This window comes from Cololabis saira, chromosome 16 (assembly GCF_033807715.1).
Source record: "Cololabis saira isolate AMF1-May2022 chromosome 16, fColSai1.1, whole genome shotgun sequence".
In the NCBI taxonomy this organism is placed as follows: Eukaryota; Metazoa; Chordata; class Actinopteri; order Beloniformes; family Belonidae; genus Cololabis; species Cololabis saira.
Window position 1 is genome coordinate 4,800,562 of NC_084602.1, and position 60,948 is coordinate 4,861,509.

A 60,948-nucleotide genomic window follows, 5' to 3' on the forward strand; every position below is an offset into this window, starting at 1 on the left:
ACTTGCATGTTGAATAAACAGCTATTTCTAATGTATTCTGGCGTTTACAGATGGACGAGATTTGACATAAGTACCTAAATAAAATGGAGTAGGAGCGCCGGCGTGTACTTTGATCAGACCTCTCTAGTCTAACCCATAAAAAGCTTTCTGCTGCAGCACAGATACAGGAAGTGTTCAGGATTCAGCAGCTTGGCACAAACCCTGCAAGTTTTAATCAGAGCTGCTGCCGGTGGGGGGGTGGGCAGCAGCAAATCATCGTGTCACAGCCGCTGCACCCTGAACAAGATGTTCACAGAGGTTGCTGGTGCTTTTCTGTGGCGCTGGGATTGATGTTTCACTGTTTTATAAGCTGCTTCAGGGGAAGAGACACATGTTCACTGTTCACGTGATGCAGCTGGCTGAAGTCTGGGAAGTAAAGTCCTCTCTTTGCTCATGTTTGACGCAAAATGTATCACATATGAGTGTGGGTGTCAAAAGCCATGAAACACTTTTTCATTTCATTTTATTCTTTATTTCATTCAAAAAATAAAACAAACAATTCAATACAAATACAAATGTTCATAAATTGTGAATGAAAAGGGAGCAGAAAGAAGAAAAATCTTATCTAATCTGCCCCTTTTTCCAAGAAATAAATTCACAAATAACATAAATTAAAAATAAAAAAAAACAACTAAGTAAATAAAAAACTAAAATAAAATAAAATTACCGCCGTCTATGGGTATGTCAATCAAACTTAACTAACATATTTCATTATATTTCCTTAACATACAGGCTTTAATTGTTCTTTTGAATGTAATGTTTGATTTGGATTCTTTGTTTTCCTTATTCAGATTGTTCCATAAACTGATTCCTTTCACAGAAACACAACGTTCCATCAATTTAGTCCTGAATCTTGGTTTTTTTTTAAATCTCTGTTCCTTTTAAGTTATACTTGCTTTCTCTTTTTTCAAATCTTTTCTGAATGGTAAAGTAAAGTTTTTTATGCGCTTTAAACATAATTTGCAGAATACTATAGTCTACTAATTCATGAAATTTCAACAATTTTAACTGAAGAAATAATGGATTTGTTGGATCTCTATATCGTTTTTTACTGATTATTCCTCTTTTTATTGTAAGTCTCAAGGTTTCAACAGAGGGAGACTCTGATGAAGGCGGGAAGTAATCGCCGAAACACGTCAGGTATTTAAAAAACCTAAATATTCTTGTCTGAACACAAGAATCAGCAAGTTAAACAGTAGTTTCTATTGTTAGCCTCATGTCAGCTGTTTTACATGGCAGAACACTCAACTCTGTGTTTCTGGTTTCCATAAAAAGCGCAGCGCTCTGGATACCGCTCACTGCATCCCATGACTGACCACTCACATGAAGGCTGCATGTCCACACAGACATGGAAAATCCAGTTCTGGGTATAAATATTGGCCGCTCAGCTGCGAGGGATCTGCCTTGTTTTTCCACTTCACATGACTGAAATGTGACATTATTTTACAGTTTTTCACAATTGTTTAAACACATTTATTGGAACAACAGACACAATGTGCACAACCTGAAACTCATTTTTCAGGTGGCTGAACCAATCCTGCTGAACTCCAAGCACATTTACTGCTCTAAACTCAAATTCCCATTCCATACCACACATTTCTCACAACATTACACACAATTCCCAATACCCTGCACACTCTTCCTGAATTCCCTCTCTTGCTGATCACACAGAACACACAGTCAATCACATTTCTAAACTCCAAAGGCTGTTGTGCAATATGCAATCAGCAATTTGCCATTGAATTCATATTCATTGAGCACATTGAACACAGCTCTATGTTGGTTTAAATCATACCTATCTGACAGGTTCCAGTTTGTTCATGTACATGAGGTTTCTTCAGAACAGTCAAGGGTCTGTTATGGTGTTCCGCAGGGTTCAGTGCTAGGGCCAATCTTGTTCAGTTTATACATGCAGGCGTTGGGAAGTATAATCCAGAATCACGGCATACACTTTCATTGTTATGCTGATGATACGCAGCTCTACTTGTCTATGAAGCCGGATGAAATAGAACCGTTAGTTAAACTTCAGGCATGTCTTAGGGACATCAAGGACTGGATGTCCAGAAATTTCCTGCTTCTAAATTCAGATAAAACAGAGGTTATCATTCTTGGTCCAGAGCATCTTAGGAAGGGATTAGATGGTGTTGCGATGGCTTCCAGTGCAACTGTGAGAAACCTTGGTGTTATTTTTGATCAGGATTTGTCGTTTAAACCATATGTCAATCAGGTTTGTAAAATAGCCTTTTTCCATCTCCGTAATATTTCAAAGATTAGGAAAATCCTCTCGCAGAGTGATGCAGAAAAACTAGTTCATGCGTTTGTATCTTCTAGACTAGATTACTGTAATGTGTTGTTAGCAGGATGTCCAAGTAATTTGCTGAATAGGCTCCAGCTGATCCAAAATGCAGCAGCCCGAGTACTGACAGGAATTAGCAGGAGAGACCACGTCTCTCCAGTGTTAGCGTCGCTCCATTGGTTACCCGTAAAATTCAGAATACAATTTAAAATTTTATTACTTGCGTATAAAGCCCAAAACGGCTTAGCTCCGCATTATTTGCAAGACCTGATAGTGCCTTATGTTCCTGTCAGAGCTCTCCGTTCTCAGAGTGCAGGTTTACTCGTAGTTCCTAGAGTATCTAAATGTAGATTTGGAGGGCGGGCGTTCTGCTATCAGGCACCACTACTATGGAACCAACTTCCAATCTGGGTTAAGGAGGCTGACACCACCTCCACCTTTAAAACTAAACTTAAAACATTTCTGTTTAGTAAAGCCTATAGTTAGTGTTTAGTAAACCTCTAGCTGGTGTTGGTAAATCTCTAGGTAGTGTAAACTTTAGTGTGTCAGAGTCGCTCCTGTAGTTTCTTGTGCTGGCCCCCCCTTCTCCTCCCTTTTCTCTCTTTTGTCCATGTTGCAGCATCCTTTGCCGGACACCGGAACCTGCAGGTGGTCGTGGGTGGCTTGTAGCTTGCATTACGGAGCACAAGTCTTTCCCTGACCCTGCACCCCAACCTGGGACTTGCTGATTGGGCCGGAGCTTCGGGAGCTGCGTGCTGGCCTGCGGTCCCCACCCCTGGTCATCCCGTTGCTGGCCCCCCTTCTCCTCCCTTTTCTCTCTCTGCAGGTGGTCGTGGGTGGCTTGTAGCTTGCATTACGGAGCACAAGTCTTTCCCTGACCCTGCACCCCAACCTGGGACTTGCTGATTGGGCCGGAGCTTCGGGAGCTGCGTGCTGGCCTGCGGTCCCCACCCCTGGTCATCCCGTTGCTGGCCCCCCTTCTCCTCCCTTTTCTCTCTCTGCAGGTGGTCGTGGGTGGCTTGTACCTTGCATTACGGAGCACAAGTCTTTCCCTGACCCTGCACCCCAACCTGGGACTTGCTGATTGGGCCGGAGCTTCGGGAGCTGCGTGCTGGCCTGCGGTCCCCACCCCTGGTCATCCCGTTGCTGGCCCCCCTTCTCCTCCCTTTTCTCTCTCTGCAGGTGGTCGTGGGTGGCTTGTACCTTGCATTACGGAGCACAAGTCTTTCCCTGACCCTGCACCCCAACCTGGGACTTGCTGATTGGGCCGGAGCTTCGGGAGCTGCGTGCTGGCCTGCGGTCCCCACCCCTGGTCATCCCGTTGCTGCTTCCACCTGCCTGCTGTGCTGTTGCCGTCCCTGACCCACCAGTCTGGCCCTCGGCAGGAGGGTCCCCCCTTATGAGCCTGGTCCTGCTCAAGGTTTCTTCCCTCCTAAAGGGGAGTTTTTCCTTGCCACTGTTTGGCTTAAGGTTTTTCTCCCACTAGGGGAGTTTTTACCTGCCATTGTTTATGTAATAACTGCTCGGGGGTCATGTTCTGGGTATGGGTCTCTGGAAAGCGTCTAGAGACAACTCTGTTGTATTAGACGCTATATAAATAAAATTGAATTGAAAATTGAATTGATGAAGCGGGGTTCAACCTTGTAAAAAGAAGGCACCGAGGGAGGAATATCATCGGCCAGCGTGCCATCACAGAGGTCCCTGGCCAGCGTGGAGGGAACATAACAATGTGTGCTGCCATCAATCACCACGGCGTCCTCCATCACCATGCCACCCTCGGCCCCTACAACACTGCACTTCTTTTAGCATTCCTGGACCAGCTCTACAATATCATTGTCCAGCCAGACCAGATGGAGGACACAGAGGTGGTCAGGTTCGTTGTTATCTGGGACAATGTCAGTTTCCACCGGGCTGCTCTGGTCCGTGAGTGGTTCAGGGTTCATCCAGAAGTTGATGTCCTATATCTCCCTCCATACTCTCCCTTCCTCAACCCAATTGAGGAGTTTTTCTCTGCCTGGAGATGGAAGGTATATGAGAGAAATCCTCAGACACGGATCCCACTGCTGCAGGCCATGGAGGACACATGTGGCGATGTCACTGCTGAGGCCTGTCAAGGCTTCATGCAGCATTGTAGGAGATTGTTCCCCCGCTGCTTGGCCAGGGAGAACATCGACGTGGACGAGGTCCTGTGGCCAGCCAGGGATGAAAGGCAGGATGCAGCCTAATACTTTTGTTCTGTTTCTATTTTCTGTCAAGTTTTTATCCACAGCTTGCTGTGATGTCCAGTGGACTGCACATTTTGAGTCCAAATACTGTACTGTAAAAATATTATTTGTTGTTACAGTAAAGAATTGTGTGTTTTCTATTTGAGTAGCCTATACATAAGAATACTATATGGTGATAAATTACATCCAACAGCGGAAGGTGAAACACTGAACATACAAATGCATGATTCTACTGAGGCATTCATTCATTCATTCATTCATTCATATAGTGTTTTCCATTCATACTATAGTTTCTTCCATTCTGCACATCAGTGTTCAGTGGGTGCTTAGAAACGTCTACTCAAATGATGTATGTGTTTGACATTTGAGAAGGAAATACCATTTAGTGAAGAGTTAACACTGTTTTGAAGGTAGAGTGTGCTTTTGCAAGAGAAGTGTAGGATTTTGCATTTTGTGTGTGAGTTTTTTAATTTTTGTTTAGAGTTTTGAGAAAGTGAGGTAGTATATCAGGAAATGTGTTTAAACAATTGTGAAAAACTGTAACATGCAGTTGAAGTGTCCTCCGGCCTGTCGGGTCACTGATTCATGCTCAGTTGCATGCACTGAAAAGATATCTGACTATCAGCTGTGCTCTTCTTTCTAGTGAAGAAATGACGTCTGACATGGAGGGATTAAATACGATCATATTTTATTATAATCTCTGCTGGCTATGACGTACAGGCAGCTTTGCAGCGGTAATGACAGATAACAGCCTGCATTCATGCCGCATATCTGCTCTTATATGTCCTCTGGCTGGAGCTCAGGACGGGCCTCACATTTGCCACTCAGATAAGAAGCTGCCAGCTGCAGGATAGCAACATAGACCAGCGTTGGGGATGCCTGCTCCATTTTGTGTTATTGTCACATTTTTAACTCCCAATTAATTACAGCAGTAAAATCTTTAATTCAACTTTATAAGACAAAACCTTCAAAAAGCGTGTTTACAGATCTTCCCAGCTTTAAGGGCTTTACTTTGCAGAGAGTGTTTGATCTGCTGCTGTGTACATCCTCCCTGAGCTCCATTCACAGTCTCTGCAGAACAGAAGACGTATTCAGGCAAGAAACCCCGACAAAGACTCAGCTGACCGGCTGGTGACGTCAGCACGAGGCAGAACAAAGACTCGCACCCGACCTCTGGACAAGTCACTGCTGATAACACACGCACGCACGCACGCACGCACGCGCGCACGCACGCACGCACGCACGCACGCACGCACGCACGCACGCACGCACGCACGCACGCACGCACGCACGCACACACACATGCACACACACACACACACACACACTGGCCAAGGCAGCCTGGGATACGCAGACTGACAGTGAACAACCAGAGGTGTATAAAGTACTTGAAAAAAGTAACTAAGTAAGAGTAGAAATACCATAACTGAAAAAGACTTTGGTAAAAGTTAAAGTCACCCATAAGAAAATTACTTGAGTAAAAGTAAGAGTAAAAGTATCAAAAGTATCTTGTGAAAAAATATACGTATAAGTATTTCATAGTACGCATGAAAAGAAGCAACACAACCAAAAATGATCCTTCCCTTGTTTTTTTATTTCACTTTCAGGTGAATGAAATGTAGTATAGAATACAACACAAAAAAATTAACTTTTTTTTCAAAATATACTGTAATTCCTTAATTATTTTAATTTGTAACGAGTAACGAGGTGGCAAATATCAAAGTAATGAAGTAAAAGTATATTTTTGAACTGAGTACCAGAATACATAAAAAAAAGTACAAATCCTCAAAAAAAAAACTACTTAAGTAGTGTAACGAAGTACATCTACTTGGTTACTATACACCTCTGTGAAGAACACATCCAGTCACCGCCCTCATCTGCAGGTTATAAGAAACCACACATTCATACGCTCAGCGGTGACCGTTTATCTGTCTGTGACGTAGGAAAGTTTGACATTAATCACGTCACGCTGCATCTTTTTCACTGTAGGCTAATAACGAGTCTCAGTCGCTGGATCTCTGACCAGCGTTTCTAACTAAGTAAAGACGAGGAGAGCAGGGCATCTCTTTGGGGGGAAACTCTGATTAACCCACTTTTTTCTTTTTTTTAAATGTATTTATTAGATTTTTGTTTGCAGTTTCCAACCATTCAAACATCAGTCACTGTTACAGGCAACAAAGCAAACTTTCTCTCCCTGTTTTCCCTCCCATCCCCTCGTCCCCTAGAAAGAATAAGAAAAATGGGTTAGAATAATAATAAAAAAATAAATACAAAAAAATTACGGAGCCCCTCTGGTGACATTTGAAAAAAATAAAATAATGCGTGGCCACGCATTAATAACTCGTGGCCACGAGATAATCAATGCGTGGCCACGAGTTATTCATGCGTGGCCACGAGTTATTAATGCGTGGCCACGCATTATGTATCTCGTGCCCACGCATTATTTTACTCGTGGATGGCATTATAACCTACTGTCTGGACTTCGTGGATGCAACTTCCTTGGTGGGATGGTTATTCATCATTAATAACGGTAATTGTAGTCTATTTATATTAAAGAGCAAGAGTATTGTCATGTCATGATACATAATGCGTGGCCACGAGATAATCAATGCGTGGCCACGCATTAATAACTCGTGACCACGAGTTAATATCTCGTGGCCACGCATTAATTATCTCGTGGCCACGCATTGATTATCTCGTGGCCACGAGATATTAACTCGTGGCCACGAGTTATTAATGCGTTTCCACGCATTATTTTATTTTTTTCAAATGTCACCAGAGGGGCTCCGTAAAAAATAGAGCAAAAGAGGGAAAAACATTAATAGATATAGTATTGATTAAGAAACACGTAAACATATATATCCATTAAATAAGTACAGCTGATAGAACCCTGGATGTGATATACAGTATACGCATGCCCGTGTGAATACAGACATACATACAAATACATGCATACAAATACTGAGATCAATTATGACATTGATGTATTTCAAGAACATTTTCAGGCCATTATATCACCCCACATGGACATTCTACTCCCTCTGATTCCTCCTGCTGAAGTAAGTTACCAACATTAGTATCATGTCTTAAAAAACATATAAAAGGTCTCCATATGTCATCAAAGACATGCTGCTTCCGTCTAATAATGTAAGTTATCTTTTCCATTGTCATGTTTAAAGCCATCTCTTTAATCCACCTTCCAATTCTTGGTCCATCAACATTTTTCCAATTAAGGGAAATGATACGCTTGTAATATACACATATCTACAAGTCTAGATTCTTTATTTTGTAATTTTGGCGTAGTTGGGTATATATACAGAATCTGATTAACCCACTTACTGGTTCCCTCCCAGTGTGACCCCAAGCCTTGGGTTTGCAGCGGCTGGCGACGGCCCTAACTGGGCCCTAACTGGGCCCTAACTGGGCCACAGGAATGCTGGTGAGGGTCACCGTGAGAGGAGAGCACTTTAATGAGCTCCGTTCCCAGGGAAACAATACGTGTCTCTTAAAGCTCAGTGGGATTTGAAAAACAGGGAAGCCGTCCCGTAATTACGACCAGCCTTTCTCTTCTTCTTTGTGTGGAGTTTGACTGATATTTTTAATCTCTTCTGTTGGATATCGTGACCCACAAAAGCAGCTCTGACCGAAATAGGAGGAAAAAGATAACTGTTAGAAATGGATAAGAACCACTGAAGAGTTATTATTATAACTCTTATTATCATCTAAAACCAGGACGGCCAAGACGTCTTCATGGACATATCTTTTTAACAGTTTTGAAAGAAATCAGAATGATTGCTTTATTGCAGCACAACAAACAATGACATTACTTCCACAGCTGAGGTAACGTTTAACATAACTTTATGAAGTTCTCACACACATTTATATCACTGACGGAGTTACAATAAATCTTTCATATTAAAAAAAATCATTTCTGAACATAAATATCAAACAACCCTGGTAGTATTCTGCTGCTAAAGGGGATTGTTAAGCCTTGTCCTAGGTACCAATTATACATTTGATCAGATTTAATACACACATTTACATTATTCTGGTGTGTGGAATCATGACATAGATTCTATGTCAGAACTATAGTTTACTGTTCTTACCTGCTGAGCTAAAAAACAGCAAACCTGATGCTAATCTCTCACCTCTACTTCCTATCAAAACTAAAACAGAATAGAAAGAATAGAAAGCCTTTATTATCATTATACTGGTACAATGAGATTATGAGATCTGTAAAAGTGCACACATGCAAAGACTATGTAAACAAGACTGTAAACAAAAAAATGAGAACCAAGAAACATAAGTATATATATACACTATAAAAAATGAGTGAATGAGAGAATAATAATAATGCACATGAATGAGTGGAAGAATATTGCACTTGAAAGGATGGAAGAATATTGCACATAGATAAGTAAATAATATTGCACATTATGCATAGAGAATATTGCACAGTATGAGGTAGTTTTTACTGGTTCAGAAAGTCCCCAGCTTTGGGGAAGAAGCTGTCCCTGAGCTTCCCAGAGGGCAACAGGTCAAAGAAGTGGAAACCGGGGTGGGTGTTGTCCTTTAAGATGTTCCTTGCCCTGCTGAGGCAGCGGGAGCTGTAGATGTCAGACAGGGAGGGCAAAGAGGGCAGAGGGCAGCCCATGATCTTCCGTGCTGTGTTTGCCACCCTCTGCAGCCTCTTCCTGTCTGCTTCTGTGCAGCTGGAGTGCCACACTGTCACGGCATGGGTCAGCAGGATCTGGATGGTGGAGCGGTAGAAGGTCACCAGCAGCTGTGTGTTCAAGTTCTCCTTCCTGAGCACCCTCAGGAAGTGCAGCTGTCAAGGTTGACATTCCCCCCAGCTCTCAGTTTCTGTCTTGCCCGCCTGTGTCCCATCTGCCCTGATTGTGTCTGCACCTGTGTCTCGTCATGTCTTGTTATCCCCTCAGTATATCTTGTCTTGTCATTCCCTTGTCCCCTGTCGGACCGTACTGTTTCCACCTCCATGTCTCCTCGTAGTTTTTTGATCCTGGTTTTTTGTTTATCCTGCTCTGCAGCGCCTTGTTTTTGCCTTTTTGAAAATAAACCCTTTTTGTTGCAACTCCTGGCTCCTGTTCTCCTGCACTTGGGTCCTTAGCAAACCAAACCATGACAGAACGGTCCGACCAGATGGACCCAGCGGGAGACTACCTCACCCTATTGGACTTCCTCTGCCGAGAAGCGGCTAAGAACGTGCGCTGGGCCGAGGAGGAGTATTGGGACCCCTTTTGGGGAACACGCCTGGCTCTGGGTGGGCCCAGGAGCCTGCAGAGGCAACGACGACGGCGTCAGCGCCAGCGCCAGCCCCAGCTTGTTCCGGCTCCAGCTCCTGCTCCTGTCCCTGTTCCAGTGGTGGTCCCGGACGCACCTGTCCCTGTTCCAGTGGTGGTCCCGGACGCACCTGTCCCTGTTCCAGTGGTGGCCCCGGACGCACCTGTCCCTGTTCCAGTGGTGGTCCCGGACGCACCTGTCCCTGTTCCAGTGGTGGTCCCGGACGCACCTGTCCCTGTTCCAGTGGTGGTCCCGGACGCACCTGTCCCTGTTCCAGTGGTGGTCCCGGACGCACCTCCCCATGTACCAGTGGTGGTCCCGGACGCATTAGTCCCTGCTCCGAGGACCCGTGTTCCCCCCCAGCCCGCCCTGGATGTGGACTGTGGGGACATCTGGAATCTGTCCCTTGAGGGGGGGCCGGCGCCCCTTGAGGGGGGGCCAGCGCCCCGGACCCGGGCACCCCCGCAGCCAGCGCCCCGGACCCGGGCACCTCCGCAGCCGGCGCCTCGGACCCGGGTACCCCCGCAGCCGGCGCCTCGGACCCGGGTACCCCCGCAGCCGGTGCCCCTGACCCGGGTACCCCCGCAGCCGGCGCCCCGGACCCGGGTACCCCTGCAGCCGGCGCCTCGGACCCGGGTACCCCCGCAGCCATGTCAAGTTCCAGAGCCACGTCAAGTTCCAGAGCCACGTCAAGTTCCAGAGCCACGTCAAGTTCCAGAGCCACGTCAAGTTCCAGAGCCACGTCACGTTCCAGAGCCACGTCCCGTTCCAGAGCCACGTCACGTTCCAGAGCCACGTCACGTTCCAGAGCCACGTCACGTTCCAGAGCCACGTCACGTTCCAGAGCCACGTCACGTTCCCGTCACGCCAAGACCGCCAAGCCCCACGCCAAGACCGCCAAGCCCCACGCCAAGACCGCCAAGCCCCACGCCAAGACCGCCAAGCCCCACGCCAAGACCGCCAAGCCCGCCAAGCCCCACAAGCCCCACGCCAAGCCCGCCAAGCCCCACGCCAAGCCCGCCAAGCCCCACGCCAAGCCCGCCAAGCCCCACGGCAAGCCCGCCAAGCCCGCCAAGCCCCACGCCAAGCCCCACGCCAAGCCCGCCAAGCCCGCCAAGCCCGCCAAGCCCCACGCCAAGCCCGCCAAGCCCCACGCCAAGCCCGCCAAGCCCCACGCCAAGACCGCCAAGCCCGCCAAGCCCCACGCCAAGCCCCACGCCAAGACCGCCAAGCCCCACGCCAAGACCGCCAAGCCCCACGCCAAGCCCGCCAAGCCCCACGCCAAGCCCCACGCCAAGCCCCACGCCAAGCCCCACGCCAAGCCCGCCATGCCCGCCATGCCCGCCATGCCCGCCAAGCCCGCCAAGCCCGCCAAGCCCGCCAAGCCCCACGCCAAGACCGCCAAGCCCCACGCCAAGCCCCACGCCAAGACCGCCAAGCCCCACGCCAAGACCGCCAAGCCCCACGCCAAGCCCCACGCCAAGACCGCCAAGCCCCACGCCAAGACCGCCAAGCCCCACGCCAAGCCCCACGCCAAGACCGCCAAGCCCCACGCCAAGACCCGTGTCAAGACCCAGGCCTAGGCCTTGTGGGCGGCCCCCGGAGCTGTCTCGCCGGTCTGGTCGGCCTCGTGGACGTCCCCCCGAGCGTTCTCGCCGGTCTGCCCAGCCGGGCGACCCCCGGAGCTGTCTCGCAGGTCTGCACAGTCCCCAGGACGGCCCCCGGAACGTTGGCCGTGTGTTGGCCTTCCTCTTCCGTACCCCGGGAAAAACAACAACTATGGAGCATCGTAAGTGAGTGTGGCTAGTTTGTTTCTGTGGTTAATCGGTTGCTGTGTGGATTATGTTCTCACTGCAAACGAACCGCTTCAGGTCTGGAATAGAAGCAAGCCGAGACCAACTCTCCTAGGAGATCTCGGCTCGCTTGTTTTGTCCCGCATCCGAGCACGATTGCTGTGTTCACATATACCAAACCAACCGATCTTTAGGGGGAAACTGCTCCAAACGGGACAGGTGTGAAAGCACCCTAAGATGTTTCCCTACTTCAGCACACCGTCATAAAAATGTGTCATTATCAGACTTGTGCAGACCTGGATGAGAAACTGATGACGACCATTAATTAGAATCAGGTGTTATGAAGCAGAGAAACATCAGAGGGACTGGAACTGAGGATGGGTGGGCCAGACGACCATGGTTGGGAAACACTGGACTGGTTTCTCTGGACATCCTCCCATTATGCCTTTCTGCTTTCCCTTTTCCCACACTGCTTTTGCAACAGTTACTCTCAGCTGCAGCCTCCCAATTAAGGGAGAACAATGGTGGAACAAATGTTCTGCTTTTCTTTTAAATTATGACGATGCACAAAACAAAGTCAGCAGGACACGTTCAGAATCAAACTTAAATCCATAAAAAGACTTTAGTGTAAAACTATTAATTGTCTGCAGTTTTATAGTAAAGGTTAAGCCGTTCTATAAACCTGAACCAGCTTTCAATCCAACTCTGGTTAACTGTAACACAAGAAATGACTGGAACAAGCTGGTGATCAATATTTCATTCAGTAATTCGATCACACAGGGCGCGATGGAAACTTTTGTCCCTCGCTGACTGTCGCTTTGTGGGAAACTGGGTCACAGACATGGTCGCTGGAGGACAGGCCCGTGTACAGCCCCATTGCTCTCTTTTAATGTCTTCACACTGGAAACACGAGCCCCTCGCTTCACCCGCTCCAGAAAACAGTCGTACCTGACGTGTCACCCCAAACTGTGTCAGGATGGGCCTCTCGGGTTAATGGTCTAATCTGGAAAGGTTTTATCTTCCCTCATACTGTGCAATATTCTTTCACTCATTTATGTGCAATATTCTCTCATTCATTCATTTTCATAGTGTATATATATTTATATTCCCTGTTTCATATTTTGTTTTTTACATAACTTTTACATGTGTGTACTTTTATGGAGCTGCCTAATCTCATTTATCATTATAATGACAATAAAGGCTTTCTATTCTCTTCTATTCTCTTTTCTTTTCTTTTCTTCTGTTCTCTTCTCTTCTCTTCTCTTCTATTCTATTCTATTTTATTCTAGAGTTTGTTCAACTGTCATTGTCAATCCTTAAAGTGGGAAGTTTACAAGAACTTAATTAACTTGTTCAGTTCATATGAGTTTTGATCGTTTTGCCTTCATGAATCAATATGAAATTAAACAATGAAGCTTTGATCAAAATGTAGATTTTCAACTTTAATTTAAGATGTTTTCACAAAAATATGTCTTTTACCATTTTGGATCTTTTGGAGGTTCTGTAATTGTACATTTATGTTAATCACATCCAATATCACCAATAAAATGAGCTAAATTCCACTTACATTCTTTCACTTTTGTTATTAAATGCCTTAAGACAATGCTGTTTTAAATGAGAGCTCTTATTGCTTGTTTATCTTTTAAAATGTTCTCTTCCCAAGTGGATAGAGCTGAAACGTTGCGTCTGATCATGTCTGATCTCGTCCTCCTGTATATCCGACCAATGAGAGCTGGCAGGACGGCAGCTCTGGTTTCCTCCTCCATCCCTGTTGGCAACATCTTCACATAATGACTTCACATAATCTCGCTGACAGAGCGGCGGTATTTTGCACATTTCCATTTTCCCTTTGAGTACTAGTGAGTTATTAATCCGAGTGTGTCCTACTCTCCGAGATACTGGGACAGTTAAGCGAGAGCTTTGCTCGAACGTCCCACAGCAGCACAGCTTTGCTCCTCTCAGCCTCTAATCTGATCATCGCTAATTTTCTCATCTCTCTCGTTCTCTTTTAGTCCCCCCAGGATTAAAAGGTTGAAAGAAAACAAATGAGGCCTCTGGGGAGTGCACGGGGTCAAATACAAGACTAAACTGGCACAATGTAGAAAATAAAATCATTTTTCTCTCAATTTGATAAATCGAAAAGCTGTAACTAACTTGTTTATATTCTTTTAATCTCTCAACATTTAACCAAAGTTATATTCATGAACTACTAGGCGTGTTACGATACACTAATCTCACGATACGGTACGATACAGGATATTGAGGTCACGATAACAATACGATATTATAGCAGTATTTTTTTAACAACCTTGAATGAGGAACATATGACTGGAAAAAAATGGTCTTTTATTTGAAAGACACCAAATACAAAACAATACTGTACGTTTGCCCTATTGTTACAGTTTGTAATGCTTTATAACTGTTTAAGTTTTAAAGAGAAAGCCAGGCCAACAATTTTCCACAAACTGTAAATGTAAATGTCAGGTTTGCATTATGCATCTTCAGTTTCAGACAAGTACAAATATTTTGTCACAAACTGAATAGTTTCTCTCATTTATGGTTTTACTTTTTTCTTTTCCAGAAATTTAACAACTAAAATTAAATAAATAAATAAAAGTAAATAAATACATACAATTTTACATCATAAAAAAGATTGATTCATGCTCATCTTATAAGTGTAAGAGATTTATTTTTGTTAAGAAGGTTATTTTGGTAATTCAGGGTTCATTATTTTATAAATATATTCTTTATATTCTGATGTAAATCAGGGACTATAATGACACTAGTCAGTTTATCTGTAGTGATTAGTCTGTTTTAGATTGGGCGGAGTGATACGCCACAGTACGGCACTAGGTGCTGTGTTGATGTTCTAAAATCCTACACTGTTGAGGGACATTAAAGTACACTGGAACTCAGCAGAAGTTGTCCCCGTGTTTATCCTACTCACCACCCCAAAAAGGTTTAATTTAATGAGGTAAGGCTTAACTCTACACCAGTCTTACATAAGTAAAAGTTCAGAGCTCAAAACCTGCAAGAGTCCCGTGATCGGGACCAAAACGGGACTAGTTTCTTCTGAGCGGAGGAAGATTTTGGTCCGCGGGTCGAGATGCGCGTTACAAGTCAACACATTAGATTAATATTAATAACCCAATATCACAATACAGATTGTCACCTCCACGACACGTATCGTGACGTTTTTGTATCGCGAAATTTCGTGGCACGATATATTGTTACACCCCTATGAACTACCAAAAACGATATCTTTATGTATGAAATTAGATTTAAATCATCTGAATTAATCTGAATCATCAATTTATTGAAAACTATGTTTGCAAAATGTAAAAACATCTTAGCATAGTTCTTCTGGTTGGTCGTCCCTGAGCAGACCTGCAGAGGCGTCACCGCCCTCTCACTGCCCTCTCACATCCCTCTGGTCCAGTCACGTGACGCGTGGCCGTGCGCGGCTCTCCGCCCTGCGGCTTTAGGGGGTTCCAGTTCTGGTTTCTAGCCTGCATGGTTGCTGTGGCACTCAGCTCATGAGTTCAGAGGACAAGCTGATTAAGCTTGGCAGGATTTCCAGCAGCTCAGAGCTGCTATTCCCAGCCTCGGCCGGGCCGATTAGACCCTCCGGGGCAGCCCGCGACTTCTGCTCTATGGGGCCCATTATTGGAGTGATCAACCACTATGTCATTTTCCAATCAATTACAGGACTGAACTGTGTGGAAGCTGACCCAAAAATGGTGGTTTATCGAATAAAAAAGGCTGAATTCCGTCAGGTGAGACTCGTTTTACTTGTTAAGTTTGGCCGGCCAATTGACATCAATTGACATTTCCCAGGGGGCCAGTGACCAGCAAGTCTTAGATGGTTCCTTACTTCAGCGTACCGGATTTAGAGACTTGTGCAGACCGCAATGACAACTTGCTGGTGATTCAATCACTGGTGTTGCTCAAAAGATCTGCACTTGCAATGACTTTTTTACATTACAATTAGCAGACTTTTTCTATCCAAAGTGACTTACAACAGTGGAACACGATCAAGCCACAGCAACAACGTAGATCACCAAGTAGGTGTAGAGAAAACACTACTGAAGATGCAGCTGAGAGGACATTTAAGAGCAGGGTGGGTAGTCATGGGGGAGCACAGTTCACAACAGAAGGTGTTCTTGGAAGAGGACAGTTTTCAACACCTTCTTGAGCATAGAGAGGGACGACACAGGTAACGATGTGGGAGAACAGTGGACTGAGATCTCTCGTATGAGGAGAGGACGAGGCCAGGCCGTGTCCTGGTAAAGAGCACGGTGCTTGTGAAGGGATGTAAGCCTTTGCGATGTAATTCACACAGGCAGGTGCAGATCCCGAGATCATCTCGTAGGCTAGAGTCAGAGACTTGTGTTTTATTCCAGCAGGCACAGGTAGTTCCATAAACGGAGGTGTGACGTGAATCTGTCTGGGTTGATTGAAGACTAGACGTGACGTGGAACTCCCTCCCTCCTGTGGAGGCTAAGACAGATTTGTAGCAATTAAGGTGAGATAAAACTGTGGCCTGTACGAGGAGTTGAGTTGGATATTGAATCAGGTATGGATGGGAGGTCTGTGCTGGAGTATCCATGACAACAGGGAATGTTAAGCTCTTGAAAGCCCCACTAATGCCTGGAATAAGACTGTAGATGTAGACAGGTTTAAATAGAGACACGGAGGAGGCACAGCAGGAGCAAAACACGAAGCAGGGAAGTTTAATGGTGATGATCTAACATAAATGGTAAATAAAATAATAAAATAGATGAGCTTGCTGATGAGGGCCACAGGAGGAACATCAGGAATATACCAATACGGTGTGTGCTGTACAGAAACATTACTGAAGGAACATATTGGTGACAGACTGAGACAACAGAGAATGGTAAGAATAAAGGAGGATGGACTTTAGTGGATGTGACAACTGATGTTGTAATCCAGGACGTGTTACTACTATGAAGGATTCTCTCTGCACTCAGTTCATACAATTATTGGCATTAAGTTTTGGTTTTACCAAAAGATCTGATCTGAATTCCCTCTTGATGGAATGTTATGATGAGTTTTAATCCTGATTATCTACCGGGAGAGAGTTCACGAGTGTAGTGGCAGTTTACATCCCGCCGTTAGCAATGACAGGTGCTGCAAGTGATGTCATCAGCTCTGCTGAGGCTACAGACACAAGCCAGCGCATTTCTAGCCGTCACTGGTGACTTCAATTCCCTCTCTCCGTCTATTTCCAACGTTTGAAAAGTTTGTCAAGTGGGCTGGAACAGGGGCGGGGCTTCGGGGGGGCCTGGGGCGGGCGTTACTCCCCCGCCCATGAGATTCTTTTTTTTATGGCACCACTTGGTTCATATTAGGTATAAAGCATTGTATAATATGTTGTGCTGAGATTTTCACACTCACAGTTAACATTAAAACAAAAATTGCAAGTGAATCTCCAAATGTATTTTGGGTAAAATCGTTGGTCATCAACAGCCGTCTATCAACGTCATACGTCATCATGGATCACTAGGGCAGGGGTCATCAACCCTGGTTCTCAAGATCTACTGTCCTGCATGTTTTGTATGTTTCCTGGCCTCAACACACCTGATTCTAATCAACGGTCCTCATTAGCTTGTAATCAAGGTCTGGACAGTTCTGTTGTTGACACATCTCCTTGTATCACAGTGTGCTGAAGCAGGGAAACAAACATGCAGGACAGTAGATCTCAAGGACCAGGGTTGAAGACCCCTGCCCTAGAGCAGGGGTCTTCACCACCTTGTCATCAAGGTCTGGACAGCTCTGTTGTTGATACAGCTCCTTGTATCATGGTGCAAGTGTTGAGGAATTTATCAAAAACCAGTTCAGAAGTCCGCTCGTGATATAGAGAGTTTTTAATCAATAAGCCGGCGGTGGACATGACCAGCACAGATCGAGTCTGTAGTTGGTGTGTCGACCCCGAGAGGCTTTACAACAGAGTTTTTATACAAGAAGCCTGTGATCTTCCAACCCGGGACTACCCCCTGGGTCAGGAAGTTCTTATATGGTATTGAGTCCTCGTCTCTGCAGGAGCTGGAAGTGGGGGCCATTCCCCCGGTGCCATCTCGGTAAGGATGCAAGACGCCGGAACTTGTGTGAGACAATAGCTCACAGACGAAAATCACCCCATGGGGTGCTTCTAGTGTTCCGAGTCTGTTTGAGTCAACTTCCAAGGTGTGATCTTCTACATGGGGGTAGGAAGTTTGAAGCTAACACAAAGGTGTTGGGTCCTAGTTCAAAGCCCTGCAGGAGGTAGGACTGGGGCAACCTGCCCCAGTCAAAGCTGTCACAATTCTTCATCACAAGGAAGCAGGGTAGCATCTAAAACATGCAGGACAGGGGGTCCCGAGGACCAGGGATGAAGACCCCTGCTCTAGGGACTTGGCATGTCACCTCTCTGGTGAGGAAGGAGCGTCAGCTGGTGTACAAGTTCAAGATGTTCTGGTTGGATATAGTCAGACTAACCTCGACACATGGCTCAGGCTCTGGAACCAGTCTCCCTTGAGAGGGTCCGCTCTGTCTGAACTTGCCCAAGGTGAGAGGGGCTACGCAGCAGTCGGCATAATTATTGCCGCCTGGCTCCTGCCTGTACATTTGGGTTCACATCGTTCAATGAGAGTGTAGCCTCCCTCTGCCTTTGGGTGCGGGGGAAGGGGCCTGACTGTTGTTTGTGCTTATGCACCAAACAGCAGTTCATAATACTCAACCTTTATGGAGTCCTTGGGTGGATTGCTGGAGAGTGTCCCTGCTGGGGACTCCCTCGTTCTGCTGTGGCAGACATGACAGGGGAACCTAGTAGGGTGTGAATGGGAACGGCCGCTCCGATCTGAACCCAAGCAGTGTTTTGTTACTGGACTTTTGTGCTTGTTGCGGATGTCCTTTACAAACACCAGGTTTAAGAATAAAGATGCCCACATGTGCACTTGGTACCAGGACACCCTGGGTCGCAAGTCAATGATCGACTTCATAGTTGTGTCATCACACTTAGGCCATGTGTCTTGGACACTCGGCCGAAGAGAGGAGTGGAGCTGTTAACTGATCACCACGTGGTGGTGAATGGTGGGTGAGGATACCAGTCAGACCTGGTAGGCCCAAACGAATTGTGGGGGTGTCCTAGGAACATCTGGTGGAGAGTCTTGTCATTGAAAGCTCCAACTTCCATCTCCGGCAGAGCTTCACCCAAGTAGATCAGATCCACTGCAACATAGACCTCTACAGGAGATCCCTCAGACATCTACAGGAGACCCTTTAGACCTCTACAGGAGATCCTTCAGACCTCTACAGGAGATCCTCCAGACATCTAGAGGAGATCCTTCAGACCTCTACAGGAGATCCTTCAGACCCCTACAGGAGATCCTTCAGACCCCTACAGGAGACCCTTCAGACCTCTACAGGAGATCCTACAGACCTCTACAGGAGACCCTTCAGACAGCTACAGGAGATCCTTCAGACCTCTCCAGGAGATCCTTCAGACCTCTACAGGAGACCCTTCAGAGCTCTACAGGAGATCCTTCAGACCTCTACAGGAGATCCTTCAGACCTCTACAGGAGATCCTTCAGACCTCTACAGGAGATCCTTCAGACCTCTACAGGAGATCCTTCAGACCTCTACAGGAGATCCCTCAGACCTCTACAGGAGACCCTTCAGACATCTACAGGAGACCCTTCAGACATCTACAGGAGACCCTTCAGACATCTACAGGAGATCCTTCAGACCTCTACAGGAGATCCTTCAGACCTCTAGAGGAGATCCCTCAGACCTCTACAGGAGACCCTTCAGACATCTACAGGAGACCCTTCAGACATCTACAGGAGATCCTTCAGACCTCTACAGGAGATCCTTCAGACCTCTACAGGAGATCCCTCAGACCTCTACAGGAGACCCTTCAGACATCTACAGGAGACCCTTCAGACATCTACAGGAGACCCTTCAGACATCTACAGGAGATCCTTCAGACCTCTACAGGAGATCCTTCAGACCTCTAGAGGAGACCCTTCAGACCTCTACAGGAGATCCTTCAGACCTCTACAGGAGATCCTTCAGACCTCTATGGGAGATACTTCAGACCTCTACGGGAGATCCTTCAGACCTCTACGGGAGACCCTTCAGACCTCTACGGGAGATCCTTCAGACCTCTACAGGAGATCCTTCAGACTTCTACAGGAGATCATCCAGACCTCTACAGGAGACCCTTCAGACCTCTACAGGAGACCCTTCAGACCTCTACAGGAGATCCTTCAGACCCCTACAGGAGATCCTTCAGACCTCTAAAGGAGATCCCTCAGACATCTACAGGAGATCCTTCAGACCTCTACAGGAGATCCCTCAGATATCTGCAGGAGACCCTTTAGACCTCTACAGGAGATCCTTCAGACCTCTACAGGAGATCCTTCAGACCCCTACAGGAGATCCTTCAGACCCCTACAGGAGACCCTTCAGACCTCTACAGGAGATCCTACAGACCTCTACAGGAGACCCTTCAGACCTCTACAGGAGATCCTTCAGACCTCTACAGGAGATCCCTCAGACATCTACAGGAGATCCTTCAGACCCCTACAGGAGATCCTTCAGACCTCTAAAGGAGATCCCTCAGACATCTACAGGAGATCCTTCAGACCTCTACAGGAGATCCTTCAGACCTCTACAGGAGATCCTTCAGACCTCTACAGGAGACCCTTCAGACCTCTACAGGAGATCCTTCAGACCTCTACAGGAGATCCCTCAGACATCTACAGGAGATCCTTCAGACCTCTACAGGAGATCCCTCAGACCTCTACAGGAGATCCCTCAGACATCTACAGGAGATCCTTCAGACATCTACAGGAGATCCTTCAGACCTCTACAGGAGATCCTTCAGACCAGTATCCTTCAGACCTTTACAGGAGATCATCCAGACCTCTACAGAGATCCTTCAGACCTCTACAGGAGATCCTTCAGACCTTTACAGGAGATCCCTCAGACCTCTACAGGAGATCCTTCAGACCTCTACAGGAGATCCTTCAGACCTCTACAGGAAATCCTCCAGACCTCTACAGGAGATCCCTCAGACCTCTACAGGAGATCCTTCAGACCTTTACAGGAGATCCCTCAGACCTCTACAAGAGATCCTTCAGACCTTTACAGGAGATCCCTCAGACCTCTACAGGAGATCCCTCAGACCTCTACAGGAGATCCCTCAGACCAGTAGATCCTTCAGACCTCTACAGGAGATCCTTCAGACCTCTACAGGAGATCCTTCAGACCTCTACAGGAGATCCCTCAGACCTCTACAGGAGATGCCTCAGACCTCTACAAGAAATCCTTCAGACCTCTACAGGAGATCCCTCAGACCTCTACAGGAGATCCTACAGACCTCTACAGGAGACCCTTCAGACCTCTACAGGAGATCCTTCAGACCTCTACAGGAGATCCCTCAGACATCTACAGGAGATCCTTCAGACCTCTACAGGAGATCCCTCAGACCTCTACAGGAGATCCTACAGACCTCTACAGGAGACCCTTCAGACCTCTACAGGAGATCCCTCAGACCTCTACAGGAGATCCCTCAGACCTCTACAGGAGATCCTTCAGACCTCTACAGGAGATCCTTCAGACCTCTACAGGAGATCCTCCAGACCTCTACAGGAGATCCCTCAGACCTCTACAGGAGATCCCTCAGACCTCTACAGGAGATCCTTCAGACCTCTACAGGAGATCCTTCAGACCTCTACAGGAGATCCTTCAGACCTCTACAGGAGATCCCTCAGACCTCTACAGGAGATGCCTCAGACCTCTACAAGAAATCCTTCAGACCTCTACAGGAGATCCCTCAGACCTCTACAGGAGATCCCTCAGACCTCTACAGGAGATCCCTCAGACATCTACAGGAGATCCTTCAGACCTCTACAGGAGATCCTACAGACCTCTACAGGAGACCCTTCAGACCTCTACAGGAGATCCTTCAGACCTCTACAGGAGATCCCTCAGACCTCTACAGGAGATCCCTCAGACATCTACAGGAGATCCTTCAGACCTCTACAAGAAATCCTTCAGACCTCTACGGGAGATCCCTCAGACCTCTATAGGTCCTTCCTCTCCACAGCAATAAACCTCTACAATGACACTTTAAAGAGACTGAAATAATTACAACAATTTCCTTTCGAGGATAAATTGAGTTGAGTTTAGTTTATTTATTTAATTAACAAATGTGCTAAATAAAGGCACAACAACAACACAGTCAGTGTGTAATATGATCAGCATGTTCATTAGAATAGAATGTTAGCGTGGATTTTCACCGGATGAATTAGACCGTGTTTACTGTGAAAACTTTAAGTTACCACCTCATGTATTCATTTCATACATCTATGATGAATAGCAAAATCATGCAGGTTCCTCTTTTTTCCAAGTGAGTCATTCACAAAGACTAAATGACCCTCAGGCAAAGGCGTGGATACTGGTCAGAGAGGATGGTGTTGTGCTTGGAGCCACTGCAACGGCACAGTTGGTTTCTCTCACATGTCATCTGTCTTTGTTAGCTGCAAAGACTCGGGGGGTCATGTTCATGTTCTGGGTCTCTGGAAAGCGCCTAGAGACAACTTCTGTTGTACTAGATGCTATGTAAATAAAATTGAATTGAATTGAAATTGTTGCATGTTGTATGGCATACATCCATTAATCTCGCCTCTCTGGATCTTTAGGAATCCAATAAAAAGTTATATCTTTTTCCCCATTTCTAATATTCTAGCATCCCGATGCACAACAGCTATCGGGCATCATTTCTACCATTTACCGGCATAGAAAAATTCTAGAGTGGTACATGCTGGGAACTTCGATGTCATGGTCCGGAGCTTTATGAACATTGTGTTTGCTGTTTTTATTATTTATTTTTTCCTCAGTAATAGACACAGTGATTGTACAATGTTCCTTTGGGGTTAAAAAAATCATTATCCAATTGAGTGTAAAGAAGAAAAAAGACAATTTTAGAGCCAGTGATCAGGTTGTTCCTCCTAAGCTTGTTAGAAGACCCGTAATATCAAACTACATGAGTTATATTAATAAAAAGCTATGCAGGCCTGTAACATGACTGCCAGTGGGTATGAACATGAGCATGAACAAAGCAGAGCAAATGTTTTTCATTTCCTGCACCTCCGAGCCATTCGCGTTACTTTCATTTCAGAGCAAAATCCCATCTCATATTTGCAATAAATGTGAGGAAATTGTAGCAACACAGTGTTTCCTTTATTTTCAGGTAGTGTCTGTATATACGCCGCCACTAGGTCAATTTCAAAAAGGAAAACTGACCTGTTCCAGACTGGATTTACACACTTTGTCATGCAGTGGCATGCCTGCTTAACTTAACAAATAAATGAAAGTATTGTATTTAGTCTGCTAGGTGAAAATTATAGATGTGAACTATTTTGCACTATTTTATTCCCAATAGAACATGAACAACACATCAGATGTTGAAACTGAGACATTTTGCCATTTCATAGAAAACATTAGCTTATTTTAAAGTTAAAGGGAATAGCACATCTCAAAAAAGCTGGACCAGGCCGATGTTTAATGTTGTGTAGCATCGCCTCTTCTTTTAACAACCGTCTGTGAACTGAGGAGACCAGTTGCTGGAGTTTTAGGACGGGAATGTTGTCCCATACTTGTCCAATGCAGGATTGTAGCCAACAGTCGTGACGGTCCTGGGCTGCAGGCGGGTCAGTTCAGCACCTGGACTCTCCTCTGAAGACATGCTGTTGTGATGTAAGTACACGATTTAGACATGTCTTGCTGAAATATGCACGGCCTTCCCTGAAAGAGACGACATCTGGATGGGAGCAGATGTTGCTCTAAAACATTGATGTACTTTTCAGTAGTCACAGTGCCTTTTTTGCCGTAGACATGAATGCAACCCCTTTCTTTGCATGATCCAGCATTAAACTGCATTATGGCACTTTTCCACTAGTACCTGCTTTTGCTTTGCTTTTCTAAGCAAAGCTAAAATTATGATTGCTATTTTATTAGCTTTGTGATAATTGGACTAATTTGCAACGAGTCGATCTGCACTGCTGAAGGTATGGACTGAAAATACTTCATGCAGCAGTCTAATCTTGATCATTAATGCAAGATCTGTGTATCTAAATATCAGTGTGGCTTTATCCAGGAAGTGTTTGCTTATCAGTGCTCACCCACAAGGAAACTGTTAGATTTGATCATTGATTCCTAGATGCATAACAGGATCAAAGCTGCATTAATCAGCAAATAATGGAGTAAGGTCTATGGAACAGACTGAGTGGATCTGAAGCAACGTCCAAGCATCAACCAGTTTAAAAACAGATATAAACAAATGATTTTTAAAAGATACAGGGAGGAGTGGGCTTTGGTTGCTTTTGGGGGGGGATCTGCCGTTATGAGTTGTTGGTTTTCTTTTCTGTATATTGTTGATACTGATATATTCATTTATAAATGGGTATATTTATATCAGTGTATATAGGTGTGAGGATGTGTTATTATTTATATTCATATAACATTTGTGTGTGTATGTACAGGACTGTCTCAGAAAATTAGAATATTGTGATTTTCTGTAATGCAATTACAAAAACAAAAATGTCATACATTCTGGATTCATTACAAATCAACTGAAATATTGCAAGCCTTTTATTATTTTAATATAGCTGATCATGGCTTACAGTTTAAGAAAACTCAAATATCCTATCTCAAAAAATTAGAATATTCTGGGAATCTTAAACTGTAAGCCATAATCAGCAATATTAAAATAATAAAAGGCTTGCAATATTTCAATTGATTTGTAATGAATCCAAAATGTCTGACATTTTTGTTTTTTTAAATTGCATTACAGAAAATAAAGAACTTTATCACAATATTCAAATTTTCTGAGACAGTCCTGTATGTATATATACGTTGTGTTTGTGTTATATATGTATATATAGATATATCTTTAGTTTTTTGTATAGAAATTGAATTAATTTTAATTATAATGAAATAAGAGTTTAGGGGGTAGGTTTTAATACGTTTTTAATTCTTCCTACTCCTTTTTACGGAGCCCCTAAAGGGACATGGATTTAAATTTTTTTATATAATGAGTTTTAAGTGAGCACGTAAAGTTGTTTACGTGAGCACGTAAAACGTTTATGCACTCACTAAAAAGTTTCACGCGCTCTCGCAAAACTTATAAGTGAGCGGCTAAAAGTTGTTCTACGTGAGCGTAAAAACAAGTACATGGGAGTTTTGCTGGAACAGGAGACACTCCAGTTGTTCCTGCTCTGTTTATGAATGGAAATGACATTACAGGATTTAGCTGAGCTATATTTTAACCTGGGACTCCATTATAAGGACATTACCACTTTGCTTGCAAGTAAACAACTTTACATGCTCACTTAAAGGTTTTACGTGCGCGCGTAAAGGTTTCACGCGCGCACGTAAAACTCATAAAAAAAAAAAAAAAAAAAAAAATCAGTGTCCCTTTAGGGCTCCGTACCTTTTCGAGCATGTTAATTGTGATGGATGCATGTTTTTATTTATATTTGTCTTTTTTTTTTCTTTTTACCTTTATTTATTATTGATTATTATTGTTTTCACTACTGTTTCATGTTTGAAATAAATTTCAATTCAATTCAATTCAATTCAATTCAGTCAGTACTTGCAGTGAAGCCTGGGCCTTCAGCTCGGGCCAGTTTAACCTCCCTGAAGTCACAAGCCTGCACTTCCTCCAGCCGCTAGAACAGCCGGCTCTTTGACCGCGGGAGTTACTCACTTCCTCCTCTACTCCCCCCGATGTGGGAATACAAGTCATGACTGGAACAGTCATGTGATTCACCGGGGCTCAGTCGCTCCACGACACCGTTTCACTGTTACAGCTACATTTCTGTTTACCTTAAACAACAACACTGAATGTGGCTAAACAGAACTTTCCACCTGCACTGGTGTCGCCTGCAGAGTCACAGGACCGTTTACATCCCACGGTTTTATGCAGTTAATCGACCACAGGACTTTAAAAGCTGCGGGAAACTTTGATTGAAAACAGATGAAGGTTTTAAAGAAACATGGTCAGAAAATATCACGTTACGTACACAGGGAGTGGAAATCAATCCTGCCTGTCATGTTTATTAGAAAACACTTCCCCATCGATGGTCTAAAAAGCCAAACACCTTTGTGATCAGGTTTAATGCAGCAGTATCGACTTTCCGCTGCTTCCCGGTACAGCGGATCAAAGAGGGTGGGAAGCCTGATCAGGAACCGTCTGATGAATCAGTCCTGGTGGTTACATAAGGGAGGATGGAAAAGAACAGCCGACGTGTCGACCCGCTCTGAGTTCTGGTTCCTCCGCATCAAAAACCTGCTTCAATCTGTCCCACACTCGTTATCTTCAAACAGTAGTTCTACATTTATCAACATTGTGGTCAATAATGTTTATTATTTTAGCAGCCGCTGAATGCAGATTTAAATTAAACTGGAATCCTCTCAACTTTTGGATCAGTGGAAGATCAGAATAGATCTGTGGGGGGTCAGAGTGGATCAGAGTGGATCTGTGGGGGGATCAGAGTGGATCAGAGTGGATCTGTGGGGGGATCAGAGTGGATCAGAGTGGATCTGTGGGGGATCAGAGTGGATCTGTGGGGATCAGAGTGGATCAGAGTGGATCTGTGGAGGATCAGAGTGGATCTGTGGGGGGATCAGAGTGGATCAGAGTGGATCTGTGGGGGGATCAGAGTGAATCAGAGTGGATCTGTGGAGGATCAGAGTGGATCTGTGGGGGGATCAGAGTGGATCAGAGTGGATCTGTGGGGGGATCAGAGTGGATCAGAGTGGATCTGTGGGGGATCAGAGTGGATCTGTGGGGGATCAGAGTGGATCAGAGTGGATCTGTGGGGGATCAGAGTGGATCTGTGGGGGATCAGAGTGGATCTGTGGGGGGATCAGAGTGGATCTGTGGGGGATCAGAGTGGATCTGCGGGGGATCAGAGTGGATCTGTGGGGGATCAGAGTGGATCTGTGGGGGATCAGAGTGGATCTGTGGGGGGATCAGAGTGGATCTGTGGGGGATCAGAGTGGATCTGTGGAGGATCAGAGTGGATCTGTGGGGGATCAGAGTGGATCAGAGTGGATCTGTGGGGGGTCAGAGTGGATCTGTGGGGGATCAAAGTGGATCTGTGGAGGATCAGAGTGGATCTGTGGGGGGATCAGAGTGGATCTGTGGGGGATCAGAGTGGATCTGTGGAGGATCAGAGTGGATCTGTGGGGGATCAGAGTGGATCAGAGTGGATCTGTGGGGGGGTCAGAGTGGATCTGTGGGGGATCAAAGTGGATCTGTGGAGGATCAGAGTGGATCTGTGGGGGGATCAGAGTGGATCTGTGGGGGGATCAGAGTGGATCTGTGGAGGATCAGAGTGGATCTGTGGAGGATCAGAGTGGATCTGTGGAGGATCAGAGTGGATCTGTGGAGGATCAGAGTGGATCAGAGTGGATCTGTGGAGGATCAGAGTGGATCTGTGGAGGGAGGATCAGAGTGGATCTGTGGGGGATCAGAGTGGATCTGTGGAGGATCAGAGTGGATCTGTGGGGGATCAGAGTGGATCTGTGGAGGATCAGAGTGGATCAGAGTGGATCTGTGGGGGATCAGAGTGGATCTGTGGGGGATCAGAGTGGATCAGAGTGGATCTGTGGGGGATCAGAGTGGATCTGTGGAGGGAGGATCAGAGTGGATCTGTGGGGGATCAGAGTGGATCTGTGGGGGATCAGAGTGGATCTGTGGAGGATCAGAGTGGATCTGTGGGGGATCAGAGTGGATCTGTGGGGGATCAGAGTGGATCTGTGGAGGATCAGAGTGGATCAGAGTGGATCTGTGGGGGATCAGAGTGGATCTGTGGGGGATCAGAGTGGATCAGAGTGGATCTGTGGGGGATCAGAGTGGATCTGTGGAGGGAGGATCAGAGTGGATCTGTGGGGGATCAGAGTGGATCTGTGGAGGATCAGAGTGGATCTGTGGGGGATCAGAGTGGATCTGTGGGGGATCAGAGTGGATCTGTGGGGGATCAGAGTGGATCAGAGTGGATCTGTGGGGGATCAGAGTGGATCTGTGGGGGATCAGAGTGGATCTGTGGAGAATCAGAGTGGATCTGTGGGGGATCAGAGTGGATCTGTGGAGGATCAGAGTGGATCAGAGTGGATCTGTGGAGGATCACAGTGGATCAGAGTGGATCTGTGGAGGATCAGAGTGGATCTGTGGGGGATCAGGCCCAGTTTGTCGTGCCGGGTTTCTTCTTCTTGTTGCTGTGGAATGTCGGCTGTATCATCAGGTTGAAAATGCTATTTCTTTTTTTTTTTTTTTTTTTTTTTTAAATCTGAGCCCACAAAGTTCGCATTTGGTTTTCATTTATTCCTCCAGTTCTATTACTGCTCATTCCTCAACGGCTTGTTATTTAATGCAACGTTAATGCTGCATACAGGAATCACGCATGTTCCTTCTGTATTATGATCAGGTGTGTTGCATCAAGACTACTTGGTGTATTAGGTTTATAATATTTACCAGGAGCAAACAGACCAGTTCTACCAATTAACTTCACAGGACAGAGTTTCTTCATGTGCTCTTGTGTAGGTTTATTTCGGTAGCTGATTTAATTTTTTATTCCTTTTTGGCTTTCATCCTAAAGCAAGTTAGAGTGAAAACTGAGTGGAGTTTATGGACAAATTTAAAAGGTGGATGAACTTTAAGAGGAACATCTTTAACTGCATCTCCATTTAGATGCTTTTGTTGAGGTCAGCAAACTATCCTGAGACAAAGTTAATTCAATTTATCTGATAATCAGATTTAATCTTATTGTTTTCCTGCGTCAGGGTTAGCCTTTACCGTGTGATGCAGTAGTACGACTGGAAAAGGAAACACTTTCACAAATTAGCTGTATTTATTTGAACAAAAAAGTCCTAAAGAGGGAAAAAGTTCTGAAATTATATAATTTCTTAAAAGACATATTTCATAAAAGAAAATGATTAGAATTGATTTCACTTATAAATGTTAATCTGCACAAATTAAATGTCCTCCCGGTCCTGGGTCCTGCCTGATGACGTGTGATGGATGAACTGCTGCCAAGTGGCACACAGATCTGTAAATCCTCTGGGTGCCGCGGGGCAGCTGGAGAGCCCGGTGCTTCATCAGTCTTATGAATGACATCATATAAAAGGAGTTATAACATAAAAATGCCTTTGCCAGCTTCAGGTTCTGGGCTTGGTAGCGAAGGTGAGGTATCCAGTGTGAGCGGCCATCTTAGTGGGGGGCGTGGTGGTCTTCATGGTGACGGAGGGGGGGGCTGCAGCAGCGCTGGGGGGGGCCCCGTCCACCGCGTTGGACTCCACATGGTTGGCGGGGTCGGGGCCAAAGTCTGGCAGCGGCAGGGTGATGGTGCGGACGTCCAGGACCCTCAGCAGGACCTCCAGGGTGCTGACCTCGTCAAAGCCCTGGCTCTCCAGAGCCTCGCACGTCCTCTGGACCTGCTCGATGCAGGGAGAGAAGGAGCACAGCCGGCCTCCTGCAGGAGAAGAGAGGAGACGAGACGGCAGTGAGAGCAGCGCCGCGGGATCCAGAGAGCTCTGGAACAACAGACGGACGTGACTGAGTCGGACGCAGAGCCTCGGCAACCCCCGTCTCCGCTCTAACCGGCCCCAGGTTTCTGAGCTGTACAGTAATCCCCCGCTATAACTAGGGATGGGAATCGAGAACCGGGTCTTGTTGAGAACCAGTTCCCAGTGTTTCAATTCCTTAGAATCGTTTGCCTTTTTCGCAAACGATTCCCTTATCGATTCCAGTGGGCGCGAATGACGTCACCAAGCACGTTGCGCAATGTGCGCATTCGCGCCCAGCAGGAAAACACGGGGACAAAGCGGCATGAACACTCGAAAGTTTGGTTACATTTTACCAAAAAAGGACGACAACAGGGCGTCAATACTGGCAATGTGGACATTTCAACAAAGGGGGGAAACTGTTAGGACTCGGCCGGCTGATGCGCTGGGAGCGCGGAATCAGTCGGCGTGTGGTAAGGCTGATTTATGGTTCCGCGTTACACCAACGCAGAGCCTACGGCGTAGGGTACACGGCTACACGCACCGTACGGCGTACCCTACGCCGTAGGCTCTGCGTCGATTTAACGCAGAACCATAATTCATGCAGATCACATCATCTCATCTATGGAGAGCTTCTACTGCTAGCTTCTCCTTCATCAAGGCAGGGAGGAGTATCAAGCCAGAATAAATGAATGTTACCAGCAGTGACTAAGTTTGTGGTGTTGGACATGTTACTGGACATTCTTGTGTAATTGTCACAAAATATATATATTACAAATAATTTTGTGGGGATCCCCTGGCACCATCGAGGAGCCCGAGGCTGGGGGCGTCTTAAGACCCCACTTATATTTTTTTGTTCAAAGATATAAAACAAAGTTGATACTAAAATTGTTTGTTCTCCTTTTTTCCAAATGAGAATCGATAAGAGAATCGAAAATGGAATCGGAAAAATCTTATCAATTCCCATCCCTGGCTATAACGCGGTTCACCTTTCACCTTTATCGCTGCTTCACGGATTTGCATTGTACATCGTGTTCTGCATTGTGATTGGCTAAACAGTCTCTCCGCTTCTTCACTTCCTGTGTCAATAACGTTGGTTGCTTAGCAACAATGCTGAGAACGGCCAATGAGCTTCAGTAGCAGCTCAGGAACGGGACCTTTGATGAATCGTTCATTACAGTCTCAGATATAATCCATGGTGTCGGTTTAGAAGAATCTTTTTGCCCAGAAGAAAAAAAGAGTGACAACAACGACCCATAACTATGTTCTTCTCTGGAAAAAACACGCGGGGGTGTGTTCCTGACGGATGTAAAAGTGCAAAAGCAACTTAAAGAACACGTCCATCATTGTAGAAAATCAGTTCACAAGCTGCGCGCCTTGTTTTTTTTGTGGCCGTTTATTCAGGTTGCAGACAGGAAGGGGGTAGAGGGGACGACATGCGACATGCAGCAAAAGTGCGCAGGCTGGGATTGGAACCTGCGACCCCTGCAGGAGGACTGTAGCCTCAGAATATGAGCCGCTGCTTAACCCACTGCACCACCGAGCAGCCCAGCTGCACGTCTTGTTACCGGTTAACGATGTGGTTGCTGTGGGATAATGAGCCAGACGGATATGAAAGATGAGATTTATTCAGCGATCCTCAAAGGCCCAGTCCCAATCCCCGCCTAGTCCTAGTTTCCTCCCTACCCCTAAATTTTGTGCGTTCCCGTGAGGGTAGTGGTGTCCCAATTCCTCTTTTCATCTAGGGCTAGTGGACATAACGAGGGCTAGTGTGTATGAATCTAGCCCTTCATAGTGAGGGATTTCAGATGCTGACTCACCGACCGAGGGCCTGAGAAAATTTCCCAGAATGCTTTACGTCATCATTTGCAGATTCAATCAAACAAAAAAACATGGCGGACATTTCTCATTTTTAGTGAATAAAATCAATATTTTGAGTTAGTTTCTGCATAAAAATGCGTTTTGATTACATTTCTAGCGAGAAATATATATTTTATTTTCATAATATTCACTCAGTGAATGTACATAATCACTCGCTTGCCCGTTGTTGCGTTGTATCTTCAGATCTCGCCAGAATAAAGGCTGTACGCGACGCGCACTCTGCGTCGATTTAACGCGGAACCATAAATCGCCGGCGGCTCTTCTCATCCCCGAAAATATCGGATCAAATTATTTAATTCAATTCAATTAACAGGCATTATTAGACTGAGCCCAGGTTGGGGATCTTAACAGTTACTTTTACGCCTGAAAAAATGGCTTCATTTTTAGGGCTAGTGGTAGAAAGTAGGGGGTGTATTGGGATTGGCCCTAACATGACTACGACACTGCAGCAAATCTTACCATCTGTTCTTTTTTACGTTTAGACAACAAAGTCAGATATTTAGTCAACATCCTGGGAACAGACACATGAATAAAGATAACGGGTCCAAAGCGTCACACAACCGAGGATTGCTGGCGAGGTGGTTGCAGCTCCGGGCGACGCCGGCACTTGCGGGCATGAATAAGTTATTTTCTTTTAAGGAATCCCACCTATAAACACCCCCACCCAAGGAGGAGATGAATAAAACCAGATCCCTAAACTCCACAAGCATCCAGCAGAGCTTTAGTCCTGCTCTGGGGAAACCTGTGACGCCTCCACTCCTATTGATACGGCCTGTTTCTCACACCAGGAAGATCGGCGTGTTTCCTGCCAATCAAAGCCGCCCTGTGTCCTGCTGTTCTCCGGGGTGGGGGGTCGGATCACCGGGATGAGCTGCTGATCTAATCAGGAGAGATCACCTGCTGGCCGCCGCCTCATCTGGGAAGGAAACGGTGCGGCGACCGCAGCAGAGAGCCGGGAAGACCCTGCCGGGTGACCCCTCCGGATGAACCGACAGGTGAACCGCCGGGTGACCCCTGCTGGGTGAACCGGGGAGCCAGGAATGCGGCTGAGCGGCGCAGCTGCAGAGGAGCAACACTCGGCTTCACAATACAAAATCCAGTTTTGACCTTGAACATGAAGTGCAGAGGTGAATCTCCACAGATCGTCAACAACATGTGTTTCCACTGAACTTGTCACGGCGAGTTACTCTTTGAAAACCCGGAGAAATGAGCAGAAGTGCTTCTCTTTACCACACGCAGCCGTCACAACAACCATCTATTGGCGCTTTTCCACCAGTACCTACTCAGCCCGACTCTCCTCGGTTTGGTTCTTTTCCACCAGGGGTCTAACATGCAGAGTAGATACTTTTCTGTATCTATTCTGCCGAGGTTCTAAGCTGCTGAGTCGGCTGTATCTGACATCATCACACTACAGACCACCGATTGGTCGGGGGGTTGGAGTCAGACGTCTGAGTCAGGAGGACGAAATCAGAGAAAGAGACTCTGACGGATTCTGGTTCATTTTATTCAACAGCAACGGCAGCAAAAGTCTGTTTCATGATCCAACTCTGAGGGTCAGATGTTCATAAACCTGGTGCTGAGGAGAGAATTAAAAAGGGATATAGACGGAGATAAGGAACGACCAGATCTACCAGGAGCTCTGTCTCTTCATAGCTGCTCACGGCTCCAGCTGACTTTTCAGCAGCGCCGAGACAAACTAACAAAAATTAAAAAGCGTTGCAGGTTGAAACTTCTCTCACTCTCATTTTTTAACTTGATATCAAACACAAGCCACAGTCCCAGCAGCACATCTATCATCTCCTCCAGGTTCTACATCTTTAATGTTGTCGTCTTCTTCGTTTAGATCACACAATCAAATACGTCCCAGCAGCTTCTCTCCAACCTCCTACTTCTGCTCCAGGTGCTGAATTGTAGTGGAAAAGAAACCAGGCCCAGTTGATTCGAGCCGAGTAGGTGCTGGTGGAAAAACGCCATATTAGATTTTTGCCTCCGAGCAGACTCATGACTCCTGACTCATGAGTCCCGGCCCAGGGTTTACTGTGACTCAGCCGTGTTATCCAGCGACCCTCCCATCAGCTCCGTCTGCTGCTCAGCAGCTTTTCTGGGCTTCTCCTCTGAAAACGGGTCGGGAGTGGATTAATGCAGCGCGGCCGCGGTCAGCTGGTACGAGCAGCGACCCGCAGAGCCGAGGACATCTGCACACTCCCCGCGCGGCAACGTGACACGTTCCAGCCAACAACTACTCCCATTTATTTATTTATTTACACTTCACAGTGGCCTTGCTCCAACATAACCCCCTACTGGCACCTGCACCCACACAGCTGGGCTCTGTCCCCTGCAGGTATTTGGTTTGGTCCTTATCGCCAACAACTGTCCAAATATCAGATAGTGAGCATGCATGAAGAGAAACCAGGAACTAAGTCAAGAGAAATGCTAACATACTTGGAATTGTTGTGCAGATACGTGCAGCTGCCTCTGTGGGCTCTGGTCAGGAGCCAATCAGAGGCTTCGCTTTTCAATAATCCCTCCAGCGCTTTACGTAACTCAGGAGTGACACCTTTTATTCCAGCCAAGAGGAAGAGATATTCATTTTTATAACCTGCCGCCCGATCAAAGGTCATAGCAGTGATGTGGTTTAACTTTTACGAGGAAGCGACTGGGGGGGAGGTGTGCGTAGGTGCGTCCATGGACGGATTATCACTACACTCCGGGTTTCAGTTAACAGCCGCTCCTTTGACAAACAACCGCTGGTTTCCCTGGAAAAGCCACAATCAGAATGGTCTCCTAGCAACCCGGGCTGATCATTACACGAGCCTATATTAATATCAGAGAGGATTATTAACCGGGAGCGGGGGCCACGCCCGCGCCAGGCTCGCCGTTGCTCCGGCGGAGCTGCAGATAAACAGCATCAGTCAGAGGGAGCGGGGCGGGGAGGGCGGCCCGCTAAGATTTAGGGCTCTCCTCCGACAGACGCAGAGCAGAGAGCCGGGCTGCCGGCCAGCACATTAGGAAAATTACAACTCTGAAGGGAGGGGGGGGGGGGGGGGGGGGGGGGCAGAAGAGGAAGAATGTTTCTCTGGTTCCAGTTTCACGCTATGGACGCTGCAGAAAACCAGCACAAATCAGCTGGAAGCAGCTCACTCAGCTCACTCAGCTTCACCAAGCTCACTCAGCTCACTCAGCTTCACCGAGCTCGGAGCCACAGCATCACCAAGACCGTTTCTGTCCACAGTAACGCATTCAGCATCACAGCAGACAGCTTTTAACACACTTTACATGTCTAATGTTAAAAGATGTTAACTATGCTCCCTAAAAAGAAGCAGTCTGAAAGGACTTTTCACTTCCTGCCACTCATATTGGATAAGACGGAGCTTCTTGTCTCCATCCATGTCCCTAGTCTTCCTGCTTTTACCTGCGGGGAACCGTAGGTTTGATTTAAAAACAGATTTGCTCTTGGTTTCACACTTAAAACAACTTTCTTGGGCGACTTTCTTTCACTTGCAAGATGTTGATTGGTTGGTGGAGCGGTGAAAGACCTGCAGGCAGAGCTCTGATGGACCAGGACCAAACTGATGTGCACAAATCTGGGGCAACCTTTTCATCAGGGGATAAAGAAGCAGCTGTTGCCACTGCTGACGGCTGGGCACAAATCAGAAACGTCATATTTTACGTAATAAAACAAATGAAGCCGCGAGCGATAGCTGTAAGCGACCTGTAGCTCTAATGGCGCTTTTCCACTAGTACGTACTCAGCCCGACTCGGCTCGCCTTCACTCTGTTTAGTTCTTTTCCACTAGGGGTCTAACGTGCCGAGTAGATACTTTTCTGTAACTATTCTGCCGAGGTTCTAAGTTGCTGAGTCGGCTGTATCTGACATCATCACACTACAGACCACCGATTGGTCGGGGGGTTGGAGTCAGACGTCTGAGTCAGGAGGAGGAAATCAGAGAAAGAGACTCTGACAGATTCTTGTTCATTTTATTCAACCAGCAATGGCAGCAGAAGTCCGTTTCATGATCCAACTCTGAGGGTCAGATGTTCATAAACCTGGTGCTGAGGAGAGAATTAAAAAGGGATCTAGACGGAGATAAGGAACGACCAGATCTACCAGGAGCTCTGTCTCTTCATAGCTGCTCATGGCTCCAGCTGACTTTTCAGCAGCAGAGACAAACTAACAAAAAAAAATTAAAAAGCGTCGCCGCTTGAAGCTTCTCTCACTCTCATTTTTTAACTTTATATTGAACACAAGCCACAGACCCAGCAGCACATCTATCATCTCCTCCAGGTTCTACATCTTTAGTGTTGTTGTCTTCTTCATTTAGATACACAATCAAATACGTCACAGCAGCTTCACTCCAACCTCCTACTTCTGATCTGGGTGTTGAAAAGAAACTAGGGCAAGGCGAGTCGAGTCGAGCTGAGTAGGTACTAGTGGAAAAGCGCCACTAGAGCGTCGTTGCAGCCAGACCAGATTCAAGCTCCCCCTGGAACAGACAGCAGTGCCGAGGCACAACGGAGCCTCTTTCAGCGTCTCATCGTGGAGAAAGCACTTTCTCCCAGAAGTTTTGGTGGTGTGTCGTTTGGTTTGTCTTTGACGAGTGCAGTCTTCTCATGAAAATGTGATCGTAGTACAGTCAGTTCACACCTCTGCCCCCCCCGTCCACCCTGACCCCCTGATCAGCGTGGGGCTGCAGGACGGCTCTGGGTAAAGCTACTTTCACATAGAACGCGGCAACACCGCCGGGGTGGCGCAGACTCGGCGGCGAGTGGGCGCAGACTCGGCGCAGAGCAGCACGCATACTCGTTGAAAGTTGCTTGGCGACCGGAAAAAAGCTTTTCCGGCGCCGTTTTCCCATTCATTGTGTATGTGCTGCCGCTGCGCAAGGGCGCAGGGCTTTGCACCGAGGTTGGCGGCCGGGTTGCCGCGGCAGCAAGAGCGCAAGACGGCGCAAGCTGCCGCTGCAAATTGAACATTTTTTAATTTCACCGTGAGTCCTGTGCGGCATCTCGGCAGTGTCCAATAGGAGAGAAGGTGCTGGAGGGAGAAAAAAAAAATTGCAGCTTGTAGATCAGAGACGATCAAGATGGAAGAAAGAATGATCTTGGCTGTGAGTCTGTGTGAGGAGCTGTGGGATGAGACTGCAGGCCTATCGGGACATCAATAAAAAGGGACAAAAGTGGAGAGAAATCTCCCAGAATCTCCCGCCGAGTCTGCATCCATCCCGGCGGTGTGCGCGGTGCAAACTGCATTCTAGGTGAAAGCTGCTTTGCGCCCTTGCTGCCGCGGCAACCCGGCGGTGTGCGTCCACTTGCGCCCTATGCCGCCGCGCAAACTCGGCGGCATGCGCCCTGTTGCGCGCCGCCGACCTCGGCGGCAGACCCTGCACGGAGGCAGCACATACACAATGAAGGGGAAAGCCAGCGGCGGCTGCCGCTGTGCGCTCTCTATGTGAAAGCAGGACGGCCAGCCTCCACCCTCACCTGCCTGGAAGCTTAAGGTGGAAGATTAAAGATTAAACCCAATGTGTGGGTTTCCCCAGATGAACTGATATGAAGAAGATAAACATAAATTCTATTAAATTGGGATATAATGTGATTTCAGTCGGATTAAACTGGACTTGTTTACTTCCTCTGTGAGATGACGTTAGCTGTGAACTGACCCATTATGAATAACCTGAAACAAAAATCAGGTTAATTTTACAGGTCAAGAATGAATCATGTGATGTAACCGGCGCAAAACGTGACGGATGTTTTGCTCTACGCGTTATTACTGGAAAGCAGGTTTTACCGTGGAGCACCAGCCCCCTCACTCCTCTCACGGCTGGTTTAGTGAAAGTGTGACATCTTTAGGACTCGCTGGAGCATTTAGCTTCAGTGAACTGGAGATAAACCCCGTTGGAGCAGTGGGAAGCGAGGCCAGCCACATCCAGCAGCTCTCGCTCAGCACTACCCAGTATGGTCATGCGACTGCCTTGACAATCAGGATCTGGCAGCGCTCTATTTATCTGGATCTGAGTGTGCACGTGAGAGCCACAGGCCCATTAAAAGAAGCAGTGGCGCCATAAAAGGGAGTGGGGTAGACGGTGAGGGCGTCCCGCAGCAGCATCCAGCCATTCCTATTTATGTCGGGACTTTCTTATAATCTGAAAAGGCTGAACTTTAAGAGGATGAACACTGTCGCTTTATACTGTCGGTTCTCATAAACAAATTCTTGCATCTTAATGTTGAGTCGGGTGGTTTTTGAGTCGGGTGGTTATTTTTGAAGCATCTGATCATGAGATTTCTGTCAAAGCAAACACTAAACCAGTTTCACACTTTCAGTTTCTTCCCCCGAGCTGAACTCTCAGAACTCAGAGTCTCAGAGGAATCAATCACCGTGCAATAATAACTAACAATAATAACAGTAATTATAATAACACAATCATATTCTGTAACAATGCACTTCCCAATAATCATGTCTACCTCATTCTGCTGCACCTTTCACTTTTTGTAATTGTATCGATGTTAATAAGTGCCACATTTGTTTATTTACTGTTTGCTACTTTTAAATCTGGGTACAGTGAGCAAAATAACCGGAGTCAAATTCCTTGTCGGGCATGCTCAAACTTGGCCAATAAAGCTGATTCTGATTGTTATTGTGATTCAGGTTCCCAGGTCGTCCGTCCCAGACGTCGGCAGTGGGGCCGCATTTTAACCCGTTTCATGGCATAAATATCAACTATATTGTGACAAAGACGCAGAAACTGTCCATCTATCCACGTATATTCACACTAGGGGACAGCAAACAGTCGTGGCCACTTCCTGGCACGCCCGTCAGTCCCTTGGAGCTTCACATAACCTGTTTAACCTGATCCCACCTGCAAGGCCCGGCCCACCGACGTGCCTGGACACGCTGCAGATCCTGGTCCAAGTGCAGGAGCGGGCACGGTTCGGAGGCGTTAAAGGCTGGTATTTTCAAAGTTGTTCAGTCCCAGTCCTGCTCCTGGTGCGCCGGGATGAGTCGCAGGAGAGTGAGTCCCTATCAGGTGGAGCTGAGCTTATCTGAAGCCTCATATCTCCCACGAGCACGTGCGTTTCCATATCTTTTGGAGGATTGTTGACGATTCCTTTTTCAGTCTGTCGTTAGATTGTTACAACACACTAGGGTGGAATTTAATCATCGCGCAGTTGAGTCACAATATACATGAGAGAAGTATCACATTTGTGCTACACAAGGGGAATAAACTCCAGCTGGAGCCAATTCTCACCCTTCATCTTGAAACTAGGATTCAGTCTTCAACAACAGACAGCTGGGGGCCACATGCATTCATCTGTCCCTATTTGCTCCGAGGTACAACACTGACTACGCTTACATGCAGTCAAAATTAGAGTTAAGGTCAATATTCCAGTTACTGAAACATTGGGAATATTCCGTTTCCATGCGTGAGCTAACAGGGTTATCCCTGTATACATGGTAATTAATCATTTGGGATATCTGGATCAAACCAGCGACACACGGAGAACATCATGACACAATTACCATAATTTCTTCTTCTTCTTCCTTAATCCAAATTCAAAACAACCACAATAACAGCAGCACGGTGGATAATCAACAGCCCAGTAGAAGTGGTTTTGTTTCTCGGTCCTGTAGTTCTCCTTTTTCAGCGTCTTCCAGCGGAGCTTGATCTGGTCTGGCGTTCCTACAAATGCTGCTTCGCGCAACTTTTCACTCACCTTTTTGTAAATCTCGCTATCCGGTACTTTCTACCGTTTTCTTGCGTTTCACCATGTTTATAAGAAGTTCCTGGACTAAAAAGACCAGGATTCCTTGCGAAAAGAACATGCAGAAAACAAATTCCTGTTCCGTTTGATAAGGAAATCCCGTTAGGCGTTTACATGACCCAATATTCAGTTAGAAAAGGAGTAACCACGGGCTCATATTCGGGTTTTTAAAAACCGGAATATGAGCAAATTCGGGTTATTCAAAGGGGTTATTGGTGTTTACATGACCGTGCACAACCGGGTTATTGATAATATTCCGGTTGGAAAAGGATTATTGATGCATGGAAACGTAGTCATTGAGAATCAAACCTCCCATAGCCCGTGCGGCCGGGGTTCCTGCTCACTGCTCCAGGGCCGTCGTGTGGGCGGCGCTGCATCCATCCTAGGCTGCTATGTGGAACCGTCCATTTGCTATCACATAAAAACGCCCTAAATCAGTGTTTGGTATCGTCGACGGCTGATTAGTTCTCAAGTTCACATATCGGAGATATCACTTGGCATATTTATTTAACAGCAACTCGACTGTGACTGCTTTGAGCCGTGTTCATCGTGTTTATACCGCAAACAGGCCAGAGGAGCGGAAGTGGGTTGATGTGGGCCGTGAATGTGATGCAACACTAGCTCTGGTGGGGAGTTAAAGCACACGAGGGCTCAGCAAGCACAAATAGTGCACTATAAAGTGATATAGGCTACTGGGTTAATCTGCAATGGAATTATAACTTCTACCAAGATACAGTAATCCCTGGCTATAACGCGGTTCACCTTTCACGTCTCGCTGCTTCACGTGGTCTGCATTCTGATTGGCTAAACAGTCTCCCCGCTTCGTCACTTCCTGTATCAATAACATTGGTTGCTTAGCAACAAGCTGAGAACGGCCAGAGCTTCAGCAGCAGCTCAAGAACGGGACCTTTGATGAATCGTTCATTACAGTCTCAGATATAATCCATGGTGTCGGTTTAGAAGAATCTTGTTGCCCAGAAGAAAAAAGAGCAACAACAACGACCCATAACTATGTTCTTCTCTGGAAAAAACCCACCTGCACCGCGGCTTTAGAAGAAAAAGACGCTACAGAGCGAGTCAGGATGCAGCAGCATCAGAAGAGCAGGGAAATACACGCCAGTCACTATTTGTCCTACTGTATTTATTGTATTTTTTTTCATAATCATTTTTCATTTTCCCTCGTTCAAATCCAATTAATCGGGTCGTGGTGGGGCGGAGCTGATCTCCGCTATTTGAAGCCTTGTATAATAATTGTAAAAAAAAAAAAAAAAAAAAAAAAAAAACTACGCGGATTTCACCTATCACGGGTTCTTTTTGGAACTTAACCCCTTAACCAGGGATTACTGTGCACAGTTACAGGCCCCGCTGAGTAAAGCCCTTACCGTGCTTCTTCATGGCAGTCTTGGCGTGCCCCACTGCCTCCCAGGGTTTAGGGATGTCCAGGAAGACGGCGTCTGCCACCCCCGTCACCCCGAAGCCGTCCTTGCACACGTCCTGGTTCCTGACGGTGACCAGGTGGTCCACGCGGTGCTCCTTGAACTCCTCCGCCACCTTCTCCGCCCGCTGCTCGTGGAACTCCACCGTGTGCAGGTGACCGGTGGGGGCGATGGTCCGCAGGATGGCGTGGGAGAGGGAACCGCTGCCCGTCCCTGCAACACCAAAACAAAACAACAGCTGAAACCCACACAAGCACAGCAGACTCAAGCACTTCCAGGTCACACTTCTCCTATTTTGCTCTGCATCTTGAGATGAGAAACACTCCACATCTTCAAGTAAAGACCGGTGGCAGCAAAGTCACTGAAAATGCCTGGATGAGCATTTTTCCCCAGAACACAGAGTATATTTCTTTTTAAAGTTTTTATCTTTTATTTGGAAAAGCCTTGGTTTCACAGATGCAGATTTACATAGCGTCAAAATCACTTCAAGTAAATTAACCTAACATTGGCATGACATTTTGTAGAACTTCTGATGTCCAATTTGCATCCTGGCTCTTTCTTTGTAATATTTAAGATGAGAAGCTTTCCATGTTCCATGTAAATATTTTACATACAGAAAATTACACACAAAGCAGAATGAGTAAAGATCGTGCTGTAGATTATATTGATATATCATATTACAAAACATTTTGATCCCACTCCTTATTTTTGTCAAGTTAGCAAAAGTCAGATCTAATAGGTTTTATGTTCTCAGTCCACTTAGTCCAGATCTGGTCGTTCCTTATCTCCATCTAGATCCCTTTTTAATTCTCTCCTCAGCACCAGGTTTATGAACATCTGACCCTCAGAGTTGGATCATGAAACAGACTTTTGCTGCCGTTGCTGGTTGAATAAAATGAACAAGAATCCGTCAGAGTCTCTTTCTCTGATTTCCTCCTCCTGACTCAGACGTCTGACTCCAACCCCCCGACCAATCGGTGGCCTGTAGTGTGATGATGTCAGATACAGCCGACTCAGCAGCTTAGAACCTCGGTAGAATAGATACAGAAAAGTATCTACTCGGCACGTTAGACCCCTAGTGGGAAAGAACCAAACCGAGGAGAGTCGAGTCGGGCTGAGTAGGTACTAGTGGAAAAGCGCCATAAGGGGCAAAAAACATTCCTGTCGGAGGAGCGGTACTCAGGTTGGTCAACTGGAACGTCCTAGCGGGGGTCTCTGCTAATCGGGATCTCTAAATTCATTAAGCACTCTCACTTGAACACTGATCATGTGACCACAAGTCATTGGAACCTGCTGGACAAGAAGCATTTCACTGCAAGTCCATTTGATGAAGTTAGATTACAACAACAACCCAAATGGGCCGACGAGTCGGTTCAGGCGTCATCGGCATATTACGACATCTATTTTATGCTGCTGCCCCTTTGCAACGGTAAGAAAGACTCACTGCTGCCACCTCAGGGTCAGCAGTGTTTGCTCAGTGGAAGGTTCTTGTCCAGCGCTGCAGTGTAATGGGGGCATGGCGGCTGAAGGAGCTGAGGAGACGGTCAGGGTTCATGTCTGGGGGGTGGGGGATCCCCGCGAATGGAAACACCTTTCATCAGTAGAAACAGACCAAACCCTTCGGCACCTATCAGACCCCTTCCATCCCGACTTCCCAGAGGAATTCAAATAGGCATAAAGGACAGCCAAATGTTGGGGAAGCAATCCAGCCTGCTACCGGCAATGAGAACCAGACAGTTGGTGCAGGGACTGGGTGGTGGAAGGCTGCACTGGGATCGGGTCCCGTCAGGACCCAACGCAAATCTGGCGGGAGCGGGCGGTTTGAACTTTGCTGCAGGTGGCTAAACAAACACTGCGGGATCGGGATGTACGCTAGGGACAAGATGGAAATCAATGACTTAGAAAAGAACCTTAAACAAGGTCTTTACAAAACAAAAACAAAGCAAGGCCAGTCAGATATTTGGAGAAACTGTGTTTAGTGTCTGTGGAGCATCTTGGAAGACAGACGCAGACCCGTTCAAGTTTGGGGCGTACACACAGCCTGCTAATGTACAGTTAGTGTTGAGATGTGAGGGGGGGCAGTGGTCACATGACTTGCAGTCAAGACAGGGAAATGATTGGAACCTCAGTCAGTCAGCAACATTCTCTTCCTCCACAGCAATGTAATGGTCAAGTGATTCATTTGTTAAATTAATTCGTTACAGTCGTTAACTTTGTTTATTTTGTGTTATTTATTAGTGTTATTTGAGCCACTCACAGCTACTCTCGTTGCTATAACCTCAATCACATAATTGAATTGCGTGTGTGAAAGGTGAAATAGCTTGTGGATGATGACAATGATGGATTTGCATCTAAAGGCTGAATTAAGGTTCTGCGTCACACCAACGCAGAGCACACGCCGCACCCGTGACGCCTTGCTGAACCCTTCGGACTTCTCCGTCACTCCATTTGGTCGCGGTGCAGTACCCCCCGCGACCGCTAGTTAATGGTTTATCCGACTTTTTCCAGTCAAAGTGAATCAAAGAGATAATGACAACTATTGTGCAAAAAAACAAAATAAAAAAAAATAAAAAAAATCACACATAAACGAAGAAAAGAGCCCTGAAAGTTCACGACTGCTTCAAACCGGAAACCGGAAATGTGTTGCTACCAAGCAAACCAATCACAGCGCTTTCCGTCTGCGTGTGGTCTGCGTCGCTCGACGCGTAGTTACAATTTTCGGGAGGTGCAGGTCAGTAACGGCGCAGGTAACGGCATGTGGTCTGCGTGGACCCAAACCACACGCCGTAGGCACGGCGCGGTTTTGACGCAGAACCATATTTCGGCCTTAACTTTCAGTCAGGTGAACTATTAACTGTCAATCATCCATCAAGGTCCACAATGATCCTGTTAACATTAAATAAGATAGATTTGTTCAGGACATTTCTCTTGCGGGAATGGAGAAGTCACTAAATCAATGCATCTCTATTATTGTGCGGCATGAATTCTCAGTTTTGTGGGAGCGGGCGGGAGTGTAACACATGTTACCGGTGCGGGGGGTAATGGTCAGAAATGCAGCGGGAGCGGGATGAAGAAAACAGTGAACAGGGAAACAGGGCTCTACCCTGTACTTTCAGACCAGCCCTTACAAAGTACCCAACGGGACACGGTCCACAAAACACATGTAAACTGGTTGGGCTACCTCCCACACCCCTCCAGGACCCTAGTGAGGGTGTAGAGCTAGTCCAGTGCTCCACCACTAGCTCCCAACTCACATGGGTCCTCCTCAATCTGAGATTTCCACAATCTGAGGGATTTTCCTCTCCAAACCCCTGTACAGCCTTTAGCAGGGAGGCTCAGGGGGTTATTCCCCTATATTTGGAGCAAACCCTCCGGTTCTCCTTTTTACGAAACAGGAACCAGAGGATCACGCCTTCCGGTTCTCCTTACGAAACAGGAACCAGAGTGTGTTCCTACATGCACTGTTGCAGACAGTCAAGGCAGCCCTTAAGAGAGCCTGAAGTAACCCGGGGCGGACCTCCTCCACCCCCAGAACCAGCCACCCTGGAGCTTCTCAAGCCCCGTGGCCTCAGCTCCAGTAACGGGAGGCCCGGCCCATCGTCCAGACCCGGATTCCTCTTGGGAGGATGTTGAAATTGTTCTCTAAAAAATAATGACAGAGGATTCTGCCTCTCTGATATTCATGGTTGAAATATTTAGGTTTTCTTTTTTGTAAATGCCACTAAATCACGCTCATCTCATTTGCTCTGTGATACATTACAAGCCTGAACTGTTGGAATGTTGTTGAGGAAAAACAACCACCAAAAAACAGGAAATACTTGGGGTAGTTTTGGGTTTATATTCCATCCCAACTTTTCCTGGTGTGGTCTTGTAAACGTCTATTATTAAATAAAACCAGTATAAAGAAAGAGAGAAAAAGAAATAAGTAGCTTCTGTAACTCAGGGCAGATGAAACCACTCGTCCACATCAAAAACGGAACGTTACATTTGTCCCTGCTTTAAACCACGAGCAAACACTGGGACAGGAAATGTAACGGCACATCTGTGAACGCAGATTTGTCCTCGCACATCTGCCAGGTCTTCACTCAAGACTGAGGCAGATGTGTTGTTATGTCCCCGACGAGAGCCAAAAGGCTTCCCACAATCCTCGGCTGTCGGTGCAGCTCACATGTTGACGCCGCTCGGCTCTCTAAGTGGCGCTTGGACCGAGCAGCAAAGCCCACAAGTGGAAACCACGTTTCCAAGAGCACATTCTTCCCCCGTTCAAGTTTGGGGCGTACACACAGCCTGCTAATGTACAGTCAGTGTTGAGAGATGTGGGGGGGGGCAGTGGTCACGTGACTTGCAGTCAAGACAGGGAAATGAAGTGTTGAGAGCACAAGAGAGGATCCCATCCTCCACCCGTCCTCTCCCTCCTCTTTCTTCTTCTTCTGACGTTGCGTCACCGCCGCCTTTGTCCGCATGGCGACAAAGAGGGCACTGTTTACCCGGCGGCGGCATTCGGACCCGCTAGAGCCCTCCGGGCTGGGCTGCACGGTGAAAGTCCACTCACAACAGCTGGAAACGGGAGACGGGGATGATTCTGACAGCTGTCACAGGACACAACAAGATGCACAAACTGCATCGTGCAGAGCAAAAAGGGCCAGCTACGCTTTACCACCTCATTCCTTAGAATATTATAATAATAACAGCATCTTTATGGAGGAGTGGAAGGTCTCACTGTCCTGACTGCCTGTCTCATCACCAAACTAAAATTCCTGCTTAACGAGACTGAGCCTGAAATATTTAACAGAAATAGAAACCAGGCAGCACATCTGTGTTTCCAGGGTCCTACGTTCCCTCCCCGTCCTGCTCCAGCAGCAAAGCTCACAGTTCCCAGTAGTAGAAAGTAAAAATAAGTGAGTGGCTTGGCAATTCTATTCTAGCGGCTGATAAAGTTCTGACATATTGTAGAAAACACGGTGGTGATCGGGGTCCGGCAGCTGGGGTGCACATTCTTCCTCTCCTAGTTTGTGTGTGAGTCATACAAACAGCATTCTGGGATGGTCGCTGTTGGCAACGGGGGCTGGTTCTGTCGTGAATACACAAGAAACAAGGTACACGAGAGCCAAGGAGTGGGAAGACGTGTTTATCCCGCTGCACGCAACATCCCTGCTGCTTCCCTGCCAGACTTGGGCCACAGCTGTGGGAGATTAAACTATCATGTCTGGAAAAGCCCACTTAAAACTAGAACTAACTAACCAACTAAACATATTTTTAACATGCTGAATGTAAAAACCCAAGTAAAATCATTTAAAAAAACTAATTGTGAGAGCAACGATGAAGGTAACACTGTAAACAGTTGAGAAGAACCTGCAGAAAACCTGCTGCTGCGATTACAAGCAGCTCGCGGCCGACGTGCCTCCCGGTCATGTAGAGACAGACCGGGGGAAATCCCCCAGTAGAAAGATCCTCTGGTGAGTTCTCACAAAAACCCAGGACGATGCAGAAGTATGGATGTTTTCCAGCGTCGTTGCATGCGGTGCATGAATCTGGCGAGTGCGTGACCCTGGGAACGTGACAGCGACTCCCTGGTGTCTTCACAGTGGCTGCTACGAGTTTTCTCAACTCATATTTATATCTCATATCTATTTCAAGACTAATCGTTCTTAAATCTCTAGTGGTTCCACCTACCTGACGTTGGCTCTGCTTCATACTGTAAGACAAACATTGATACACAAAATATTTTGTGTTTACCTTTCGCATAGTTGATACCCAAAATAGTCGAAAACAGGCCAAAAACTCTGTCATGTAAACAGTGTTTCCAATCCCTGGTCATCAAGGACCAATGTCCTCCATGTGTCTCCCTGCATCAGCAGCCTTCATTCTAATTACGGGGGGGGGGGGGTCGTCAGCTGGTCGTCAAGGTCTGCACACTGTTAAAGCGACACTACGTAACTTTTCCACCGTAATCTAATATTTCATCATCATCATTGTGATGGTACATCAACTTCTAACAGGTTTAATGAACCTCTGTCATGGTCTGAGGGGTCTGTATCTCCTTCACTGGCACTATGTAACTTTGAGGAGCATGGTAGGAACCCTGCCGCTTGGATCGCGGCTGTAACGACCAAACATAACCTTCCACAGTAAACCACAAACACTCACACAGTCCGGGTCGGATCAAAACACGGGTTTTATTCCCCACTTCTACAGCTAAACGCAGTTGCTGGCCAGCTCTCTGCGGTGAGATTAACCCCAATCTTCAGATAAAACTAGTTTGTTGAGGAAAAAATATTAACTCTTATTTGTAGCAGCAGAGGAAAAAAATAATCTCACAAGGAAAACAAAAATATTGCTCACGCCTCAGAGCCTCTTCAACATAATATAGCAGTCAAAAAAAAAAGAAAAGAGAAGTAAGAGGGATACAAAACATGTATTGTATGTTGTACTATTATACAAATTTATTGAAACACATGGCGAGTCAAACATTTACCAAAGCAGCTGCCAAACACTCCTAAACAAGGTAGCCAAAGACGTGGGTTGTGCAGAACTGCGGCAGTAAATCCTTCTAAAGAGTGCAGCTCCGACGAGGAGCTCCATTCTTTAGTAGGGATTTCATATGGATCCAAACCGTTAATAATCATTATTTTCTCCATATACCGCTCCCTGGCTTCCTTGTTTAAGGTATCCCGGCAAATTCCAGTTCCTTTCCAGCAGTTTAACATCTTTTTTTTGCGTTCCGTCTGTTCACTTGGTGAAACAGAAAAGTCCGTCCCGTCTTCATTCGCTATCAAAACAAATGCAGCGACGGGACAGGATCTTTCCGGCAGTACGCGCTGGTGCTCATGGGAAACGTAGTGTTCTTTCTGGTAAAGCACTGCCGCTTTTGTCCAAAAGATGCCGCCAAACTCAGAAAAGCTGAAAGTTACGTTGTGCTGCTTTAAGGCTGAGTTATTGTTCTGCGTCAAAACGACCCCGTGCCTACGGCGTGTGGTCTGCGTCGACGCAGACCACACACCGTCATTGACGCCGTCACTGACGCCGTCACTGACGTGCACCTCCCGAAAATTGTAACTACACGTCGAGGCGACGCAGACCAAACGCAGACCGAGAGGGCTGTGATTGGTTCGCTTGGTAGCAACGCATTCCCGGTTTCCGGTTTGAACCAGTCGTGAACTTTCAGCGCTCTTTTCTTCGTGTATGTGTGATTTTTTTTTGTTTTGTTTTTTTGCACAATAGTTGTCCTTATCTCTTTGATTCAATGTGACCGGAAAAAGTCGGATAAACCATTCAGGAAAAGATCGCGAATTAGCGGTCGCGGGGGGTACTGCACCACGGAGAAATGGAGTGACGGAGAAGTCCGAAGGTCCAGGACGGCGTCACGGCGTCGATTTGACGCAGAACATAATTCAAGCTTTAATGACAGGCATGTGTACCAGGGTGCGATGAAGTAGGGAGACATCTAAAACCTGCAGGACCGGGGTTGGGGAAGACCTGTGTCAAAGCGGAAAATCCTGTGCTGGTAGTAATGATGGAGTTCACCAACGCCGACTGGCGTGAGAATTTCCGTACTTCCTGGACTCAAAAGACCAAGATTCCTTGTGAAGAACATGCGCAGAAAAGAAATTCCTGTTCCTGTTGATGGGGATATCCCGTAAGCTTTACATGACCAAATATTCAAGTTAGAAAAGGTGTAACCCAGGGGTCATATTCGGGTTTTTAAAAACCTGAATATGAGCAAATTCCAGTTATTCAAAGGGGTTATTGGTGGCCGTTATTGCTAATATTCCGGTTAGAAAAGGGTTATTGATGCATGGACATTGTGTGGTCTGCAGTAAAAATTCCCGCGAGTAAAAATCCATAAACTGCTCAAACTGCTATGAAAGTCATGAGGTCTGATTTGTTTTTAGACAGTGGAAAATTGGCTCCTATACAGCCGTCACCCTGAGTGGCTGTTAGCCAAGCTCCCATCTGAATTCAGTCCCCAACCTCTAAACTGCTGACTTGCTGCAGGTGAGACACCAGCCACCCATCAGCACATCTGCAACCACCCTCTTCTACTGAAGATGAACAATCCCTTTAAGGAGCGACGCTTTCACAACAACAGTCCAAGTCCTCAGTGAACTCTGAACTAATGGCACTGCAAGACGTCGAGGCGGCAGTCAGCTCCAGTATGACAGGAAACAGTGTTGGAGTAGAGCTGGGACGGGGGCGGAGACGGAGAGTATGACTAACTCCTGACATGAACTGCTGGTCATTGGTGCTTTTTGTCTCCTCTTTGTTTCTCTATGATGTTGGTGCTGGACGGATGAGAGGATAAACTAAGAGGTCAAAGAGGTTAACATCCCGTCAGACAATTAATAATGACGTGATGTTCTTCCATTATTAACCCCTCTAGGAGTTGTCTTGCAGCCACTTGGTGGCCAGGTGACCATTAACGCAGATTTGGAGAGACAATGTCAGACCAACGGTCTAAATATTAAAACATGTTGGAGTTTAACATTTAAATCCACCCATATATCTTGCTATAACTGCCAATCCTAGTGAGGGCCGATGGATCCAAGCCGACACAAAAATGTGATCAATTTTCACCCCATAATCTGTGCATGTGGCGCGGCTACACCAGGTCAGTTATGAAGCTTCACATTAAGTGTTTACCCCAAAATCAAACAAACTGACTATCCCTGTGTTGAAAATTTTTTTTTTTTTGATTTTACAATTCTAAATCGATTCTCATATTAATTCCTAAAAATCCATTCGTATGTCTAAAGATCGATTTTTTTTTCCATCATTACAACTGAACTTTTGGTATTTTTTTGCCTTGAAATATGTTTAAAGGTATGAAAACATTACAGTTTTCAGTTATAATTGCATAAATTGTCTATATTTCATTACTTTATATACTGTCTTGGGGTTACATTTGCATAAAATGCTAAAATTAAAAACCGAAATAGAACAAAAATGGAAAAAATTAAAGCGGAATGTGTGTAGGGGGTAGGTGGCTCAGTTGGTAGAGCGTTCGCTCATGAACCTGAAGGTCAGTGGTTCGAACCCTAGTTCCTCCTGTGTCCACCAAAGTGTCCTTGGGCAAGACACTGAATCCCCCGGTTGCTCCCGGTTGTCAGGCCAGCGCCGAAAACCGCTGTGTGAATGTGTGCGTGTGTGGGTGAATGTTTGCAGTGTAAAGCGCTTTGGGGCTGTAGGAGTACAGCTGGAAAGCGCTATATAAGTGTAAGCCATTTACCATTTAAAAACTAAAACCGATTTCATACAGCCTATTTTTGCTGCCCTGGATCTGTTTGGTAATTCTGCCCCACGATGTTTCTGTTCTTCAGTTCTATCAGCATTCTGGTAGCTGATTGGTCCTTACAGCATCATTAGCTGCAATACTTGCTGTTGAATCTCAATATAATACTAGTATTAATATGTTGCAGAACTACAGTCATGTAATTCATGCAACAGCTCACAAAAACTGTTTTAATAACACTAACCCAAATCAATATCAGAATTGAATCAAATCTTGATAAATCGATTCTGAATCTTAAGAATCGGACTATTGACATTTGAATCGATCCCCAGCCCTAAAACTGACCAGATACAGTAAGTTTGAAAGTGAAACAAGCCGCCTCAGAGATGACGAGCCAACACGAGCAGAAGCTTCTTCCCAGGCTGACATGACAGCATGTGTGAACAGCTAACCACATTATCACCTCTTATCGCTGCGTGTTTATACGGCCTACTGAGATAATGCCTCCCTTCCAAATGAGCTCAGTCATTATTGACCTTTAGGGAGAATTGAGAGACGCAAGTGGAATACTCATTATCATCTTAATGCTTACAACCTGCAACGAGCTAGTCATTAATACATTTCAGTTATCATTTTAAGTAGACGTGTAAAACTTCTGGACCTTGTTGTGCCATGATGCTTGTTTGCTTACAGTAATAAAGCAGTGTGTTACGGCTGCAGATAAGACAGGAGTCTGCTGTGAGCGCTGACGTGACAGACTTTCTACCCGAGTCAATGATCAGCCTGAGGTCACACACGGCTGTGGTAAGCAAGCGCCATCAATAATGTCACATACGCTGCCAGGAATAAAACATTTTGCAGCACACGCAGCCTCTCCCATCCCCCCTACTGCGGCCCGACGCAGCAGGTCACTGCAGTCACACCACAGGGTGGAGGACGAGGACGTGACCAGGAAACGCTAAGGACAAGTTGACAAGATGACAACGTGAAGCCTCTAACAAAAGGCTCAATCTACAAACTATAATATTTTCTTTTGCAGATTAATAAAGTATTACTGAACTGAAATTTGTGAACAGAGATTAAAACATGACAAACTTCTTGAAGGCGACTCCAGAAAAGAGGCCGATTCCACCAGCTCAGGACAGAAGAAAGGCATTGAATGTCGCATGTTAAAGGTATTGTGACATGAAAAACTAATTTTTCTTGATTTTTTGTGTTTTGTTGGGTGTCTTGACATCAATTACACCCAAAAAACAACGAACTTTCAACATTCAGTGTATTGTGTGCTTTCTGGGATTTTCCGCATAACTATGCAAAAACGGCGCATGTGGTTTGCTGGCGGGTCGTTACGTATAGACCTGCTAAATCACCGCCCCCTCCACCTAGCTCCCTGCCTCCTCTCCTCTCCAGCACACCATAAAGGCTGATTTATGGTTCCGCGTTACACCGACGCAGAGCCTACGGCGTAGGGTTACGCGGCGACGCGCACCGTACGCTGAACCCTACGGCGTAGGCTCTGCGTCGATTTAACGCAGAACCATAAATCAGGCTTAACACAGAGCTGTTTAGAGCCTCTTTTGTTCTAATCACCGGAGGAAAACTGCTAAGAAGACCCGCGGCCACTGACTGGACTTAAGATAAGGGGACAGTGCTGCTTGCATGCCTTTATTTTTATGATTGTTTGCTGTGGACTGTCTGCTTCGCCCTGCTGCTTTTCTGTGCATGCTTCGCCTGTCGCTCCCGGCTTAACTCTCCGACGCCGCTGTCAGCGTATGGTTGGGTTGGAGGAGGTTGGGAGGAGGAGCGGGGCAATGATTGACAGGAAAGGGAGAAAAGGAAGCGTTTTTCACGGCGCAAAAAAACACTGTCATAAAAAGCCAGGAATAGAGTACTAGAGTGAAGTTTTTCTTGTTACACTCTTTTAGACACATTTGAGGGATGTTGGCCAAGACTTTTAATAGTGTTAAAAGCATGTTAAAAATGATGTCACAATACCTTTAAATGTTTGAATGTCTTAAAAACAAGCTTTTGATTGTTTTTGCTAAATAAATTAGAAATTCAGCCTCTGATCCATGTCTTTATCTTCCCATTCTCTAACCTCATTATCTATGCAGGATTCTGAGTGGGCGGGGCTATGATAATGAGGCTCTGTGCTGATTGCCTGCCTGAATGACGAAATACACCGCTACGGAAAAATGGCGGAAGCTCCGGCCGGCGGAGTTACACCGTGTCATAACTGCATGCGATGAGAGCGAGTGTCAGCGACAAAATCAATTCCATTGCTTTATTTTCTATTGGACTGTCCTAACTGGCCGCGCGTCGTTTTCAGCTGAACATTGTCGGACTTCCTGCTTCTATTTTCTTCCTGTCGCTCACGTTGAAAGCCGGTTGAAAGCGCTGTAGGAAACAGTCATGATGAGGAACGGCTGATCCAGTTAGTTGAAATGAGAAGTTATCTCTATGATTCCTCCTCATTTCACTACAAAAACCTCAATAAGTGGCAGCTGCTGGAGAGAGATGGACAGAGAGCGTCCGATGTCACACAGTGCTACGATAGTCGGACGCTCACATGCAGTTACACGGTTTTATAGTTGTGGGCGTGGTTTGCATTTTGGTTACGTAACGAAAATGCGCAGAATCTTATTTGCTCGTAGAAGTCACATCACACTGGACGGCTCATCCGGGCGGCTGTACAGACACTGCAGAATCTGGTTGCTTTCCTCCTTCTCTGAGTTGTCAGGCTGAGGGGAGACCACTTTATATATGTTAAAGCAAGAAAACACCTGTTTTTCATGATTGGTCCCCTTTAAAAGGAGCACGAGGCAGGATTGAGGCAGGATTTATGAAAGAAATCCGTATACGTTTTAAGTTTTCTAGTAATAATGTCAGATGAAGCGTTCCAAACCAAAAAGAATGATCCCTCTAGTGTATCTCTCCGTTGCTTTGAACAGGCTGTGTGCTGCAAAATGTGCTGCAATTTGGACTCCGAATTTCCCGCGCTGTCCTGAGGATGTGACATCACATGACGCTGCATGCACGTTCACCCCATTCTCCCGTGCCGGCTTCACTGTTGGCTGCAGTACCCCCAACGGCCGTCGTGGCGAAGGGTGGCGCTAGAGAGTCTCATTTCTTAAAAGGAGCGTCATGCTCCTTTAAATCGGAAGAAGTGCCCCCAAATAAATTATTTTCCCAGCCTCAACTTCTGACAGGACTGTCTCCAGATAACGGCCGATGTTTTTTTTAAATTAGTTTTACTTGTTTTACCAAGTTCCTTGTTAGGATGAGCGGTTTTTAAATGGATATTTATCCTCATTATCAGATTCAAATGGATCTACATGAGGGAGGAGTGTTGTGCTCCTGCATGTGCGCTCAATTCCACGTTGACTGTGATGTTCAAAGAAACGTGCGTGGTTTTGGGCGTACGCACAGTTTTGAACATCTGAATTTTTTTTCTCATACGCAAGAATCCCACACAGTACTGCTGTTTTGTCTAGATGACCGTGGGCTCATTGAAGCCTTAAGGACGCCTGTTTGCTGACTCAGGTGGGCCAATAAAAGTCTCTCCAGGTGGTTGAGGACGTGTGGCGTTGGGACAGCAGGCCTGGAGCTGCATTTAGCCGTGATCCTCCAAACTACCCACAGTCTCTGCATTTTTATGACTCGTATTTATTCATGTGTTGTTGAATCAACAAACAGCCATATACACACTTGTATTTGTTTTTGCTCCACTGGTTTATTAACCAGAACTAATCAAACTTGTTTTGCAACTAAAAATACATCTAAATAAATCAACACTAAAATGAAAACCTGCCACGAGACCCAACAATCTTCAATAACTCCCCATCTCCCTGCGTGAAGGTCGTTTCTCCCTGATAAGCAGTTGTTTCAGGTCCCTGCTAATCCAGGTGGTATGACTGGAGAAGCAGCGTGACGATGCTGTTAAAGCAGGTTCAGATAGACAGTCACACACTCGCCACGCCACTGACGCCATCTGCAAGGCGACTGTTTGGATGAAGCAAGCACTACCTAAAACACCCCCCAAACATTAGCGGAACATATCAGAACCGGGCCGGGGGCCGGGGCATATGACCAGGCCATTTGCAGCTGCTGAGTCCCTATTATCATCACTATTATCATCACTACAGCCGAGACACAGAGAAGGAAATAAGCTCGGCGGCCAGGCTACTATATCAACAATTTACCACAAACTCCCATGTTGTTGCTGCCAGTGTGTGATTGTTGTAACTGTATCTACCTGTAAACCTGCTCCCTGACCAGGATGCAGCTTCTGGTCCGGTCCCGGGGATGAATCTCTGCTAACAACGTCAGTTTCATCTCCACAGGAGGAGGATTAGGGCCAACAAAATATGCATCTAGTTTGGGCAATTTGGCTTTTTCCTGCTCTCTTTTTTCTTTTTCTTTGCGTTTTATCGCTCCACTTTTGTGTTTCTAACTCCTGCTCATGTTTAGGCTGTAGGATTACTGTGCTCTGTTGACAAGTGATCCATGATGACGTTGATAGACGGCTGGTGATGACCAACGACTTTACCCAAAATACATTTCGAGATTCACTTGCAGTTTTTGTTTTAATGTTAACTGTGAGTATGACAATCTCAGCACAACAATGCTATAACAATGCAATACTTTATACCTAATATGAACCAAGTGGTGCCATAAAAACAAAAAAAACAAAATCTTCCAGGCGGGGCCTGCTGCCTCAGGGTAGGGCTGGGCGATATGGCCTTTTATAAATATCTCCATATTTTAGGCCATGTTGAGATACACAATATATATATATATATATATATATATATATATATATATATATTTTGCCTTAGCCTTGAATTAACACTTTGATGCAAACAATCACACCAGTATGATGATTCTATATGTCTACATTAAAACATTCTTGTTCATACTGCATTAATATATGCTCATTTTAAACGTTCATGCAAAAAGGGGGAAATCACAACTAAGTCAAATTTACCAAAACTGTATTTATTAAACACTTACTAAGCAGTGAGTGGCACAAACATAAAAATGGTCATTTCAAAACAGAAAAAGCACTTTGCATCTCTGACTCCCCGTCTGAAGAACATCTGCTAAGAACATGTTCTGGTCCCGGTTTTACCTGGTTTTATCTGGTTTTACCAGGATGAGCTGTTTTTACCAGGATGAGATGCTCTGAGCAGGAGGGCCCCCTTAGAGCACCTTTATATTCAGACTAATTGTAGGTGTAGGGACTGCAATGTTTCATCCTCTCCTCCTTTACTTTGCATCACTTTCACTTACTTTTAGAAATATGACGTCATATAGTCTTGTTTGACTTTGTTTTGATGATAGTGATTGATTTCATGTGGCCACATTTAAGCAACACTAGGTGATGTTGCTCAGCTCTGGAAGAGAAAGGCTCGGCGGCGCGTGTCGCACTGAGCGGCTCCTCGGCTCTCCGGAGAGCCGTGTGCGTCGTGCGAGGAGAAAACATCCCCTCCCGTCTTTACTAAACCGTCCCAGTTTGCTTTGAAAAGAGTCTGTCGCACGTAGCAACCGCACGGATGAACTCACGCCGCAAACAGGCCGAGTTTGGGAAAGTTAGGTGGAACCAAAGATCCTCTATACAGAAGATAGCGCATTACCGTTACTGCCAATGGTATGAAATGATATACAACACTAGATTCAGTACAACTTTCTTCCAAAAAGACTTAAATAATAAAAATAACAGTATTATTAAGCAAAGAAGCAAGTTTTATTTTAGTTTTAAACTTAATTTTATCCGATGGGAAAAGTCGGAAGTCGGAATTTCCCAGTTCCCAGTCGGAATTTTCAACTGGAACGCACCTCGAAGTGGGATTTCCTACTGGGAAAGTGGGAGAAGCTTCAACACCCCCGAGTTACCATTCCAAGATGGCTGCCAATCCCAGTTCCCAGTTCCGATTTCCGAGGTAAATGGAACGCGGCACAAATTTCGCGAGAGTGTGTTGCTCAGACAGAGACAGGTCTCAAACAAAGTTAATTTTCTCCTAATTTGTCGGTCTGAAAATTTCCATTTTGGTGTCAGAATGTTCAGAAGGTTTGTGGCTTTTGAAAAATGGGTCCCATATTTACTTAGGTTACTATGGGGTGAAGGAATTGGTAATAATCTGTGCTCACGTTCACTTTTCCCATAGGACTCAATAGACTCAGGACCTGCTGTTAGTCTCCTAAAGGGGCGTGGCAGTCACGTGACACAGATACAGGAAACCGAACCGTAGTGGGCTGTAGAGTTTATTGAATGTCTCTGGTGGAACTCACGTCCTCCTCCATTCGTTAGCATTAACACCTGCTGTTCCTCTCCAACTCTGTCTAGCCATGTCGCCCCAAAGCCAGGCACGATTCCACAGACTACTGAAAAGTCGTGGCTGAAAACCATCAACTCTACACTCACGCAAACGTACATCCAACAGCTCAACATCTGGGAAACAGCAGCTTCTTCACACGGGCATCTCCAGGATTGATCAGCTGTTGGCTAAAGCACCGCAGCGCTCCTCCCACACCTCTGCTGGGGTTTTTCCCCAAGTCTCTTGTCTGCTTGCATCAATACATGTACAGAAGCATTCTGGGTCATCAGTTGGTTTTTGGAAATTTCAATCAACTTTCTGTTGTCATGGTAACTCTTCAAAACAAATGTAATGTGGTAACATGGGGCTGCGCAGTATGAAGAGGCTTCAAAAGACGATATTTGCAATGAGCAGGGCCAAATCATAAGATCCATCGTCTTGTCGTGAGTCAGCGCCTCCTCCCTCCTCACTGTTGTGATAGCTGACAGCCGAGTGTTGCTCTCACTCTTCTCTCATTCACACACACCCTGGGGAACCAACTGTGATATATTTGCAAGTTACACCAGTGCTCCAGTGGAGCCGCTCACACTAACCCTCAACTAGAATATGAGCCATCGTGTTTAAATATATAACAGGGAAATTATACGCAAATGACTGTAGTTATCTGCAGAATAATCACAGTCAGAAGGCTCAGACAGCTCTCTGTAGTCGGGTGATTGCAGTGTTGCCAGAGCCAGAGGGCGGGAGGCAGAGAGAGGAAGTGAAGGTAAAAAACAGAGAGAGAGATCTGTGACTGAATAAGATGATTTGATATTGGTGATATTTTTAATATACTCAATAGTGATGCAATGATTGGTCGACAGAAATCGATAATAAAGGTTAGGCCTGTGTTGGGGGGAGAAAAAAAAAAAAGATTTTCCAATTCTAAATCGATTCTCATTCATTCCTAAAAATCGATTCGTATGTCTAAAGATTATTTATTTCATTATTACATTTTCGCCCGGTGAACTTTGATCCCAATAGTAGGGCTGTGTGATTAATCGATTTTAAATCTAAATCGGATTTTTTTAATCAAGACGATGTTAAAAAAAAGGAAAATCGGAAAATGGATTTTCCTTTTTTTGCAGCTGGCTGCATTACAGACAGAGCTCGTCTAGTCGTCTTTGTTTGGTCAAGAAAATTGTAAATGTTGTCACTTTACTAAAATCAAGGAGGATTTACAGTATCTTTCAATTGCACTTAATTCCCAATAGGGACATTTGTTTGCTATTTTTCTTTAAAAATAAAGATAAAATATTTGAAACAATTTATTCCATTGTCTTTTGTAGTTTTACCAAAAAAATCGAAATCGAAAATCGGGTTTTCAGAGAAAAAAATCTGGATTTTATTTTTGTCCAAAATCGCCCAGCCCTACCCAATAGTCACGTCATTTAATTCACACATGCGCGTAGTGTGGAATTGTCAAACACTGAACACGACGTCGAAGAGTAGCAGTAGCGTTAAAGTGCTGGTTTTGAAAACTCATGAAAGGCTTCCAAATTTGTGTAAAAGTTTGTTTTTTTTAGAGAACTTTTTTTCTCGCCCCCTCCCGCCCCCACTTCCCTCATGAACAAAACAAACATGCTGAAGCGGCTGACTGTTACTCCCAGGTACAGATCAGCTTCCCCAGGACTGGTAAGGCTGGAACATACTTGCTGTTTGAGCCTGCGTTTGCGTCTGCTCACACAGACAAACAGATGCGTTGTAAACGGACCTCGCTCGTGCACCACGCGAGGAGAGTGGGTCGTACTGTAATACTAAATTATGATTCCACCTATTACAGACGTCCCGGTTAAAGTACATAATCATCAGCCTCTTTGTGTTGTAACGTTTGTTTTTCATTCTGTAGTGATCCTTGCAAGTTTCCTTCCATCTCCAGTCAACCGTGTGCTGGCAAAACTTGCAGAACATTGAATCATCGTACACGTTACAAGGGGACACACTCATACACACTCAGACACACGCCCAACCGTGCACAACCAGTGTTCAGTGATTTCGATATTTCAGCTTAAATTTCTAAATGTTATACTAGTTCAATAAAGTTCATATTATCTATATTTATTATAGCTTGTTTGGTTTCTTCTGTTATCGGACACAGTTTGTCATGACACTCCTGAAAAATCCCTGGTGCTTCATGGCAGCTGTGTGTCTGTTGACAGAATAAATTAGACAAGCTAAAATGATTTGTTTACTGCATGAGCTGTTGCAATTTCTCTTTTTTTGCACTTTAAATGGATATTGAAAGGCCTGTTTGAGTTATTTATTTATTTCATATAAATAACTTTTTTTAATGTTTTTGTTTATGCCCAAAAAAGGAAGGTTTTGTTGCACACAAGAATAACTAGTATCATGTTTTGCCTTTAAATATGTTTAAAAGTATGAAAACATTACAGTTTACAGTTATAATTGCATAAATTGTCTATATTTCATTACTGTATATACTGTCTTGGGGTTACATTTGCATAAAATGCTAAAAACCAGAAAATGGAAAAAATGTAAAAAAAAAAAAAAAATAAGACCGATTTCCTCCGTCTCTGTTTCCTCCCTGGATCTGTTTGGTAATTCTGCCACACGATGTTTCTGAAAGCATTTATATCAGCATTCTGGGAGGTGATTGGTCCTTACAGCATCATTAGCTGCCAAAACTTGCTGTTGAATCTCAATATAATACTAGTATTCATATGTTGCACAATTACAGTCATATAATTCATGCAACAGCTCAAAAAACTGTTTTAATAACACTAACCCATATCAATATCGTAATCGAATTGAATCAAATCGTGATAATCGATTCTGAATCGAACCACTGCCCTAGTAAAAATAGTCTCTGACGAATGTAATTCTCAGCAAAACAAATGAACAGAGTAAGGCATCACCTTCCTTCCTATCTCTGCTGAGAGTTGCACATGGCCGATACAGCACAGCCGGGTAAACGGTAGGGTGGTGGCTGATGCAACGCCACAGCGACTGGCAGTGAAGTTCATTAAAAGATGTATTTTTGAATGAAGTGTCCATGTTTAATGTCTTTAATTCATAATTAGCACATTTAAATAACCTCAATTATGAGATTCATAATCAGATTAGTCGCCTAATTGTTTCTATAGTCGATGACTAATTGGCTATCAGAATAGTCGTTAGTTTCATCCCTAATACTCAATGTGTCAAGACTTTTTTCCTCATGAGATGTACAAAATATCTCTTTCACAACCATTGAGTACGGAACATCAGAGAAAAGTTTATCGTGTATGGCTCTGTTCTGGGACTCCTTTCTCGCTCTCCTCCCTTCTGGCTACTCCCTCTCTCTCTGCAGAGCGCATTCCCCCGCCCGTCAGGAAAACTGCTGCATTCACGTGCATATCCGCAGGAGAGCCAGGGGAAAGATCTTTGAGAGCTAAGTCACAGTACATATACCTCGTATGCTATTACTTATTCTAATTTGTTAAAGCTTGCTTGTCCAGTATTCTGGTTCAAAATAAAAAAGTGTGCTGATCACAAAATCACTTCGATTTTTGAAAAAATAAATAAAAATAATAATGATAAATTAATAAATGAAGGGTGTACTTGAATCATTATAGCACATAACTTACTTCATGGATAATCTGTATATTTTGTAACCGAATTAATGATTTTGATGGAACCACAACCCTAATCTTAAAATAGGAACATCTTAGAGCTGTGAAGTCGCATCTGTGACGTCATGCCCATTCCCTCTATATACAGATCCAAACACAGAAGGCAGTCCTTCTTTCTTAAAACGGTCACACGTACATTGAAGAGGATATGAAGTAACGCTCACCTGACTCGCACACGACGGAGCCTGGTTTCAGCTCCAGCATCATGGTGATGGTGGAGATGTCTGTGGTGTAGAGAATCTGGGTGCGGTGTGGCAGGGAGACGGTCCACAGCTCCGGCGTGGGGTGAAGCATGTGCACCCACCCACCTTTACTACAGGTGACCTTGGACCCATAACGCTGACCAATCAGGTCTGTGGAGTGGCGAATGGCTCCGTAGCGTGTCTGCGTCTGGGCTCCATGCTGCACCTTGACGGGCGTCATCATGTTCAGGCCCAGGTACATGATGGCAACGTCCCCATCTTGAATACAATCGGAATATTCCACAAAACTCATGGTGAGCACAATCAATCTGCAGAAAGGACATAAAAGAAATGCCAGTTTAATGTTGCTGTACAATAAGAAAAATAAAAAATAGCGCAACCGTGAATCCGGTTACCTCAAAGACAATCAGCACATCAAAACTCCTCTAAGGACTAAAGTTTGCGTTTGTTGATAGGACTTGGGACTTAAGACACATGCAAGGCATTTTAGTTTCTGTTTTATTCAGTCTGTCCTCTCAAGCAGCTACTGAAAGCTTGTTATGAAATATAAACGGGCTCATCTTTATCCTCAGAATCAGTATGATGACACCCAGTTGATTTTTTTTAACGTTAAGTATTAAACTTTAGTACTTTTTACTTTTCTACTTTGTGATACACTAGCTGATGGGGTGCTTAAACAAAATGATAAATAATCTTCATTATTACACAGCATTAATCCAAACCTATGCGCATGCATCATGTACTGTGGATCCTCTGAGGTGCTTTAACTTTACTTATTAAAAAGGCTTAGGCTATTTACACCCGGGTGCAAGTACTGATGCGTAGGCTATTTACACCCTGCTACCAACATCAATGTATGCTATTTAGGGCTGAAACGATTCCTCGAATAATTCGAGTAATTCGATTACAAAAAATGATCGAGGAATTTTCTCTGCCTCGAGGAATCGTTTAATTTTGCAGCTCAAAGCAAAGTATTTCGCCCGGACTACGTTTAATGCAGCACAACGCGCTGACGCCACGCACGTTAAAGGGGGAAGAAAGAGGCGGCGGATATGTTTGGTTTTAACTAAAGGCAGAAAATGTCCGAAAAATAAAAACGTAATAAAGCTAACTGGGTATTTTTCAATTTTATCTCTGTAGTCATTCATGGATAAAACATCAAGTAGCGCTGGTGGCTAATGTGCTCCAATACAGCAGGTCTTATACTTTAACTTAAAAC

At 45.6% G+C, this 60,948-nt stretch overlaps 1 protein-coding gene across 1 annotated transcript; it reads right to left on the minus strand.

The window, feature by feature from the left end:
* Window positions 1–28,558: 28,558 nt before the first annotated feature.
* On the minus strand, window positions 28,559–60,237 carry trmt61a (tRNA methyltransferase 61A). The gene is made up of 4 exons (XM_061742818.1): window positions 60,125–60,237; window positions 59,691–60,037; window positions 40,256–40,522; window positions 28,559–29,201 (listed from the first exon to the last, which is right to left on the minus strand). Exons 2-4 carry the CDS (start codon window positions 60,019–60,021, stop codon window positions 28,888–28,890), a joined length of 912 nt encoding a protein of 303 aa, XP_061598802.1. The 5' UTR covers window positions 60,022–60,037; window positions 60,125–60,237; the 3' UTR covers window positions 28,559–28,887.
* Between the last annotated feature and the right edge of the window lie 711 nt (window positions 60,238–60,948).

Bases quoted from the DNA above. Each gene is read 5' to 3' on its own strand.
- trmt61a (XM_061742818.1), bottom strand. From the start codon at position 60,021: ATGAGTTTTGTGGAATATTCCGATTGTATTCAAGATGGGGACGTTGCC. The intron at 40,523-59,690 runs GTGAGCGTTACT...TTGGTGTTGCAG, and splicing joins CTCCGTCGTGTGCGAGTCAG to GGACGGGCAGCGGTTCCCTC. The intron at 29,202-40,255 runs GTAAGGGCTTTA...CTTCTCCTGCAG, and splicing joins GACTGCCATGAAGAAGCACG to GAGGCCGGCTGTGCTCCTTC.